The sequence below is a fragment of the Amphiura filiformis genome, unplaced genomic scaffold, assembly GCF_039555335.1.
Source record: "Amphiura filiformis unplaced genomic scaffold, Afil_fr2py scaffold_127, whole genome shotgun sequence".
In the NCBI taxonomy this organism is placed as follows: domain Eukaryota; kingdom Metazoa; phylum Echinodermata; class Ophiuroidea; order Amphilepidida; family Amphiuridae; genus Amphiura; species Amphiura filiformis.
The window spans coordinates 1-53,224 of NW_027305591.1; the positions used below are offsets into that span (position 1 = coordinate 1).

General features: G+C 36.8%; 1 protein-coding gene across 1 annotated transcript; it reads left to right on the forward strand.

Annotated features, from left to right (window-relative positions):
• Nucleotides 1–15,833: 15,833 nt before the first annotated feature.
• Nucleotides 15,834–41,074, forward strand: LOC140145072 (lactadherin-like; the record flags this gene model as incomplete). The annotated part of the gene is made up of 5 exons (XM_072166858.1): nucleotides 15,834–16,138; nucleotides 25,186–25,333; nucleotides 38,698–38,846; nucleotides 40,296–40,457; nucleotides 41,054–41,074. Coding segments are annotated over 5 exons (785 nt in total), but the record flags the coding sequence as incomplete, so codon positions are not given.
• Between the last annotated feature and the right edge of the window lie 12,150 nt (nucleotides 41,075–53,224).

A 53,224-nucleotide genomic window follows, 5' to 3' on the forward strand; every position in this document is an offset into this window, starting at 1 on the left:
AGAACTTTGACAGGCTAGTTCTCTTGATGTGAATGTCACAGAGCACTGAAATTTAAAGTGTTTTACTCAAAGCATTTTATATTTCAAGAAAAAGATAAAAGAACTCAATTTTATGAACATAAAAAAACCCTTAAAGGGAGCACACCACTAAATCAATGCGCCATTTGTGCAACCCTACTGAGTTCCGGTAAAATTCAGAAAGTTTTTGAGGTATTATGGGCTGCTCTTTGGACTAATAATCAGAAAGAGTAGCGAATTGTAGCTTAAATGAAAGTGTAAAGCCTGTGCATGAATTTGAATCACTAAAAAGTCGCATTTTTATAATTATCGAGAAAATAGGTCCGCGTATTAAAAATGGGCAGAAACGGGTTTACAGTCATGAGAGCATGTCAAAAACAGTGAGGGCGCTGTTTAGCGGCTCCTACCGGGAAAACGAGGTGGAAGACTACCCATACATTGAAACATATGTTAAACTTTCATCGATTTGCAATCGACTGGTTATCATTAAAATTCTCAGAAAGCGCCGAAAAGGCCTCAAAACGAATAAATAAAACTGGTGTTTTTACACGTATTTCAATGGGACGATTATTTAGTGGTGTGCGCCCTTCGAAGGGCCTAGGAGTAAAACCGTGCTTTTCAGAGATTCAGCCCAAATTGAAATGGCTGTTGATTAAATTGCAGTTTTTTTGATTTAAATAGATGGTTTACATGTTAGTGAATATATTTAATGCGTTTTAGATGCAAGTCGCGCTAAGATTATTCCCTCAGAGGCCTTCAAAGTTCAAGAAATTGCCACAAATTGTGTGAAAACAAGATTTCTTGGATTTTAAGCAATTTGGGCTTAAGGTGACAAAACGGTGCATGCCTTTTAAAGCTGCAAATCTTGGTTTTCTAGGGGGCGGGGGGGTGATTGTTATAAAATCATTAACAGTAGACCCTTGCAATTATTTAACGTAATTTACTCTTATTTAAAACCGAATTTTATCAGAAAGACGGTCAAAAACTATCTAGAGAATTGGAATTCAATGCAAATTTAGAAGAATAAGCATGAATGGTCAAAATGTTGAAAATTTGCCTATTTTCGGAATCCACCATAGAACTTTGACAGGCTAGTTCTCTTGATGTGAATGTCACAGAGCACTTAAATTTAAAGTGTTTTACTCAAAGCATTTTCTATTTCAAGAAAAAGATAAAAGAACTCAATTTTATGAACATCAAAAAACCCTTCGAAGGGCCTAGGAGTAAAACCGTGCTTTTCAGAGATTCAGCCCAAATTGAAATGGCTGTTGATTAAATTGCAGTTTTTCGATTTAAATAGATGGTTTACATGTTAGTGAATATATTTAATGCGTTTTAGATGCAAGTCGCGCTAAGATTATTCCCTCAGAGGCCTTCAAAGTTCAAGAAATTGCCACAAATTGTGTGAAAACAAGATTTCTTGGATTTTAAGCAATTTGGGCTTAAGGTGACAAAACGGTGCATGCCTTTTAAAGCAGCAAATCTTGGTTTTCTAGGGGGCGGGGGGGGGTGATTGTTATAAATTCATAACCTCATGAATATGCATGATGCGTGTGATCCAATCATATTTTATTATTTGTGAAAACGCGAACGCAGTTTGGAGTCATTAATATCTCACAATTGACCTCAAAGTGCGTATCACACGCTTATAAAAGACCTCCGCGTGTGACGTATTTGTTGACAGCACATTGCTACATGCATTTGCTCAGTTAATTGGGGCCCCGAACATGGATAACATTTGGCGAATCTTGACAGCGGTAAATACAAAATGGCGATCGCCTTCAGAAAACAAAAACAAACGATAGCGAAACCCAAATACACACAAAATGTACTCAAATAAGGGTCCTTTCACAAAAATAACATTAGCCATGTCTCCAATTTGAAACAGATATTCTTTGAATGATCGAGTCATACATGTAGTCAGTATTTTGTTTACATGTAGTCTGCGCTGAGCAGCACGTACGCGATATTCGCGCATATACACGTACACATGCATGACCTGGTACAATATCTCACACCTGATACACAACCATTTGTTATTGTACACAACCATTTGTTATTGTACAAATGTATCTTTCAATCATACTTCGGGCAAGGGTTCACTTTCAAAGGAATTTCCTCAATCAGTATCAGCATAAATCATCTAAAATGGTATCAGTATTTAGTGTCAGTAATCACGCTGATCTTTTTTTTTTTTTTTACTGATATTGTGGTAAAAACACCAGAACACATTATTTCATGTTCGTGCATTAAAATAATACCAGCAACCATCATAAAAAATAGGAATAAAAAACACAGAAACATAAAAAAAAATAGGACGCTGTAAATTAATTATTATCTTCAGAAGAGGGTCATGATTTAATATAGGGGGGGGGGTAATAGAATTTTTACACCAAAATATGGGATCGTATTTTTGTAATTGATACACAGAAAGGGGGGTCGTACAAATTTTCCACACAACAGAGTGAGAGGGTACAATAATTTCAGTCCACAAGCGGGGGTTCAAAATAATTGACATCGATATTCACGACCATCCAAAGAAAATGCGAGCAGCAACAACAACAACAACAACAACAACAACAACAACAACAACAACAACAACAACAACAACAACAATCAATAAAATTACAATTAATTTGTCATATACGGTACTGGTATCAATGATGATTTCTAAAGACAATAATAACTGCGTGCTATATATTCTGTTTTATAGAGGTTATTGTGTGAAATCGGAGGGGTTTGTTTTGGGCCCGGGGGGGCACTCAACTTAGGAAGTGACGGTATGTGCCTGTCAATAGGCCCTCTCTACAATTTAAATTGTAATTTGCATTTTTAATGAAACATGGTTTAATATTGTCATGATGGTAGATAGTAGATAGGCCTACTCTACAGTGCATGTATGGTTAAAACGTCAGTCAAATATCAATTTTTTGTATTGGCAGAAATAAGCCTGAACAATTTAGCATGACTGAGTTAATTTTAAAAGTAATTTGCTTGGTTACCTTTATATTTTCCACAATGACTTTGTTTTAGTCCTAGCCTACATGACTGGTTAAATTTGAAGTTATTTATATTTGAACTGTATATATCAAATTGAAAATGTTACATGGAATACCCGGGATGGAATATTGAGGAGCATGATAGCTCGTGATTGATTGGAGATATCATCGAGATCTTTTGTCATGGTCAGTCAGTGGCAGTGACATACACTCATACAGTCATGTTTTCGACATGACTTGAACTTGAAGCTTGAACTTTACATGACTTACCTTTTGCAGCTTCATGATGCATGATCATGATGATGTGAATGATGAAAATACATTAAACTTCGCATTGATGATACATGTACTTACCGTGAAGATATCAATTAATTGAATATTCCACTGGCCTTCTCAAGTTATGTGCACATGTTTACTTGCAGTAATAATCCGAGGTTAGAAACATTCGAACTCAAACATCAACATTGCAAAGTATGTTTACATTCCAAGTAATCATAATTTCTTGTGTGTTGACCTTAGCATGTAAATACTGTATTCCATGCACGTGTGCAGAATATTAAAACTTCGTATTTTTTCTCCACAAAATAGTGATCAGACACTTGTATATATCCATCCCAGAGTCTCTCAGCATGGTCAGTAATTCTTATAATGATATTCCATTAGCATGATTACAAAGAAGAGTGAAAAAATGGTTACATCAGCTCAATTGTTACACAAACCCCAGCACAAACTTCTGTCAACGACATGCGATCCACTGATTCCCTCCAACCAGTTAAATTGGCCCCTGAACATGAATTTCAAATCATGAATAATTATGCAAATTTTAACCAGCTCTTGCAACACATCGTCAAATCCCGTGTTCTAATTGGTCAAAAGTTGTTGTTGAGCTGATGACGTACAATTCAAGGAAATTCCCAAAGGCTGATCCATTTTGTAAGGGGGTGATTTAAATACAAAGGAGTGATGTTTAACTTTTTTATTTATTTTATATCGCATAAATCGTAATATTTGACTTTTTTTCTTACAAATACGGTAATGAATGACAATAATAACTTTGTGCTATCTGTTTATAGGTTATTGTGTGAAATCGTCGGGGGTTTTGTTTTGGGCCTCGATATTTTTTCCTCGGGGCTGACGCCCCTCGGAAAAATATCTCGGCCCAAAACAAACCCTCCGATTTCACACAATAATAACCTATAAACAGATAGCACGCAGTTATTATTGTCTAAATCATTAACAGTAGACCCTTGCAATTATTTAACGTAATTTACTCTTATTTAAAACCGAATTTTATCAGAAAGACGGTCAAAAACTATCTAGAGAATTGGAATTCAATGCAAATTTAGAAGAATAAGCATGAATGGTCAAAATGTTGAAATTTGCCTATTTTCGGAATCCACCATAGAACTTTGAAAGGCTAGTTCTCTTGATGTGAATGTCACAGAGCACTTAAATTTAAAGAGTTTTACTCAAAGCATTTTATATTTCAAGAAAAAGATAAAAGAATTCAATTTTATGAACATCAAAAACCCTTGAAGGGCCTAGGAGTAAAACCGTGCTTTTCAGAGATTCAGCCCAAATTGAAATGGCTGTTGATTAAATTGCAGTTTTTTCGATTTAAATAGATGGCTTACATGTTAGTGAATATATTTAATGCGTTTTAGATGCAAGTCGCGCTAAGATTATTCCCTCAGAGGCCTTCAAAGTTCAAGAAATTGCCACAAATTGTGTGAAAACAAGATTTCTTGGATTTTAAGCAATTTGGGCTTAAGGTGACAAAACGGTGCATGCCTTTTAAAGCTGCAAATCTTGGTTTTCTAGGGGCGGGGGGGGTGATTGTTATAAAATCATTAACAGTAGACCCTTGCAATTATTTAACGTAATTTACTCTTATTTAAAACCGAATTTTATCAGAAAGACGGTCAAAAACTATCTAGAGAATTGGAATTCAATGCAAATTTAGAAGAATAAGCATGAATGGTCAAAATGTTGAAAATTTGCCTATTTTCGGAATCCACCATAGAACTTTGACAGGCTAGTTCTCTTGATGTGAATGTCACAGAGCACTGAAATTTAAAGTGTTTTACTCAAAGCATTTTATATTTCAAGAAAAAGATAAAAGAACTCAATTTTATGAACATCAAAAAACCCTTAAAGGGAGCACACCACTAAATCAATGCGCCATTTGTGCAACCCTACTGAGTTCCGGTAAAATTCAGAAAGTTTTTGAGGTATTATGGGCTGCTCTTTGGACTAATAATCAGAAAGAGTAGCGAATTGTAGCTTAAATGAAAGTGTAAAGCCTGTGCATGAATTTGAATCACTAAAAAGTCGCATTTTATAATTATCGAGAAAATAGGTCCGCGTATTAAAAATGGGCAGAAACGGGTTTACAGTCATGAGAGCATGTCAAAAACAGTGAGGGCGCTGTTTAGCGGCTCCTACCGGGAAAACGAGGTGGAAGACTACCCATACATTGAAACATATGTTAAACTTTCATCGATTTGCAATCGACTGGTTATCATTAAAATTCTCAGAAAGCGCCGAAAAGGCCTCAAAACGAATAAATAAAACTGGTGTTTTTACACGTATTTCAATGGGACGATTATTTAGTGGTGTGCGCCCTTCGAAGGGCCTAGGAGTAAAACCGTGCTTTTCAGAGATTCAGCCCAAATTGAAATGGCTGTTGATTAAATTGCAGTTTTTTCGATTTAAATAGATGGTTTACATGTTAGTGAATATATTTAATGCGTTTTAGATGCAAGTCGCGCTAAGATTATTCCCTCAGAGGCCTTCAAAGTTCAAGAAATTGCCACAAATTGTGTGAAAACAAGATTTCTTGGATTTTAAGCAATTTGGGCTTAGGTGACAAAACGGTGCATGCCTTTTAAAGCTGCAAATCTTGGTTTTCTAGGGGGCGGGGGGGTGATTGTTATAAAATCATTAACAGTAGACCCTTGCAATTATTTAACGTAATTTACTCTTATTTAAAACCGAATTTTATCAGAAAGACGGTCAAAAACTATCTAGAGAATTGGAATTCAATGCAAATTTAGAAGAATAAGCATGAATGGTCAAAATGTTGAAAATTTGCCTATTTTCGGAATCCACCATAGAACTTTGACAGGCTAGTTCTCTTGATGTGAATGTCACAGAGCACTTAAATTTAAAGTGTTTTACTCAAAGCATTTTCTATTTCAAGAAAAAGATAAAAGAACTCAATTTTATGAACATCAAAAAACCCTTCGAAGGGCCTAGGAGTAAAACCGTGCTATTCAGAGATTCAGCCCAAATTGAAATGGCTGTTGATTAAATTGCAGTGTTTTCGATTTAAATAGATGGTTTACATGTTAGTGAATATATTTAATGCGTTTTAGATGCAAGTCGCGCTAAGATTATTCCCTCAGAGGCCTTCAAAGTTCAAGAAATTGCCACAAATTGTGTGAAAACAAGATTTCTTGGATTTTAAGCAATTTGGGCTTAAGGTGACAAAACGGTGCATGCCTTTTAAAGCAGCAAATCTTGGTTTTCTAGGGGGCGGGGGGGTGATTGTTATAAAATCATTAACAGTAGACCCTTGCAATTATTTAACGTAATTTACTCTTATTTAAAACCGAATTTTATCAGAAAGACGGTCAAAAACTATCTAGAGAATTGGAATTCAATGCAAATTTAGAAGAATAAGCATGAATGGTCAAAATGTTGAAAATTTGCCTATTTTCGGAATCCACCATAGAACTTTGACAGGCTAGTTCTCTTGATGTGAATGTCACAGAGCACTTAAATTTAAAGTGTTTTACTCAAAGCATTTTATATTTCAAGAAAAAGATAAAAGAATTCAATTTTATGAACATCAAAAAACCCTTGAAGGGCCTAGGAGTAAAACCGTGCTTTTCAGAGATTCAGCCCAAATTGAAATGGCTGTTGATTAAATTGCAGTTTTTCGATTTAAATAGATGGCTTACATGTTAGTGAATATATTTAATGCGTTTTAGATGCAAGTCGCGCTAAGATTATTCCCTCAGAGGCCTTCAAAGTTCAAGAAATTGCCACAAATTGTGTGAAAACAAGATTTCTTGGATTTTAAGCAATTTGGGCTTAAGGTGACAAAACGGTGCATGCCTTTTAAAGCTGCAAATCTTGGTTTTCTAGGGGGCGGGGGGGGGGGGGGATTGTTATAAAATCATTAACAGTAGACCCTTGCAATTATTTAACGTAATTTACTCTTATTTAAAACCGAATTTTATCAGAAAGACGGTCAAAAACTATCTAGAGAATTGGAATTCAATGCAAATTTAGAAGAATAAGCATGAATGGTCAAAATGTTGAAAATTTGCCTATTTTCGGAATCCACCATAGAACTTTGACAGGCTAGTTCTCTTGATGTGAATGTCACAGAGCACTGAAATTTAAAGTGTTTTACTCAAAGCATTTTATATTTCAAGAAAAAGATAAAAGAACTCAATTTTATGAACATCAAAAACCCTTAAAGGGAGCACACCACTAAATCAATGCGCCATTTGTGCAACCCTACTGAGTTCCGGTAAAATTCAGAAAGTTTTTGAGGTATTATGGGCTGCTCTTTGGACTAATAATCAGAAAGAGTAGCGAATTGTAGCTTAAATGAAAGTGTAAAGCCTGTGCATGAATTTGAATCACTAAAAAGTCGCATTTTTATAATTATCGAGAAAATAGGTCCGCGTATTAAAAAATGGGCAGAAACGGGTTTACAGTCATGAGAGCATGTCAAAAACAGTGAGGGCGCTGTTTAGCGGCTCCTACCGGGAAAACGAGGTGGAAGACTACCCATACATTGAAACATATGTTAAACTTTCATCGATTTGCAATCGACTGGTTATCATTAAAATTCTCAGAAAGCGCCGAAAAGGCCTCAAAACGAATAAATAAAACTGGTGTTTTTACACGTATTTCAATGGGACGATTATTTAGTGGTGTGCGCCCTTCGAAGGGCCTAGGAGTAAAACCGTGCTTTTCAGAGATTCAGCCCAAATTGAAATGGCTGTTGATTAAATTGCAGTTTTTTCGATTTAAATAGATGGTTTACATGTTAGTGAATATATTTAATGCGTTTTAGATGCAAGTCGCGCTAAGATTATTCCCTCAGAGGCCTTCAAAGTTCAAGAAATTGCCACAAATTGTGTGAAAACAAGATTTCTTGGATTTTAAGCAATTTGGGCTTAAGGTGACAAAACGGTGCATGCCTTTTAAAGCTGCAAATCTTGGTTTTCTAGGGGGCGGGGGGGTGATTGTTATAAAATCATTAACAGTAGACCCTTGCAATTATTTAACGTAATTTACTCTTATTTAAAACCGAATTTTATCAGAAAGACGGTCAAAAACTATCTAGAGAATTGGAATTCAATGCAAATTTAGAAGAATAAGCATGAATGGTCAAAATGTTGAAAATTTGCCTATTTTCGGAATCCACCATAGAACTTTGACAGGCTAGTTCTCTTGATGTGAATGTCACAGAGCACTTAAATTTAAAGTGTTTTACTCAAAGCATTTTATATTTCAAGAAAAAGATAAAAGAACTCAATTTTATGAACATCAAAAAACCCTTCGAAGGGCCTAGGAGTAAAACCGTGCTTTTCAGAGATTCAGCCCAAATTGAAATGGCTGTTGATTAAATTGCAGTTTTTTCGATTTAAATAGATGGTATACATGTTAGTGAATATATTTAATGCGTTTTAGATGCAATTCGCGCTAAGATTATTCCCTCAGAGGCCTTCAAAGTTCAAGAAATTGCCACAAATTGTGTGAAAACAAGATTTCTTGGATTTTAAGCAATTTGGGCTTAAGGTGACAAAACGGTGCATGCCTTTTAAAGCTGCAAATCTTTGTTTTCTAGGGGGTGGGGGGTGATTGTTATAAAATCATTAACAGTAGACCCTTGCAATTATTTAACGTAATTTACTCTTATTTAAAACCGAATTTTATCAGAAAGACGGTCAAAAACTATCTAGAGAATTGGAATTCAATGCAAATTTAGAAGAATAAGCATGAATGGTCAAAATGTTGAAAATTTGCCTATTTTCGGAATCCACCATAGAACTTTGACAGGCTAGTTCTCTTGATGTGAATGTCACAGAGCACTTAAATTTAAAGTGTTTTACTCAAAGCATTTTATATTTCAAGAAAAAGATAAAAGAATTCAATTTTATGAACATCAAAAAACCCTTGAAGGGCCTAGGAGTAAAACCGTGCTTTTCAGAGATTCAGCCCAAATTGAAATGGCTGTTGATTAAATTGCAGTTTTTTCGATTTAAATAGATGGCTTACATGTTAGTGAATATATTTAATGCGTTTTAGATGCAAGTCGCGCTAAGATTATTCCCTCAGAGGCCTTCAAAGTTCAAGAAATTGCCACAAATTGTGTGAAAACAAGATTTCTTGGATTTTAAGCAATTTGGGCTTAAGGTGACAAAACGGTGCATGCCTTTTAAAGCTGCAAATCTTGGTTTTCTAGGGGCGGGGGGGTGATTGTTATAAAATCATTAACAGTAGACCCTTGCAATTATTTAACGTAATTTACTCTTATTTAAAACCGAATTTTATCAGAAAGACGGTCAAAAACTATCTAGAGAATTGGAATTCAATGCAAATTTAGAAGAATAAGCATGAATGGTCAAAATGTTGAAAATTTGCCTATTTTCGGAATCCACCATAGAACTTTGACAGGCTAGTTCTCTTGATGTGAATGTCACAGAGCACTTAAATTTAAAGTGTTTTACTCAAAGCATTTTATATTTCAAGAAAAAGATAAAAGAACTCAATTTTTTGAACATCAAAAACCCTTGAAGGGAGCACACCACTAAATCAATGCGCCATTTGTGCAACCCTACTGAGTTCCGGTAAAATTCAGAAAGTTTTTGAGGTATTATGTGCTGCTCTTTGGACTAAAAATCAGAAAGAGTAGCGAATTGTAGCTTAAATGAAAGTGTAAAGCCTGTGCATGAATTTGAATCACTAAAAAGTCGCATTTTTATAATTATCGAGAAAATAGGTCCGCGTATTAAAAAATGGGCAGAAACGGGTTTACAGTCATGAGAGCATGTCAAAAACAGTGAGGGCGCTTTTTAGCGGCTCCTACCGGGAAAACGAGGTGGAAGACTACCCATACATTGAAACATATGTTAAACTTTCATCGATTTGCAATCGACTGGTTATCATTAAAATTCTCAGAAAGCGCCGAAAAGGCCTCAAAACGAATAAATAAAACTGGTGTTTTTACACGTATTTCAATGGGACGATTATTTAGTGGTGTGCGCCCTTGTCCTCTGATAAACATGGCGTGGTACTGAATGAAACGATAACTAAACTGAACTAAATATATGTTTGTCACCGCATTCTTCTTTCATCCTCATTGGCCACTTCGTATTTAGGTTTACCACAAGGGGGCGCCATTTTCTCATTAGCACATCATCTTGTTTGTAAAAACAGACAGAATTTTGTTCTGCTTCTTCTAGTGTCAATGCCCTTTGATTGATTTCTTTGAGTTCTAGGTCATTTTGTTGCTCCAGAATTAGCTTGTCATGACTTAAAGGGTCTTTCATGGTTTCCCCAATTTGTTCATGCTCAGAGGCTGTGTAATTTTTAGGGGCATTTTTATCCCCAGGAGAAGGAAGTTTATCTTCTTTGGCATTCAACTTTGACACAAATGTGTCTTCCAAATTGTAGCCTAAGTCATTAATTTGGTTGTCCTCAATTGTTTCTAATGAGGCCTTCTTACTCATTGCCGGTGTAACGGCACATGCAGGAAATATCTCCTTTTCCTCACTACTATCATCCTGTAAACAGGGCTTATCTGTGACTATTGGGTCAGGAAAAACCTTCCCCCCCTGCCAAATCATTTCCTAGCAACATGGACACTCCCTTGACTGGCAATTCATCTCTAACTCATATGGTTACAGGACCAGAAACTAAGTCAGACGTCAAGTTAAAGTTGTGGAGAGGTACATTAAGTATTTCCATCCCAATACCCTGGATCAAAGCATTACCTGCTGAACTATCCTCATTAAAGGGCAAAGTTCCTTCCAGAATCACAGAACGTGTACAACATGTGTCGCACAATATTTATGGGCTTTGGACTACCATTATCACCAAGTGATACCACTCCCTCTAACACAAATGGTTCAAATTCTTCACACACCTTGTCTGTCTCACATCCCTTTTGTGGGAATTCTTGTTTCTTGATTTGACTGACTTGTTTCTTTGACTCAAGTGACACTGCACATCCTACAGTATTACTAGCAGTTTGCTGTTGTTTTTGTGCGTCTTGTTTGCCTTTTAAGGTCCGACACGTGGTCACTGGATGTCCTGTTTTCATACAGAAATTGCAAATTAATTGGGATTTCAATCCAGTCCCACCTGTTGGTTTGGTACCTGAACTACATGGGGTCCCTCTACCACCAGTACTATGCTGTGATTTAGACGAGCTTTCCCTTCTTGTGTACCACCCTGATTTGCTCTAGGTTGATTATGGCTGAACCTGTTTGAATAACTTCTGTTATGACTAAATTTAGTCGCATTCAATTTGTGAGTTCAGCCATAATCGTCAGCCATCGTCGCCGCCTCACTTAGCGTGTTAATTTTGCTAGCGCTTTCATCCAGGTGGGTTTTTAATGTCAGCGTGGACACATTTTTTGAACTCTTCTATAAGAACCAATTGATTAAGCTCTTGAACCAAGTCACCTGTCAAACAAATTCTACATTCTACGATCTGCTTGCTTTCTTGAATCTCTGAACTTTTGTCTGTATGCTTCAGGCACCAGTTCATAGACCTAAGGACTGCCTGTTTGATTTCTTCATAATTATTACACTTCTCTATTGGTAGAGCTGCGTAAGTCTCCCTGGCCTTTTTCTTTGAATTTAGGTACAAGCTTTACATACTTTGTAACATCAAACCCTGACTTTGAGGAGAAACTTGATGAGTATTAATGTCACCCAGCTTTGCTAACTTTTCTTGTTCAAACTTGTATTTTTCATCAATTTCTTTTTCTTTCAAATGTGCTTCCAAATTGAGCTTTGCTTGTCTGTCCTTTTCTTCCATTTCTAGTTTTGCTAGTTTTTTCTTTTCTTCCATTTCCAATTTTTGTTTTTCAAGTTCCAATTTTGCTACCTTTTCCTTTTCTTCTGTTTCTAATTTTTGGTGCTCAAGCGCCATCTTTTCTTGGCGTGCTTTGTCTTCCATTTCTAATTTATTGTTTTCCATGTCTAGTCTTTCTTGTCTTTCTTGTTTTTCATTCTCTAACTTGATAATTTCCAGTTTTTCTTTTTGTCCATTTCTATTTTCCTCAGCACTAATTGAATTTCCAACTCTTTCAATTTAACTGCCGAATCCCTACCGATTTCAGTTTTGACCTCTTTTCTCTTGCCCAAAATGGAATCCTCAAACTGCTCTTCATCAACCAAAACCTCAATCAAGACATTTTTGATTACTTGTCTTCTTGTAGTTTACTTTAATTTCAAGTCATAATGTTTGGCAAGTGCTAATAAATCAGGCTTCTTCAACTTATCAAACTTCTCCCAATCTATAGTTTCAAGAAACTCCTCTGCTTTGAACTCTGCCATACTGTACTTTCACTTTCAAGACTCAATATATTAATATCAACTTTTTTACAGTGTATTTCCCGGACGAAGCCCCCAATTTTGTTACGAGTCGTACTGACTCAAGGCCAAAATCACCCAAATTCACACAAATGCACAACACAAATACACGGTTTGATTAAGCTAACAAAATCTAAGTCTTTAATTGAAAGTAGTATATTATTGGTACAATATTTGACAACAAATACCCATATAAAATGATCACACAATCACAATGATTAATTTAACTTATTAGTACTTAGCCAGCATTCTTCTTCTTGTTCTTGCAATGTTCTGGACGGCTGCTGTAAATATCCTTAATCACTTGTCCTGCGAAAAGCAGCGAAGTCCTTTGTACACTTACATTGATAAAATCCTTGCGAATAAAATCCTCACACAAAAATGGCATTGCTTTCTCCAAACTCTTGTCTCCTTGCGCTGTTCTCCAAACGCTTAACTCCCCTTGCGCTGCTTTCTCCAAAAAATGGTGATATTTCTACCTTTCACACAATATCTTCAGGAAGCAGGACTGCGATGCAGTTGTCCCCACTTATTTTGACAGTTGCGTTGAGTAAAAAAAAACATAGATCATCATATTTAGATAATCTATGCATAAACAAAACTTCAGCAAATCGACAGAAGAATATATATTCCTTTCTTGGAAGAAGTATGCTCTTTGACGTATTGTAGATCTTCTCCGACAACACTGGCAGGCAGTAGTGCATTAACTACAAAATATATTTCTTTTTTGCAATTTCCTTTCTTTGAAGGAATTGGACTGTAAGCATATTAGCTAGCTAGCCCAGATCAACACTATAAACTGTGTATAATTATGTTTACATTTTTTTATATACCAAGCAGTGGGAAATCCCAAATATTAATAGCCAAATGTGATCTTGGAAATTCCCAAGCCTTTTATAACATTAACTTTTCACATGACATCACTTCCTGATGGCAATCCCGTGACATTATTTCCTGAGGGGAATCCAATACGATGTCATCTTCACTTTACAATCTCTGGGGGGTTTCCAGATGATCCAAAATTAGAAATGATTCAATTTGTTTGATCAAGTTGATGCAAAAAAGGGGAATCCCTAATATATCTCATGAAATAGATTTTAATTGTAAACAAAGATAAATCATCAAATTAAATTACTCAGGGCACATCACAACAGCGAAATTGTTATTAGTCCTTTCCACATAGTGACGTATTTTATTTAATATTGATTTTTGGCAGATTAAGTTATGCTCTGATAGTGATGAGTGAATTACATTGAAAATTTGGTATAATTATTTGCATTAGTTTTAACCAGGTTTTAATCGACAGTAATGTTTAAATCAAGATTATGCAGCAAATGAAAATCGCAAAATTTTCAAATTCGATTTTCTTGAAATGCGTATTTTGCTTTATCAAGAATTCTGGCAACACTTATTTTGTGCTCTAGTTTTTGAAAACTTTATATAACAATCAATACTATGTACATTCGATGTATGGAAATTAGAAATAAGCATTTCCTAACCAAAGCATCAATAAAAATCATACTATCAGTAACATACTAATATTGGGTGTTTTATCAAGAATTCTAGCAACACTCATTTTAAGTTTCAGTGTTTAAATATTTGCAAAGACGAAAAAGTGTTGTTTGAATTCACCTTGAAGGAAACTAAATGCACAAAATTGTGTCAAAAAGGCGTAATTTGATAAAATGTCAATTTGCAGAAATACACGTTTTTCAGGCATCACAGTATTTATAAGTAACATTTGCCCAAGCTAATCCATATACCTAGCATGTACTATGCACACTAGAATGGAAAAAAAATCCTGACAACACTGGGTTGTCGATTTTCATTATGATATTTTAGGTGCTAAAATGAAATTTTTTTAAATGTGAAATTACACCTGACAGATGGGCTCTGCACGTACCCTTAGGAATAACTTATTGACCTCTAAATATATAGATCATCACGATGAATAGATATCCTTTCACAGTAAAATGATTTAGATGCAGCGAACACTTGATATAACATGCTTTTGAACTAATTTCAGTGCCAATTTGGCCCAAAATGACAAAATCTGGTTTTTGGCTGTTTCCATGGCAACGAGTCGATTTTTGATTTATTTTATTCATACAAGTAGTCAACACCCTAACATGGACCATTGCACAAAATATCAGAAAAATATTTTTGTATTTATGTAGAGCCACCTCTAAAAAAAATATGTTCAAGAGCTCTTAAGCTTGTAGCCCTGCGGGGCAAACTTGGATATCCAAATTTCCCGGTTAGTGGTTCTTGTTGGACTTGACGGGTTGACGGGAAGCACCATAATTCGAAAAAAGTGTGGAAATGCAAAACCAGTAAAGTGGGTGTCATTTTCTTTGAGGGGGGTCATGAATATGTCGCTGACCGAGTCAATTTTATCCCCCCCATCGCGGGCTATTTTTTACGACCTCCCCCCATCCCTATCTTGGGCGAAATTTTACCCCCCTTCCGCCTACACAGTCTCAAGACAAAATATTCATTGCCGGAACAAAGGCGCGGAGCACACCAAAACTTTAGACAAAAGAAAGTGCGCGGATCGTAAGTATGAAGGTGCGCGGATCGCGCAAAAATTTTGAACGAAAGACTGTGCGAGCATTTTAACTGTTAAGTTAAAGAATGAGTCACCAGCCCTTAATAATTTTACACCCCCCTCCCTTTTGGGTGTTAAAGAATTACCCCCCCCCCCCACACAAACACCCACCCCTTCCGAAGAAAAAGAAATAATCAAATAATAAAATTAATTATTTTAAAAGAAAGGTACAAAATGCTGGAAATGTATGAACATTTCTAGAATAGTAGGTCTTAAAATAGTACAAAATACTATGTAAACATGGCAAATAGAAATTTCAGCATTTATGTGATGGATAATTCCACTACTTTTGCATAGATGTTAATATGAGACAAACGGATTAATATTTTTTAATTTTTAGGGAAATACCTTTTTAAATTTCTCTCTTGAGAACACACTATAAATAGAATGAAAATGTCCAGCTCCCATAAGGATGTTGTATGAGCTGGAAGTTGTGTTCCAAGAGACAGCACTCTGCATACTTTAAATCTTGAGGATACTATATAGTAGTATCTAAAATGTATAACAAACCCTCATTATTGCCTGTTTATTGAAGTTATTGAATTTATAATAGGCATTTTCTATTTTGCTCATACCAGATTCATCAGAATGTTCTTTAGCACTTGGAATGGAGAATGGCCAGATTCCTAACTCGCGAATCACTAGCGAGATAGAGGGGCCATATGATGCAAACAAGGCTTCGGATGGCAGACTCAACAACAATGTCGGTTTTTGGAACAAAGGTCAAAGCACGTGGATGCAAGTGTACCTGGGGTTGACAACGACACTTGCTGGGCTTGTGATACAAGGGAAAGATTCGAACTGGGTGACTAGCTACTATGTGCAGAAGCAAAGTTTTGGAGGACTACAATATTTAACGCATGATTCCAATGACTCCATGAAGGTACTTAACATTATTTAATGATCAGGCGTTATTTACGGGTATACTTCTTTAACGATGATACACTGAAAACATAATTAGTTAAACTTACTTAAATTAAATTAAATTAACTAGATTTTATTAAGTGGTCTGAATACAAATATGCATTTAAGTTTTTTAAGTTGACACACAAAAATTAAAACTTGTAAAAACCATTAAATAGTATTGGTAGATAACCTTCTTGTGCTGATTACAAAAATTAAGGTTACGAGGCTGAGTTTTGTGCTCGAAGTGGTCAAATTTACATAAACTAGATATTACAGTGGCCACATACCATGAGTTCAGCTGTGCCGTTCAGATGAAATTGATATGACCTTGGACAGAATTGTCTTTTCAAAAAGAATGTATGCACTATGTATAATAGCAATCCACTTTAAAATAACATCTGACCTCTTTTTGACCTCTGGAGAGTCGAACGGCGCGGTTAGGCCGTGTTCTGAAAACCTTCAGTCGGTTTAGTTACTTTTTGGTTAAATACCCTCTGTGATCCACGCAAAGCAATAAAATAATTATATTTTTACAAATAAAATGGCCAAAAGTGATAAAAGTAATTAGGTGTTTTCTTTTCGAAAACAAATCAGTAAAAAGGAAGAAAACGGTAGTGTTGATAAGCATATGATATTAGGCGAAGCTCCATTCAGTTACGTGTAGCTACAGGTTATACCACTAATAGGCCTGAAAAAAGTACATTTTGGGTTTTGATGCTTCGAATGGTATAATTTTTTTTCTCTCATTATAATGTCATTTTTGTTGAAATATTACCAAAATATATCCGCACGGCATCGGTTTTTAGTAAATATTCGCCCTACTTAATTGTAACTTTCAGCTTTCAGCGTTAAAACAAGAAAAGTCTCAGGTCATCCTATGCTGAGTTTTTGATCATTTGGCATCTACATTATCTATTTTCGTCTGATATTGGTGGCGTTTCCCTGTGAGAGTTTTGAATATGAGAAAAGTCTGCCAGAAATGAGCCATTTTCCCATTGAAAACTGTGTAATAGATAATTACTCCCCATTCCAGATGGTTTGGGGATTAAAAATATTATCAAGTTCTGCCCAATGAAACATAGCTAAATCCTCAGCATTCATCTAGTACTAACTGGGGATTTAAAAAAAGTTCACTATTTTACTTATTTCTTGAAAAAGAGCCAAAAATCATGCATTTTTTATGTTACTTTAATCAAATGATTGGTTATAAGAATGAAGCATGTCTTTTCCAAAATATTAGAATGCATAAATTGAAACTAGACTTCGTACTAGTCTTTAGACTTTGTCACAGCATGTAAAAAAACACCCTGAAAATGCATGTATTTGGCCCTTAATTCATAAATTTGGCCAAATATTAAAATTTGACTTTTATTGTCAGTTAGAATTAACTAATGGTTAGGATTTAGCTATGTTTCATTTGACAGAACTTGCTAACATTTTTTTAATCCCAAAAAAATAGTGCTGTATTATTCTTAAATGGGGGTTGTGGTATTGAACTTACAGGTATTCGTACGGACAGATTGTTCCAACATTGATTGAAATTGGACCTTTAACCTTTTTTGGTTCATGTTCGTTCTTATCATCACTGATCTGTGTTTTTATTCTGTAAAGCGCCTATTAACTTCAATTAAGAAACTTATTTCATAATTAATATTAATGAGCAAGAAAATGAGTAGTAATCTTCAAAACAATCTAAAAATATTAAAGGTTATTACCTCGGCAGCTCAGAAACCGGTTTCCCATTACCTAATCATTAATTTAACCATAGTGTGGTTGCATAGGATTTTTGTATAGAGATAGGCCTACAGTTTTGGCCGAAAATGAGTTATCAGCATTTTTGATGTTTCTAGGGGTCAGAAACTTTAATGCAAACCTTTTTAAACCAACGTCATAATTTCAGGGGGCATCGATCTGAGCTGCAAAAGTACAAAATCAATACTATTGATTTAATCAAAACGTTGCTAAAGACATTGCAAATTTTATTTTCATACCTTGCTCCATTCTTTTGCTACAATATTTTGAAAACTTAATGCTTATATCACTAAATGCCAAACTTTGATTTGAGAGCCCAAGTCTTCATGTGTAGATAACTAGAAAACTAAATAGTGTTGGCAAAACTCACATAATAATAATAATAATAATAATAATAATAATAATAATAATAATAATAATAATAATAATAATAATAATAATAATATTAATAATAATAATAATAATAATAATAATATTAATAATATTATTAATAATAATAATAATAATAATTATAATAATAATAATAATAATAATAATAATAATAACAATATTAATAATAATAATAATAATAATAATAATAATAATAATAATAATAATAATAATAATAATAATAATATCAATCAATCAATCAGTTACACTTTTATGGCTTCGCGCCAAAATCATTTCAAAATGTCCAACGGCGCTCATTAGCTCAAAAAATTACTGCTGATAAGCATCCTGAAAAAGATGGCTCTTCGGGAGCTTCTTAAACTGTTCAAAAGTACAATTTTTGATTTGATCTGGTAGTTATTCCACAATCTGGGAGCATAGGCAGCAAAAGCTCGGTCACCAAAACAAACACATTGCGTACTTGGCTCAAAAAGAGAGGTACCATTTGAGCATGATGATCTAAGCTGCCTTTGCGTAACACGAATTTGAAGCATAATAATAACAGCATTTAATATAGCGCTTTTCCAACCTGATCAAAGCACTTTACAAAGATACAAAATATATACAAAAACATATAATACCTGAAAAAAGGCTTAAAAACAGCAACAATCAGTACAAGTGAGTTTTTAGGTTACTCTACGGTGGGGGAAACTCTGATGTATAAAGGGATGTTGTTCCACAGTATGGATCCCTGTACACTGAAAGACCTATCACCAATTAATATGTTGCTCCTGGGGACAACTAGACGAGTTGCGTCTAACGCCGAGCGTAAACCCTCTCTGGTTGGGATATAGATCGTCAAGCGCTGGAGACGAGCAATATCGGTAGACCTGCAACCAGATAGAAGAGCATTAGCGTAGTCTAATTTGGAGAGAACAAGTGCTCACATTGCATTGCTACAAGTATCTTGATCGATATAACGACGAATTTTGGATATATTACAGAGGAAGAAATTCAAAGATTTACACAAGGAAGTTATGTGAGATGACATGTTCATTGCTGAATCAATGGTTACGCCCAGATTTTTGATTGTAGCTGAAGGTGTTATTACAGTACTACCAATGCTAATTGTAGTGTTAAGAAGGCCATGCATGTTATTTGGGGATGCAGCTATGAAAAAAATCAGTTTTGGAATCATTGAGTTTAGTTTCATTGAGTTTGAGTTTGTTTTGTGTCATCCAGCAACGTATTTCTTCCACACAAGATGACAGCTTGAACAGAGCACTAGCTGCTTCACCTGGAATACTGGGATTGAATATGAAATACAATTGAATATCATCTGCGTAGAGATGATATCTAATACCATGATTTCGGATTATTGAGGTGACAGGTTGAGCATACATAGTAAATGCTTTTGGACCAATGACCCATCCTTGAGGAACGCCATAATTCAGAACATAAACATCAGATATTGAACCACGTATACTGACATGAAATGTGCGACCGGTCATATATGATTTGAACCAATTTAGAGCTGCGCCTTTGATACCAAAGTCAAGTTCAAAACGATCAAAAAGAATGTTATGATCAATGGTATTAAAGGCAGCAGATAAGTCAAGCATGATCAAGAAGGCTGCATGGTTAATGTCAAGTGCCCGATCAATGTCATTTTTTTCCTGCAATGATGCGGTCTCAGTACTGTGTTTGTTTTTGTACGCTGACTGGAGAGTTTCATCAAGGTTATTCTCTTCCAAGTGCTTGCTAACCTGCTTAATCACAGCCTTCTCGATAACCTTGCCAATGAAATTGATACTGGAAACAGTATTGGGCGTCACCATAGCTTGTTTGAGATTATGTGGAAAAATACCAGTAGTCAGAAAATTGTTCACAATACAAGTTATATGAGGAATAACAATATCAATATACTCTCTTACCATCCAAGTTGGCATATAATCAAGGGAGCAAGATGTGTTTGCACAACTCATGGTTATATCACAAACCTCGGTTTCATCAAGTTCTTTAAATGAGACAAGATCATTTGCGACAACAATGTTATTTCTAGATACAATACTTGGTGATGAAACGACAGTATTACTGTCGATGTTGCCCCGTATTTTTGCAACTTTGTCAGTATTGTACAAATTTTTTGCACAACTCATCAGGAGTATCAAAAGTTGGTAAAGCTCTGCAGTTCTTATTAAGTAAAACACCTAATGTTTTAAAAGTGTCAAGTTGGCATATAATCAAGGGAGCAAGATTTGTTTGCACAACTCATGGTTATATCACAAACCTCGGTTTCATCAAGTTCTTTAAATTAGACAAGATCATTTGCGACAACAATGTTATTTCTAGATACAATACTTGGTGATGAAACGACAGTATTACTGTCGATGTTGCCCCGTATTTTTGCAACTTTGTCAGTATTTGTACAAAATTTTTGCACAACTCTTCAGGAGTATCAAAAGTTGGTAAAGCTCTGCAGTTCTTTATTAAGTAAAACACCTAATGTTTTAAAAGTGTCTTTTACACTAGCATTGTACAACGCATCTTTATAGTGGTTTTCTTTAGCCTTTTCAATAAGAGAGATAACCTTTTCATGTTGAACCATATAAGCATCTCTGTTTACAGTGAAGCGGTTCTTTCTCCATTTTCTCTCCAATCTACACTGTTCTCGCTTTTCAGCCCTAATCTCATCGTTATACCACTTTGCTTGAGGACGAATAGTGCGAGGAGCATGGGTATCAAGAACAGTTCTCGAAACCTCGTTGAAATGTTCAAGAAGAATGTTAACATCAGATGTAGCGGGAGTAGAAGCCAGTCTATCAGTTAGATCTCCTACAAATACGCTAGAGTCCAGATTACGGTAATCCCGCATGGTACTTGTAGCTTTCATAGGTGGTGGCTTACGTTGTTGGAGTACACATCTTATCATCTTGTGGTCAGAACCAAAATAAAGACCAACATCGCAATATCAGCATATCAATGATGTCGGATGGAGCTTGACCGTGAAGTGCTTTATAAACATGAGAGAGAATTTTGTAGTCAATGCGTTGTTTGATGGGAAGCCAGTGGAGTTCGTTTCTGAGGGGATGGAGTCAAACTTGCGTTTTCTGAATATCAGTCTTGCTTGCAGTTTTTTAATTATTCCCACCAACACACTATTGCAACAGTCAAGGCGGGATGTCAGTAGTGAATGAATAGCCATTTTAGTGGCATCTTCAGTGAGTAATTTCCGTGCACGTCGAATGTTCACAAGATGATAGTTGGCAGTTTTGATCACACTAGATACTTGAGCAGACATTGTTATTCCAGTGTCAAACATGAAGCCCAGATTTTTGCTGGGGTCCGATTTAATGGTGACATTAACACCAGCAACATTCATGCTGGAAAGATTGAATTTGACAAATTGTGCTCGAAACCCAAGTAACAATACTTCCGTTTTTTCTGCGTTTAACTTGAGAAAATTGGCTACCATCCACTCATGAACTTCAGCGATACAGGCCTCAATTCTACAAACTGCATAAACAACGCCATTGGGTGGGAACGGGCAGATTGAAACATAAATTTGAGTATCATCCGCGTACATTTGGAGCTCCATACCATGCTTTCATTCATTCATTCATTCATTCATTCATTCATTCATTCATTCATTCATTCATATACATGCCAGACTAGACCCACCTGACCCCCCTGGGTAGGGAGATATGGGTACCCCCTAATTTGGGGCTTTTGACACAGGTAAATTGCTGTGAAAACAGTTGAAAAATGGCAAAGTTTATGAAGTTATTTTTCTATCAGCAACTTTTCGATTGGATTTTATTTTGAAATATTTGTCAAGAGCATAGTTTATTTGTAATATAGAACTTAAAATTGCAATGATTGGGGTCTTGGGTTTTCAGGAGGGGGTCATCAATGTTACCCCTCTTTAGCATTTTTAAAAATGTATAAAAAGGGTAATTTTAAAGCCCTTTTTATGAAAATATACATCTTAAATATTGATTTTTTTAATGTCAACATTTTGAGGCTATGTTGGTCTACTCCAAACAATAAATGGTAGATTCGGGCGGTGTAACGAATTTGCATAAAATTGGTGTTTCTAGACAGTATTTTCGCCTAATAAATTTCTTAAAAAGATATTGTAAGTCTAAAAATTGGAGGAAACTGAATGTGACAATTCCATCTTTGGTCTTAAAATGCTTAAAATGTTTTCATATGGTGACATTGTTTTCGATTTTTCTAAACAGAATCATGTCAAGTCTGCAGAAGTGTTTCTAAATACAAAACAATTCATATTTAGCTTTCTTAGTAAAATACAAAACAGAATAACTGAATACAAGACTACCTTGTGATAAACCATGATGAACCAAATTGCAATATAAATGTAGGTCCATTATGTAGGCCTATATTGTGTATGCATTTTTAATTTTGTCATTATATTGTTTTTATATATTAATAAAAAGTATGCCTAAAAGCCCTCAATGTTGTGAGTAAGAAACTATGATATTAGTTGGCTACTGTGATAATAGCTGATAACTAACATAAATCACAAGAGTTTATAAAGGAGTAAGTTAATAATTTCAAATAAATTGGATCACAGTTTACATTCACAAATAATTATTCTAGAAACACTATAATGCAAGTGCCCAAGACTTTTAGCCATAGGATGTAGTTCTAGTAGGCCTAGCTAGTAGCGGGGGCAGATATGGTCTTTTATGATCTTCAGTTTCATGCTATACTGCTTGAACTGCAACTGCCTTATAAATACTGAAGTATTCACTAAATCAAACCAGGATTTTATTCAATTACAATCGCAAAACGATTGTACTGTTTTTGGACAGTTCTTAACCATAACTTTTATACAGGCCTAACGCACGTTTCCGTAATTGGTTCTTCCACGAACGGGACTTCTTCAGACTGCTAGGTTCATGTTTAATAAAACCTTTACTATGATTGGTCTTTTGAGGTGGTACAAATTCATCGCGACAAGCCAGGAATTCGTTTAAAACACATGAGAAACGATCGGCAGCGTCTTGCGGAGAAATGTTATTAGTAGCGAGATCGTGATGGAGGGGTTCGAGAACAACACTAAGTTCGATATTGAGATCAGACCAATGGTCCTTATGCAGTGATGGGAAAGACAGTTTACTCAACGACAGGCTAAAAATAGTGTTCACAAAAGCCACGGGATCCATGATTACACAATTATTCCAATAGCACACTACACAATCGTGTTGAGTCAATGAATGGTCGATATGCAACACTGGTTCGAAGGTCGCTAGTGCGAAGCTTACGTGTATAGACGAATCCAAATACACGCATTCCTACACCTGACTAGCAGCCTTTAGTTGGGTAGCCGTCGGCTACAATGCACTCAAAATGTGAAATGATTCGGCCTTGGCGGAAATTTTAAACTGCATTCCATCACCCGTTTTACACCTTCCGCGAAAACACAGGCAGACAAAAGAATAACACAATACAGTTCCCTTCGACAAAACACACAGCATGGTCTATTCGCTGTTGAAGTGACATAATAATCGGATTAACTACACGCGGTATCTATGCATTGATGTACTTGCGAACAAAAGGACTATATGTATGAATAGATGCGACGGGATTACCTGCGGAATTTTCTCCATTATATATATTATTAGCTATTATTCTATTAACCCTCCTCGTCCTTGCATCTTCTCTAGGTGTTAGGCGGCTTTTATTTGCACAATTGGACGCTCAAAGCACCAGGTTGGTGCTAGCGGCTACCCAAAGATGTCCGACCAAATCCTGACCATGACTTGGCTACTTGGATTCGTCTATAATGTATACTACTGTACTCACGTACACAATCATGATACAGGCGAAAACGATGATGTAAAATTCATTAAAATGGCGCAAATTGTCACTAAATTGTCACTAACGGTTGTTCTATTAGCAACGCAAAACCAATGAAAAATTCCGCTGGTTTACTAGCTAGAAAGTGAGGCCAGTTATCGATCCGTTATGAATAATTCATGTTCGACCCCTTGGATCATGTTAATTGATATTGGCAAATAACAACGTTGTTAGTTTTGCGAACTTTGCCTGTTCAATGAGATTATAGCGCGCCCCAATACATCTAGGCACAAACCAGGCGAAAACGATCCAGTTTAATGAAATGGCGGACGGGTATTCCCATCAGGCACCAGTGATATGTTTTTTCAAAGAAAGTCTTCTAATTTGATATGAAATGACATGTTGCAATAGCAAAGTCATAATTAGGACTTGCTGTCAATAATATGAAGGAAATATGTGACAGAGGCAAGGTGTGAAATACAAGTAGTATTTAAGTTATAATAACCTTTGATACCCGACCTGACCTTCCACCATGGCGGCTTATTCGTCTTATGTATTTCTATTATGCTCTCAAGTAAAATAAAATACCACTCTGCACTAAAGCAGACAGAATGTTACTTGGCTCCCAGCATGAATTATTGATTTTATACGGAGGTAAAGAAATGCACAGTGTATGTGCAAGCCGTGCATCAATACTCCAAATATTTACGGTAAATCTGAATAGTGGTCACATGTTGACATATCATGTGTTCGGGAAATCACGTGGCAACATTTTAAGATTTCAGGCTTGTTTACTAGTTAATTGCCATTTGTACGCTTTATTATTTATCTTTGTTAATTAACATATATTTTAAATGCTGATATATCGTGGTTGGCTGCCCATGATATCTGTTAAATTCAATGTTTTATGAATATAATTCTACCACGCAGAGAGGAGGTCACGCAGCAGAATCTCACATCACCTGACTTAGCTAGATTTCGAAGCTCTGCTCTTCAAATTCATGTAAATTTCAAAGCTGTACTGTACTTCATAATAATACAACTCACCCAATACGCAATACGGTTTTCTTTTCATAGCTTTTTCTAGGTAACACTGACGGGACCACCCCTGTTACCAACATATTCGACAGCCCGATTGAGACTATTCTTGTTCGTGTAGAGCCTCACAAGTGGAATGGTGAATGCCAGTTACGGTTGGAACTATTGGGTTGTTCTCTATATAAAGGTATTGTGGTAACAATATCAGATATAATATTCTGCCAAATGGATATGTCATGTATACCCTCTTACCATACTCATTTAAGGAAAGAAAACGAGCAAGGTACACCAACTTGATGTGGGAAAACAAATAAAATACAGACTAGACAATATGCAGGGGGTAAAGCCAGCAAATGTAGGCATAGGAAAAAGGTAAAGTTCGATAGCCAAAAATTACCAGTTCCAAGGCTCACAAAAGTGCTAAACCTGCACAAAAAACAAGGATCAATGATGTAAATCACTGTGCATATAAACAGACTCGGTAAACCAAACAACCAATGCAGGTACAAAAACAGGCAAAGAGCCCACGGAAGTGTCAGCAAAACAGTACAAAAGTAACCTGGAGCAGACAAACAATAGGGTATTGTCCTAATTGACAGGAAGTAAATGTCAAGAGGGGTCGTAGTCAATAGAAGAGGAAGAGAATGAATAGAGGGAGATAAGTGGACTAATGTCACTCAAATTTAAAAGAGAAGAGTCATGCATATTACAAAACAATTATTTTAAGCATACAAAATACATATGTTAAAAAAGAGAACAAAAATTGACGGCACAAACTACAAGCAGATATTTGGGACCAGTATGGGTACGAAAATGGCGCCCTCTATGGCTTGCCTTTTCATGGGCCATCTAGAAGAACGTCTGCTCTCCTCTATATCCAAGAAACCCTTCATAAGGATGAGATTTATCGATGATATTTTCTTTCTGTGGTCACATGGTGACTTCAACACTTTGTAACCGTAATTTCATAGCGTAAATTAGTGAAAAATAATACTGATCCAGAATTTTTGGACACGTCTAGAGCCCTCGGTGGGCATACCCTAGCATTTTCTGTGATACCCAACATACAAATTCTGAGCCCAATTCGCCAAAAAATCAAGTTTTTCACAATTCTTTTGTTCTTTTCAGACGACGCATTCATTCATATAATAAATACTGTATTTCGACACAGTAATTTACAGCAGAGTCCCGTGGCCTAATGGTTAGGGCGCTCGACTCCAGATACGCTTACCCGAGTTCAAAACCCGGTGACCAACTGATTTTTTTTTCAATGTTTTATTAAAGCAAGTTGTTTGATTCTCATGGAAATTGTTTATTGTGTTAAGGGCCTATTTAAAAAAAACAGCACAGTGTGATACAACATCACCCAGCGCTCGAAATAAGGCGCGTCCTTGCGTCAAATACCCGTGGAAGTAGGCCCGGACCCGCAAATTTTGTACGCTACGGGTCCGCGTGACCCGTAAAAATTGAACCAAGCAAAGAGCAGAAAATCCTAGTTTTGTTGTTCCACTGGAAAATCTGGTTCACATAATAGGTCCAGCTCCCTGAGTACTCTTTCATTTTAGTTTCCCATTAAGTTTTCAAGCCGGTTTTTCCATTTTCTACAATCTAGACATATCGTGATCGACGTAGCTAATTCTCTCTCTTGAAATTTCAAAGGAATGGGTCCGGCGTCGGACCCTTGAAAATTGGTGAGGACCCTTGAAATTTCAAAGGCAAGGGTTCAGAAGACCCTTGGATTTTTCTTCTTATTTCGAGGCCTGACATCACCATCATCAAGGATCCAAAGAAATCTGAATAACAGAAGAAACTAGATCAGGTAACAATATAGGGTATGCAAGACGACGTTACTCATTGTTATTCTCATTTAAATATATTTTGTCCTACCACGGGGCAATTCGCATGATAATAGGACAATAAAACATGATTGTGATATGTATGAATGGTTGTTGAATCGATTTAGAGACCTGACTCTCTGTCATCAGGGGGATGACACTCTTATTCACATGTTTATTTACAACGCAGACCTATATCGAATCCCGGTGGTTTGCGAATAATGAAATATCTGCATCCCATCAATTAAACCCTGGTATGAATTATTTATTAGCTTTCGCCACGATCCGTTTTGCAATAACATAAAAGCACTTCAAATAACAGCCTGTTGAGTTCAATGAACTACGCCCTGAAACCGATGGAGTTGTGCCTTATAAAGAAGCTCTCCCATTGACCTCTATTCAGTGAGCTCTCCATACATAAATGCAAGGAGGTTAGATATAGAAAGGAGGGGAAATAGATTACATAACGCATATTGTTCCTTTGTGCCTATTAGAGTTTCCGCCAAGCTATTCATCGAGAGGTACCTTTTGTTTGGGACAAAGGGCTTCCGCCATTATATCGGTAACTGACCTGACAGCGTATTAACGCTATATAGGCAGACCACTGTCATTAAGTGATCAAATGAAAGTCACGTTAAAGCGTCTACATGGACGAGAGGTACCTTTTGTTATAATACCACACAAGGGTGTGCTAGAGTTGTTGCATACACACAAAAACACACTTTGCCGTCGACATAGAATTATTGACCGCCCATCTTAATCAGTCAGAATTAATAGGTAAATTTTCACGGGAAAATTTTCTGGACACGTGACACCCATGGGCGCAGACATATTAGCATTATGGAATGTGACCCCGAGCACAGCGGGTGTTCTTCCAATGTATTTGAATAGGAAGAATTCCTGATTTGATGCAAAATAAGTTACTTGTCGCAAGTTAATAATATTATGGTAAGAGTTTCCGTAGATAAATATTTTTTTCCGTAGATAGATATTTTTGAAATTACGTTTTGATGATATTGCGAAGAAATTAAGATCACATAATATTTAATAAATTTGCAATACACTAATTTCTATCAAAATTGCGGTCAAAAATACTATTCCAATTCAAAATTACTAAGACTTGAATAGCGAGGTCACCGCCGGGGTCAGAGATCAGGCTCGAGGTTACACTCACATTGATACGCATTGGTCACGTGTCCAGAAAATTTTCCCGTGAAAATTTACCTATTAATCTTGACTGTTAATTTAGGCGCCTCATTTGAATAAATTCAATAGAGTTGCTGATCGATTACCCGTAACAACGTGTCATTGCTGCCAGGTATATAGGTCTATCTGTGTCACTTTCTATAATTAACTACTTCGCAGCTATTATGTTGTTATCATGGTTATATAGGCCTGTTCAATAAAATCAAATGGATTTCTTAATATCACGAATATCCATTTTAAAATCCAGGTCCAATTGAGGTAATTGAGGTACGCCTATGTAGTTTAGAGCCCTGTGACTGCATCGCTCTCCTTCTACCTCTCTCTCCTTCTCCCCCTCTTCCTTTCTTTTTTTGCGCTACGATGGATTTACCCCACCCCAACTTTCCCCCTCCTCCGATCTACGCCTATGTAATTTAGAGCCCTGTGAGTGCATCGCTCTCCTTCTACCTCTCTCTCCTTCTTCCCCTCTTCCTTTCTTTTTTTGCGCTAAAATGGGTTGATTGCCTGCAGGGCTACAAAGAACCAAAAACGGCGAAATTTGGATATCCAACTAGATTGCCCCGCAGGTCTACAAAGAACCACACACCGCGAAATATGGATATCCAACAAGCTTAAACTATAAATTAGCCCAGATATCGGGCAGTGCTTGAAGAATAAAGGGATACCACGAACCGCGGAAGACCGTCAACAACCGCCGCTCAATAAAGATATCCAACTTGATTGCCTGCAGGGCTACAAAGAACCACAAACGGCGAAATTTGGATATCCAACTAGATTGCCCCTCAGGGCTACAAAGAACCACACGCCGCGAAATATGGATATCAAACAAGCTTAAACTATAAATTAGCCCCGATAGAGGGCAGGGCTTGAAGAATAAAGGAATACTACGAACCGCGCAAGACCGCCAACAACCGCCGCTCAATAGAGCTATCCAACTAGATTGCCTGCAGGGCTACAAAGAACCACAAACGGCGAAATTTGGACATCCAACTAGATTTCCCCAACAAAGAACCACGTACATTTAAGTTATAGGTCTAGCTACATATACTCGCACGAAGGATAATATTATTGAAACATCTATTTTTCGTTTTATTCGTCTTATGGAGTACTTCGTAACCGGATGACTTTTCAAGCTTGGAGCTACTCGGCTACATTCATAAAAAGAAAGGAAATCTACCCAAAAAAACGTTGACAACGTAAAGAAAGCAGCAAGTTTAAAATGCCCCACCTCGGCTCACTTTTTAAAACTTGGTCCCATTTTGAACATCAACAGCAAAATCGGCGTTTTTATTTTATTTTTTAACAAAATACAGTGTTTCCAACCAGTTATAACGTTTTAATAATAGCATCACTGGCATTACATGCCTACTTGTTATTCATTTAATTCAATCTTTAATCATGAAATTAATATTATAAAACAAAACATATATAGGATGTTGGCTTACCATGCAAGAGTTGGTCTTACAAATTAATATCGCATTGGCACATTAAAGATACATAACACATCTGGAAATGTTTTAAGTTGATAATATGATAAAGTTTAAATCAGTCCCAGGAAATCAGGACGTTTTACAAATGGGACCAAGTTTCAAAAAGTGAGCCGACAGTGGGGCTTTTTAAACTTGCCGCTTTCTTTATATTACGTTGTCAACGTTTTTTTGGTAGATACCACTTGACAGCAGGCCTATCCATATAGTTCATTTTTATCATGCGTGGACCATTTGCATTTTTACTTATCTCTGTTTTTCTATTCCCCACCCCCTCTTTTTCTGTATGCATACTACACTTTAATACAGGGTGTCCCCCCCCCCCCAAAAAAAAAGAGGCCCCTCATTGTGCCCTCTTATTCTCCTATTTCTGAAAACTAAATCAAATATATTTTGGTATGTAGAAAACCTTGAGTCGTTAGCTTTAATAAACCAAAACAATTTTATGTACCCATTTTTCACTCTGTCCAGGGAGAAGGTTTGGCTACTTCAAAGATTGAAAAGGAGTACACATACCATGCATGAATATCAAACATTCCTCAATGATAACTTTATTTATGGAATGGGCTTTACCGGTGGGTTTATGAGCAATGGATTTTGTTAATAGTGTCATTAATTTGTGGGTAAAATGGATGCTGAATGGGACTTTTTTTGCTTTACTTGCAATTACTTATTTTTTTCTTGGTTATTTATGCCTTTTGTTTTATTATGTTTCTTACTTTCTTACTTTGTTGTTGCTTGATTTCTTTTTTTATTTACAACATAAGTCATTTCTCTTTTTAGGATAAAATGTAGCCCTAAAAGGCTGTTTGGTTTGTCTTTGGTTCTTCTGAACTGAGTTTACTGTGCTGCTCTGCCCTCTACCTGGTTGCCTCCTTGGCGAATACAGGTTTCAGCCCCGGTCCTCATTGCATCAATTGCGTTGCGTACCATCATTCTGCGCCGGATACTTGCGAATGCACCCAGTAATACGTCTACGAAGATCTTAGATTTTGCCACAAAGGACAAAACAAGTGGTGCGAGGTCTGGTGATCGTGCAGGCCACTCCACAGCATGAGCCATCCCAACCACTCTGTTTGCTATCCGTGGACAGGGTGACAAACGGGTACTTTTATTCAAAAGGGTATATCTTCAAAAGTTGTGAGCCGATTGAAATAATTATTTTGGTTTATTAAAGCTAACGATTTAAGGTTTCTTTACATACCAAAATATATTTAATCAATTCTTCAGAAATAGGAGAAAAAGAGGGCGCAATGAGGGGCCTCTTTTTTTGGGACACCCTGTATTTGAGACTTTCCTCGACTTGTGTTTTATTCAGCAATTTTTGCTTTAAATTTTTTTTTTCTCTTTTTAACATATGTATTTTGTATGCTTGAAACAATTGTTTTGTAATATGCATGACTCTTCTCTTTTAAATTTGAGTGACATTAGTCCACTTATCTCCCTCTATTTATTCTCTTCCTCTTCTATTGACTACGACCCCTCTTGACATTTACTTCCTGTCAATTAGGACAGTACTGTTTTGCTGACACTTCTGTCGGCTCTGAAATTGGCAATTTTTGGCCATTGAACTTTGCCTGTTTTTGTACCTGCATTGGTTGTTTGCTTTACCGAGTCTGTTTATGTGCACAGTGATTTACATCATTGATCCTTGTTGTTTTTGCAGGTTTAGCACTTTTGTGAGCCTTGGGAACTGGTAATGTTTGGCTATCGAACTTTACCTACTTCCTATGCCTAAATTTGCTGGCTTTGCCCCCCCTCCCACATCCTGCATATTGTCTAGTCTGTATTTTATTTGTTTCCCCACATCAAGTTGGTGTACATTGCTCGTTTTCTTTCCTGTTGTTCATATTCAAGATATCCTCTTGTATCATTTATTGATCCTTGATGTGTTTTGTGTCCTTGTCCGTTGGATTCACCATTACCCACTTATACTCATTTAAATTTAATAACGTTATTGTTGGCATTTAACATTAACCCGGGTAAAGAACAAGTTATTTGACACTACTGTTGCTCGATTTCAGTCTTTACTAATTTGTCTCATTATTTTTAACAAAACTAATTCGATCTTGATTCTGTTTTCCATAAATTGGCTATCGAGCAAGCTGTCAATCACATTTGGAATTTAACAAAACGAGTTACAAGGTATATTAGGCCTACAGGGCAGTACAGGCATATTATATTCCAGATGCGAGATTGGGATACATCCATGCACTTAACATGGGTCATGTTTATAGTAATTCTGGAGAGTAACAATATGTGATGCGATCAAGCAAAATCAGTCGGAACTCGGAAATATTACATTTTCACACACTTCGATACCAAATTTGATATCAAAAGTTTAATCATTGTGAGCATAGAAACCGTTTGTTTGGAAATTCGTGCAATTTTAAAAATGACATAGGGAGTTGTATCACGCGGAGGAGCTAGTGTGAGTGCCAAGAATTACGTCGCCTGAATAGGCCGGCAGGTTAATCGATTATAAAGCGCAACAGATTCACCCTCGCTGTTCAAGAGACAACTTCCCCATTTTTGTAGGTCTTCAACCACCTCTTCTCAACATCTACACATCTACACGCATGTTAATGAGAGGTCTAATTTCATTGTCATTAACGGTTTACTCATGCATGTCAAAATACAAATTATAATAAAATACCCCGCTCATTTAATTGTGCGCAGGCAAGTGTACAATGATTCCTGCACGGGTTGCTTCGGGACACATAATAAGCTGATACCATGCATTGGATTTTGCATGGTCAATTCGTAATTTGTCATTAATAAAATTGCACGAATTTCCAAACAACGGTTCCTATGTTCACGATGATTAAACTTTTGATAACAAATTTAGTATCAACCTTCGAAGGAAAGTGTATAGAAAATTATTATATAAATTATTTTGCCATAAACTCTGATTAAATGGGGATGGAACTAGTGGCGACATTTTAATTTGGCTGTGTTTATGTTACAATACTCTTGCTATGCAATACGAAAGCTTTGAACCGACCCACTTATTAAGCCTATGTTAAGGACAACAAGAATAGGCTTTAAAAAAGGCAAAGTTCGCGGATCACAGTGTATACGCTGGCGAAGTTACGTAATTAATCGGATTAATTACCATAGTAATAGGTGAAAACAATTTTGAACATATCGCGCTGCACTACAAGCAGGTTACACTCATCACTTGTGTATGTCTGCAATCATAGATTGAATACAATACTGGTCTTTTCAAAGATACTATTCTTACAGGTGCAAGTAATCAGCATGATAATGGTTCAATGAAGAGGTACCGCCTGAACGTATCAGTGCAGCGCGGTATGTTCAAAAATTGTTTTCACCTATTGCTATGGTAGTTAATCCGATTATTACGTAACTTCGCCAGCGTATAGTATTTTGTTTCAACTTTCATATCTAACTTAACTGTGCACTGACTTGACAATAATAAGCGATATGAGGTTGCATAATAATCCTGACTCAGGAAAATATATTTTTTTTAAAGCTCAATTTGCATTTAGGTTTTTAAGCCACCTACAGGAAACTTTCTGAACTTTATTCATGTTATGCAGGAGTATTTTTGAACTTGTCATTATTTTCAATAGGTCTTTACTTTCACAGGCAGAAAAATCATACATGAACTGGTCATTAATATATTAGGGCTCTAATTTTGAAAAATACTTCTAAGCAAGCATTACTGAGTAGAGATGTATTTAATTTCTATGAAACATGAAGGTTACCGGTTTCTTTAAATAACATAATTATCATTTCAATAGGGACTAAGTTTCTGCACCCGGCTTATCAGTTAATATCCAGTGTATATACACTGAAAATATCCTATTTTGCCTATATGTATTGATATGCTTAGCCTTATCACTTGGTAAACTAGAGCGATAACCGCACCATAGCTGAACCATGTGACTTAGGCAGTATATTGTGGTAGGCCTATTCGCTACTTGCACGGTTCCGCCATTATGCACTAGGTGCGGCAGCATACATGAATGGGAATTGAACTAGTCATAACGTTCTGTGTAAGGTTACATAATTCTTCCTTTCATGTATGCTGCCAGTTCGAGGCTCTCCCCGCACATAGTGCATAATGGCGGAACCGTGCAAGTAGCGAATACCACTGTCACCCGGAGTCTGTAATGGACATAATCTTGAAATGCTATGAAGGTATGACCGCCCGAGTGGTGTTAATGAAAGAGGAAAAGTAAAGAATATAAAATAAACTAGAGCAACTGTGCCCTTTGCAAGGGCACAAGGTAAGTTAGGCGGATGACTGTGACGATCTGATCAAGCAGCAATACTGTGCTGGATAGTATTAATTTTAATAAGACTGTTTCATTAATTGCCGTTTTAATATACCTTGATCGTGGAAAGTTGGCATTTTGCAAACTTGACGTTTGACCTCTGTATGACCCCCTTAATGACCTTAAATGAATTTTAAAATATTTAAAACATGTTAAGAATGTCATAAGGATCATTGCATTTAAATTTCAGCTGAATTGTAGCATTTTGAAAACTTGACCTTTGACCCCTTTATTGCCCCTTAATGACCTTAAATGAATTTTTAAATATTTTCGACATGTTTAGAATGTCGTAAGGATCATTGCGTTTAAATTTCAGCTCAAACAGAGCATTTTGAAAAACTTGACCTTTGACCCCTTTATGACCCCTTAATGACCTTAAATGAATCGTAAAATGTTTTTAAAATGTTTAGAATGCCATAAGGATTATTGGATATAAATTTCAGCTCAATTGGAGCATTTGGAAAAACTTGACCTTTGACCCCTTTATGACCCCTTAATGACCTTAAATGAATTTTAAACTATTTTTGAAATGTTTACAATGTCATAAGGATCATTGCATTTAAATTTCAGCTCCATTGGAGCATTTTGAAAACCTTGACCTTTGGCCCCTTTATGACCCCTTAATGACCTTAAATACATTTTTAAATGTTTTAAACATGTTTAGAATGTCATAAGGATCATTGCATTTAAATTTAAGCTCAATCGGAGCATTTTTGGATAAAATGACCTTTTTTGACCCCTGGATGACCTCTGACGTTTGGAAATATTTTTATTATATTCTTTATGTTTTCCTCTTTCATATGACACCACTCATGGGGTCATACCTGCGTGGCATTTAGAGATATGTCCATTTCAGACCAAATGGTTAGGGTCGGTTCATAGTGAATATTCGAAGGCGAATATTCGGCTTCGAATACTTTTTGTGACGTCAAAATATATACGGCAACGAATAAAATATGAGTTGGATCGGATTAAATGTCGCTCAACTGATAGCGAGATACTATTGATTTATATGAAAGGCTCGAGGTCACCTGAATATCGTTCGACGAACGATGATTTCAAAAATCCCCAATGATTTTGACATGCTCTCAAGACTGCAAACCCGATTCTGCCATTTTTTAATTCGCGGACATATTTTCTCAATAATTATAAAAATGCGACTTTTTTTGGTAAAAATGCGACGAATTTATGTATAGGCTTTCCACTTTTATTTAAGCTATAATTCGCCACTCTTTCTGATTAATAAGTCTAAAGACCAGCCCAAAATAAAATTTCTGTATTTTACCGGAACTCATTAGGGTTACACAAATGGCGCATTGATTTAGTGGTGTGCCCCTTATTAGTGCGGTACAAGCGTACCCATTTTTATATGATATGAAAGTAAGGGACTATTAAGACGTCCAGGAAAACGAAAATGCCTGGCAGGCAATAGCATTCCAATGCTGTAGTCATGGTATAAAGTAATGTTTTATGCAAAATTATGATATTTAGGCTTACAAACATAACCTAAATGTACAAGTGAATGTTTCCATATTAACGTAGCTCTATTTAAATGACCGATGCAGGAAAAAAGTCTAACTCCAAATTCAGATTTATGCCTCCACCCGGTTCAGAGGATGATTTTTAAATCATAGCACTTCCCACCACGCCACTGTGTTGACTTGCGGTTAGCACAGCTGTGTGAGTGAACATGACACCACTGCTCGCACATTGCATTGACGGGCATGGTTAAATTTAAATTTACCCTGAAATATTTACAATAAAAACGCATTCAAAATGCTAGCCCATTGCACATTTTATGTTACCTACAGAAGGTGTGAATTATCCTTTATACACACATCACTTTTGTTCTGAAATCGACGAAGTAATAATGACACACGCACAATATAATTTCTTAAACAACATCTTTTGCACAGAATTCAATGGGATTTGAAAAGTAAAGTGGCAGTTGAAACTCTAGTGATAACACGTTTGCAATGCATGATGGGGCTTCCTTAAATCATCCTCTGACCCCGGTTTTACATAAATAATGTTTGGCCCCAGTTCTAGGTCCCCATATGCATCTGCCCCTGGCAGAGGATGTGTGAGGGTCTGGGGTGGTAAATCATTGGTTATTGATATAAAATGCGTTTGCCACGGAGGTTCACCCATTTTTGTCATCTTTTCCGCACTAGCGGAATTCTTGACGTTTTTGGGCACCTATAAACGATGTTATTTTGGGCTGAATAAAGATGTAATGCGTTCAGTCAAATTCATAATTATAATTAATAATTAAGAGGTCAAAATAAGTAACATGTAGGAATGGATATATAGCGCTTTGCAATGAATATCTTCATAAACTATGCAGAACAACCAAAACCACGAGCGTTGGTACCCTATCATTGCGTGTTCTTTAAAAACAATTCTTGTTTATTTCTGTAAATTGGTGAATCAGGCATTAAAACACACTTAGGCCCTAGCAATGTAGACCTACACAAGTTCGGAACGAGACCTTTAATCTTTTGACGCGTATTTCGGTCGAATGCCAAAATTGATTGCTCAATGGTTCATGAAATGAGAGCAATACCATGATACTACTTTGATGATACCGATCTCAAGTGGATATCAGCCAATGAAAAAAGTATTTACCGGAAATATATTTGTGAGAGTTGAATTTTTTTGAACTCGACAGATATATATTTGGTGGGTCACCGTTGGTGGTCTCATATATAACACTTGTGAGGGCTGTCATATTTGTCGTCGCTTCAATCATATCTTATGATATTTATTTATTCATTTATTTATTTATTTATTTATTTATTTATTTATTTATTTATTTATTTATTTATTTATTTATTTATTTATTAATTTACTTATTTATTGACTTATTTTTTATTTTTTATTTATTTATTTATCTATTGCCTCATTCATTTCTTGATTTGCTTTGCAGTTGAAACCTGCAAGAAGGTATGGGTCAACCTCCGCGCCGGTTACAGGTCGTAAATGCCCCGAAAAGCAAATCTTTTTGAATCTCAGGGGCGTAACCAGACCTGACCTTCCGGGGGGCAGATTGAAAAATTTTCCAATTTCTGATCAAAAGTTTTAGTATTTATGTTCTAGAGAAAGCTCGCTTGCCGCGAAGCGTTAAACGGGTGGAGTCGGTGGGGTCCAGGGGCAAAGCCCAGGCGGGGGTCAAGGGGGCTGAGCGCCATGAAGCTCCTGGTTTTGGGCATATTAGAAAATATCAGTGTTTCAGAGTACAAATTTCACAATGAAAGTAGTAGGCCTATAGATCTTCTTCTCTCTTTCTTTCCCTTTTCTCTTCTCCCTTGAGTCCCTTCCCTTTCTCTTCTCCCTTCCCCTTTTCTTCCCTCTTTTTCTTTTCTTCTTTCCCTTTCTCTTCCCTCTTTCTTTCCCTTTTTTCTCTTCTCCTATCCCCTTTTTTCTCTCCTTTCCCCTTGCTCTTTCCCCCTTCCCAATTTTTGACCTTTCCTTCTTCCAGGTTTTTTGTGTCCGGGGCAGCTTGCACCCCCGGCCCCCACTGGTTACGCCACTTCTCCTATTTAGGCCCATTTATACAGACATTAAATCATGACAATAGTTAAATGGAGTTTACCTATTATGATTTTATTAACTTCGTTAAAGAAATTCTCTAAATTTTGCTTACCTTGGTCAACGGGCAATACTTGTTAACAGTCGGGCAACGCTGTGAATTGTAGAAATATATCTTTCTCCGGTTCATAGTTTTATATTCGAAGCCGCATATATTTTGACGCCCAAAACGTATTCGAAGCCGAATATTCGCCTTCGAATATTCACTTTGAACCAGCCTTAGTGAGTTAGTAAGCTAGTAACCTAGTAACATTCACTCATATAGGCTGATACCATTTCATGGTTCAGCAACAACTGCATTGTCCTTATTCACCAATCAGTAAAGTCTAATCATGTGATTGGCTAGAGCCAATTGCTAAACTTGTTTAACTGCAACTTGTCTCAATACAAGATTAGATGGGCTAAATAGTCCTTCTCATGTGCGGCAGGATTAGATAAAGGCATACAAACCTGAGTATGAGATATTAGGAATTATTTCTTATAATAGCCATTCAAAGGGATAAAATGTGCAAATGAGATATGGGTCCAAACGGGAAAAGAAGTTCACTCCGTGAACAAAAATACGAAACGGCCGGGTAGGAAAATCTCAAATTGTTGAAGCATTTTTACTTGGGTAGATATGATAAACCAATTTATTAGGACAACTGACATCAGAACCTATAGAGCTATAACTTTTGTGCCACGTACCATTTTAACTGTACATCACAGATTGTGAAACCTATCTTTTTCTACAGCCTAAATCTAGACAAACACGTTGGTACAATTGTCATCGAAGCAACTTTAATTTTTGACCCCTTTTTGGCACATGTCTCTGCAACCACAGGTCGTACATGCACAAAATTTTCATTTTTGTGACCAGACGGATAATTTGATATGCTAATGAGTGAAATCGGAGCATGTTAATTTTTTACCCCTGAATAACCCTATGGAGTAATTTCTGGGGTCATTTTGAGGGTCATAGACTCAAAATAATGCTTGCTCACCACTTTTTTTTTTTGATTCAGCAGGTCCAAATTAGTAAAGATACAACATCATCAACCTTAACTAAAACAAATGCTTTACGAAACCTGAATTATTGAAATTTTGTCTAGTCTAGGGTTCATGATCTGATTTATTGTTTCCCATTAGCTTGCATGATACCTTCTGGAATTGAGTCTGTAATGGGGCCACCAGACCGACACGAAATTATAGACCCGCATGATAGCACCACATATGGAAGACTAAATAGCGGGTACTTTTGGACACCACAAATACCTCTGGCAACGGCGTTGATGCAGGTTAGAAAACCCTTAGCTTACCCGTATCCGTACTTGGGTATCAATTTCCATACATGTCACATGTATATAAAATATTCGTTAACAGAAAGTTGCATCTTTCTATCTTGATAAAATTTTTGAGAGGAAATGCATTATTGTGGTTATTTGTCCAATTTTGACCAACAATAGTGAATTTTACATGGTAAATCATGGATTTTTTTTTTAATTTAAGATATTTCAAATAAAAAGTATGCCAATGTATTGAAAATCAAATGTCAGCATAAAATGCTTGTTTTTGGCTATAAATGGCAATGTTGGGTAAATATGCCCATTTTTTCATAATTTTATTGTTCACTTGCTAAACAATAGTTTTATTGCAATTAATATTAGGATAGTTGCAGAAGTCACAGATTGGTCAGTTACCATAGCAACCACGTTTCCTGCCATTTTCAGTCGATTTTGATTGCAAAACTGCCAAAATCGATCATTTTATGTTGATCTTTGATTTTCAAGAGGTCATAGATTAAAAACCTTTGGTTCAAGAAAGTTGTTATGATTGACTTTTTTGATGTACACAATTATATCAATACATTGGTATACTTTTTATTACAAATATCTTTTTTAATTCCATTTTTTGCCATGTAAAATTAACTTTTTTTAGTCAAAATTGAGCAAAATCATCAAAATAATGCATTTTCCCAAACATATTGCATCAAGATACAATTTTTGTTAACAAACATTAAAAATACATGTAACATGTATTCTCAACAGCAAATATGAAGTTCATACTGTATGTACTTTCAAAGTTATAACAGTTTTATTTTATTGCCATTTTTGGTAATGTTAAGTTTAAAACCACAATTTTCAACCCAAATATCTCAGCTCATGTCACTTTTTAGAAATGTTAGCCGGGTTAAACAGACAGATGATACTCTAATGATCAATTCTAACCCGGCTGGTACCTTTGCTTAATAATAATGCACGAAATCATAACTAGAGCTGATGTGGCCTCTCTAATATAAGTGCGTAAGTAAGCCAGCGTAGCCAGCTTTCTTGGTCGAGGGGTGGGGGTGGGGGTGAATGCAAAATAAACATTTCGAGGGCAAAGACAAAATTTCACAGTTGCATCATTTTGACGCGGTATTTTCGATGAGTATTATACATATACCGTTTTTTTTATAGAGACTGTACGTGTTCTTCTTATCTTTTTTCTTTTTTGTATTTTACACTATTTTTAATTTTTTGTGGGAAACGGGCTCCTTGCCCCTTTTCTTTTCCTTTGCCTTTCCGATTTTCTCTTTTGTTTGTCAGAGGAGCACTTTACTCTTTCAATCTTTCATGTGTGGTCAGGGGCACCCCCCCCCCCCTCCCGCGCTGGCTACGCTACTGTAAAGAAGGAAGGAAGGAAGTAAGGAAGGAATTTAATAAGGAAGGAATGAGTGCTTTTATCTTGCTACTTTTCTTTCCCAGGTAACATTTACTGACCCAATGTTTATATCGGGTGTCATTCTGCAATGTAGACCGGTAGCAAATCTTGGTTCGGGCGTCAACTGTGTCACCAGTGTGTTGATTAAACTTGGCAACGACACAACTTCAATGGAATATATTAATGATAACACAGGAATGCCTAAGGTAAATAACTCAATCGTATTTAATTATTAGGTATCTGCACCTCACACAATAGCGAGTTTTCGTATTGGACGACGGATGATTCTGCGACGGTTAAATTGACACGACACCTCGAGTCATGTGCGCATACGTCCACTTTGCAATTTTGTCGTCATCCAGTTTCTAGGACACTTGGGAAATCAGCGCTGTTGTGAAAACGACAACATTTGACGGACGGTCGTGGTAATTAACTTTTACCGTCAAACAAAACGAAAACTCCCTATTAGAATTATTCGCCATCGAGGTATTGCGTGTAATCCTGGATCCATGTCAACTGGATCACGCTTTTGAGTCCTGAACCACGATCAAAATGGTCACCATACATGGTATAGTAAGGTAGACAGTTCGGTGTATTTGTGGTTTTTCAGTTATTTTTGTTATTGACTAATGCTTTATGAGTGGTACCGAATTCCGAATGGTGTGTAATTAACGAGGGGTGTAAAATTGTCACCCCTGGGCAAAACTGGTCCAATTTTTTTCAACCTATGACAACTTATTCCTCTCATAATAACGATTTACCTATCTACAACTTATCAGTTTGCTTACTACTATCATTCCAGAAGGTGCGTGCTTTAAGATAGATCCTTAAACACGGTGATAATCATTTAGGTATTAATTAATAGAAATTTAATTGATGCTGAGTCCGTGAAAGTTTCGCTCGCACTTTATGTTGGATTTGAAAAGAGCGGCATTAGATGGTCCTTTTTATCGCTCCAGGTTTCGTTTTCGGTTTTGGGTTTGGGTTTCATTGTTAATTTGAAGTATGAACCTGTGATAAATCTTATTATTCTAGTCTTTTGTCACTGAAAGGTTGCAGAAAGAGTATTTTCGTTTTTAGTTTCGTGAGTTATGTAAATTGCTGACATGAAAACTCGAGGTGAGAGGGTATGTGCTCATCTAGACAAAAGCTAAATGTTACGGTCTTAATTTTTCGAGAAATTGCGCGGCTTCATTGACTTGTAGTAGAAGGCATAGATGTGCCATATGATTATCTACGGGGACGAAACGGGGATTGATGAAGCCCCTATACAGAGCTTTAAAGTCGCGTGTGTAGTGGTATGCAACACAAAAGAATTGCATTCAAGCTAATTGTAGGCAAAAAGTAATTGATTCCATTCCTCCGCGTTTCCTCCGCGGTTGGTAATCTGGTGCTTCAGCATAAAATACTACACTCGAATTTATCTTAAGGCCTGGGGTAAGTGAGGGCAAACTTAAATTACTAGTAACTGGAGAGAGGAAGCGACGAGGAATCCCAAATCACAGCGCCTGGTTATGACCGGGCCACCGAGTGCAAATGTGCATTAATGTTGGAAGGTTCATGTTTGTTTTTAAATTTTGGGGCGTTTTTTCCGAAATTTGATTATTTTAGTGGTGATATTTCAAGAAAGCGACATGCCGAAGACAAATCCTGTGGCACATACTTTGGTTAGACCACTAACATCAGGAAATAGTATTGAGATTTTTAACTCTGATTTTGACTATGTTCTAAACAAACTCAGCTCAGGTGAGAACAAGATCATCGATCTCTTGGGTGATTACAATATTGATTTACTTAAAGAAAAGATCAATATACGGGTACATATTAGTGATTACTTGAATACAATCTATTCATATGGTTTTTATTAATAATAATAATAACTAGTGGCAAATGGTGGTCATAGACCACAAACCTAGCTGGGGCATGTTGGTGTTTTAGAGGTATCTGACCCCTGCAAAATGTTCCAAAAATGTTCCCCTGGTCATGAGGTTTGGCGTCACCGAGTTTGAGTCCCATACTCCTTACAGACGCCCAGAAAATTAAATTCTAAGATTTGACCTAGTTAACCTTTGACCTGACTCCTGCACAGCGTTCCAAAGTATTCCTCTGGTCAGTAAGTTTATTGTCACAAGAGTTTGAGCCCCGTATCCCTTACAGATGTGCAGAAAATGCATTTAGAAAATTTGACATCTGCATGACCTTTGACCTGACCCCTGCAAACTGTTCCCCTGTTCATGAGATTTGTTGTCACCGAGTTTGAGTCCCATACTCCTTACAGATGCCCAGAAAATTAAATTCTAAGATTTGACCCAGATAACCTTTGACCTGACCCCTGCACATCGTTCCAAAGTGTTCCCCTAGTCAGTAAGTTTCTTGTCACAAGAGTTTGAGCCCCGTATCCCTTACAGATGTCCAGAAAATGCATTTCGAAAATTTGACCTCTGCATGACCTTTGACCTGACCCCTGTAAAATTTTTCCCTGATCATGAGATCTGTTGTCACTGATTTTGAGCCCCACACCCCTTACGGATGTTGAGATAAGGCAATTGTAAGATTTTACCCCTTAATGACCTTTGCCCTCAATTCTGAGTGCAAGGTATGAGCACTGGGTAAAGCCGATGCACATGTGTAAGTGACGTCATTGTGCTATGTAATATGTGGCAGAAGAAGCATTTTGAAGGTATTTGGTTATATACCAAAAATGCCCCTTTAATGACCTTTGATCCCAATTATGTTTGCACCCTATATGCACGGGATATAGCCGATACATATGTGCAAGTTACGTAATTGTAGGGTGTAACATGTAGGAGGAGAAGCATTTTGAAGTTTGTTGCCAGAAGAAGAAGAAAGAAAGAAGAATCGGATAGCAAAACAGTACCTAGCTCGGGGGGTTGAAAACCCCAGCTAGGTAATAACCAGACGTATATAGCGCTAAAGCAAATGCATCAAAGCGCTTTACAGAACAAGATTTAAAATATACTTTAAAAAGTATGCTACAGAATCTACCAAACTTACACTATCTTAAAAGTACATCATTAAAAAGCATGTAAAAAGAACATGATATAAAGTTACCATAAACAGATAAAATACATAAGTGAAAAGGCAATCAAACAATAATGTATGAACACAAGCAGATTATATAAACAACATTACTGAGTAAAATTCCGTCAGCAAAAAAAAAGTTTATGAGTCGTAGGCGTGGCTCAACAGATGTGTCTTGAGGCGAGATTTGAATAGAGAAACAGTCTGGGGAGATCGAAGACCAAGGGGTGGGTGTAATTCCACAGTACTGCCGCTACGCGTGAAAAGCTTCTGCCATACGTTTTTGTTTTCCACGCGGATTCCTGGAGGAGATACTGAGAAGCTGATGTAAGCTGGAGACTGCTCGTTCAATGCTTTGTACGTCAGAAGCAACAGTTTGAAAATGATCCTCTGACGGATTGGCAGCCAGTGCAACTGAACATGACAGGTGTAATGTGGTCCTGTTTTTTGCTGAGTGTAATGAGTCTTGCCGCGGCATTCTGTATTCTTTGAAGCTTATTTAGATTTTTGTCCGGAAGACCATAAGGATACTGTTACAGTTGTCTAATCTAGAAGTTATGAAAGCGTGAACAAGCTTTTCTGTATTTGCTGCATAGAGGTAACGGCGTAACTTCCCCATTCTATGGCATAAGAGGCGTTCCTACAGATGTTGTTGACATGACTACTCATGGTGAGACAGCTGTCCCGAATGACACCGAAGTTGCAAACTTCCTCAGATGGAGTAATTGAAGAAGTTGCAATTGTAATGTCAACGTTGGATACGCTTGGAAAACAGAGAGGTGACATGCAACAGCTCGGTTTTAGTGTCATTTAACATAAGCTTGTTCGCAGCCATCCACTTACGTATGTCCTCAATGCACTTGCGCGATTAGATGGTTTTATTACAACATAGATCTGTGTGTCGTCGGCATATGAAATATTTGCAAGACCATAATTATCAATGATGTCCTGGATAGGTGACGAGTAGATGACAAATAGTTCAGCTCCTACGACGGAGCCTGGAGGTACTCTAGACTGCTGCCCTCAGTCGTCAACCGTCTGGATTGACGACTGAGAAAACTACGTGGAAAAAAAGTGACGGATTTTGCAACAGGATTCCTGTGGCATAGAGCATACGCAGTTGTGTCGAAATTGACCTTTTGACCGAGTTTGTTGTTTTTAGAAGCTCAGAGCGCGATCTTGTCTCAGCGACGCGGTACAGCGACGTGGTACACGGGCGCCGCTAGTCAGTCGCGCTACGGCGCACAACCAAAGTCGCATTGAATAGTTTTCAGAAGTCCGTCATGATAGGGCCTGTAAGATAATCAGTCGTCTCTACGAAGCATACACAGTACATGCGAAGTGTAGACGGCTGATTGGAATTAGTCTAGAGGTACTCCCCAATCAAGGCGCGTTAGATTAGAAACTTCAGTGTCGATGATTGCAGACTGCTGACGGTTCATCAAATACATTGCAAACCACCGGTGATGCGTTCCAGTGACACCGTATCTAGGCCGAGTCTTGTGAGCAGGATGTTGTGGTCCACGGTGTCAAACGCCGCGGATAGATCAGAACAGCCGCACCATGATCAACAACAGCACGAAGTAAGTCATTTGTCACACGCAGTAATGCAGTGAATCTATGAATCTGCCGGTATGCAGATTGGTGTGAAGATCATTATCCTTGGAGCTGATTAATTGCTGCACGTTCAATGACTTTCCCGAGAAACGGTAGATTCGAAACTGGGCGAAAGTTTTTTAGGTCATCCACATCAAGACTAGGCTTTTTCAGTAAAGGAGTCATAAGTGCTTCCTTTAAGCAATCTGGAAATACACCCGATTGTGGTGTTGTGTTATCTTGTGTGTAATGTGTTGTTTTATTTGCAAATGAATAAAAGCTCTCAAGAGCAAGAAATAACAAAAAAAGATGTATTCATAATATCTGTTATCGATGGTAACAAGTCAGGTAAATAGTCTTTAATCAACTGAGCTGGCAGTGGATCCAGTGGGCATGGTTTTACATGCGACTTCTTTATAATGCCAAGAACTTCATCACAAGTGAGGGGCTCAAAGTGCCCAAAGTTACTCGTAGATGTAGTCTCTCACCCGATGTTAACAGCAGAAGTAGACACATCCAGTGCAACTCGAATATTCCGGATTTTCTGATCAAAGTATTTTCTGAAACGATTGGTCAGGTTCTTTTTTGAATGGTGAGAAGGAAGAACTTTCGAAGGTTTGTGAACAGAAAGGTGATTGGCTGGTTTAAACATTTGCCGGGTATCGCATGCTGACTTTTTTGCTGATATCTGAGCATAATGGTATGCATTGTCCAGATCTTTCTTGTACCGTCTTCATCAACGGTAAGTTGGGATTTCTATGGATGGCGGATACCTTCAAAATACGCGTAAGATAATACGCCTAACCTTACACGCCTAAGATGAAATCTTAGACGTCTAAGATGCATTCTTAGACGTCTAAGAATTTCGCCGTAGACTTGAATCAACGAATCACAGGGCCAGAAATCCTAAACAACCAATCATCTTAAGCGTATTTAACTATTGACCAATGAAATCTTAGACGCCTAAGATTTAAGACGCCTAAGAATTTCTTACACCTCCAAGATTGACCAAAATTAGTGGTGGACGGTATCACAAAAATACCTTGACAACTATTAGCAGCTCGTAATCTATACTACATATGTGCATGTGGAGGTATCTGATAGGGTCTGTGATGTGATCAATAGAGAACGAGGAGCAAATAATACCACTCAGGCCTCTCCACGTGGACCACCTTTCTGTTAATATCTTTCCCAGGTTTTATATTACCAAGAGAGTCATAATCATAATAATTTGAAACATAATCAGACAGAAAATAACAGCGTCAAATCGCCGACCCAATTTATATCGGACACTAGCAAGAGGCACATTACTAAATAAACCACCCATTGAAATTCACGTAAAATAAGTTGATTGTCTACCAGTGAGCAAAAAGATCAGCTATTATGATTAAATAATATATCGAAAGATATTAAATTGCTTAATGTTCATGGAATTATATATAAAATAGTGTAAGGAAAATGATCAGAAAGTTGGCCCCAAAAATAATCCGCGAGCGGCATTGGCAAAAGAGGAATTGTGCAGGCTGCTGCGAGACATTCTTCACGCGCTTGTTTCTTAGGGGATAATAATTATTAATTATTAATAAATTATTATGTGTAATAATTATGAGCCCTGGAGGAGGGTAAAATTGGGGGGACAAGCGATGTTTGTGGGGCCAAGAGGAGGGTACGCATTTTTGGCAAATTAGAATTTGGACTCCCAGTTCATATTATTGCACAGCCGCTTAAGTGTTAAGGCCTATACCATAAAATTTACCATACCAAGAAATCTAGTCAAAACTTTTTCCACATTGTCACACCGGATAGAAAAACTAACTTACTTTCTTGTAATTTTACTACATGTACATCAATGGGATATTATTTGGAGCGGGGCCTCCAAATAACACTGCAAGTTTATAAAGCGTCCGTCGTACATTTTGGGAGAATCGCGATACCGTCCACCACTATTATAGGTCACGGTGAATGGTCAATCTTATACGTCTAAGAATTCTTAGAAAGAAATCTTAAGCGTGTAAATTCTTTGACGTCTAAGGTTGCATATTAGGCGTCTAAGGTTAGGCGTATTATCTTACGCGTATTTTGAAGGTATCAGCCATCTATAGATTTCTGCCACTTGCGCTCAAGTTGTCGCTTAGCTCTTATAGATACGCGAACAGACTCGGTGTACCAAGGAGCTTGCGGACGTAACGATACCTCACGGGTTGTGAACGGCGCATGCTTGTCCAAGAGGTTAATGAGGTTGCTATTAAATCACTGGGCCTTCTCGTTGACGTCATCCAAAAGGTTATTACTCAGAGAGACACCAACTTCTTCGCGGAAAACGTCAAAGTTAATAGCACGAAGCTTGCGCGATTAGTAGCATGTGGGCGAGATAATAATATATCGCACATTACAGCATAGTGATCTGATGGAAAGTCACACTTAACTTGTCTTTAACAACTGCATGTCATATTTTGATCACCATCGCATTTTATACAAACGTCAGTATGGTTTTAGAAGAAAAAAAACAGCACATATATGGCAGTGATTGACTTGGTTAACAAAATTACTTTAGCTGCTGACAATGACAATTTTACAGCAGGTGTCTTTTAGATTAATCAAAAGCATTTGATACTATAGACCACACAAAATTGCTTGATAAACTCTTTTGATTATTTGAGTAATAGAAAACAATATTGGATGTACCCTGTATAATTTTCTTTCATGAAATAGGGGAGTTACCTGTATAATCATGCAATAGTTTGTTTATTATGACTTTTCTGGAAATCCCCTATAATGGAAATAACAACATCATTTATCAAGACTATTTATGTCAAGGGGAAAATCCCTGAGACTGTAAAGAAAGAATGACATCACGGGAAACCCCCGCAGGAAGTGTTAATGTCTATTATTAGAACATTAATTTTGGAAAATCCAAGATTGGCTACAAAACATCATGTTGGTAGTAATTCTTGGCAGACTTGTATCGATGTGATTGTAATGTGTGGTTGGTGTAGTTACCTCTCAAAAATGAGAGTAATAATAATTAAGCTGGATACTCAGATAGTATTACAAAGTGTGGCCATGGAGAATTCCTACAGTAATACAAGTTCATCCTCTGAGCGAAGAAGATATATGTAGATGGATCTCGTCAAGTTTATGCATAGATTATCTAAATATGGTGATCTATGGTTTTTGATACAACACCGCTGTCAAAATAAGTGGGGACAACTGCATCGCAGTCCTGCTTCCTGAAGATATTGTGTGAAAAGTAGAAATATCACCATTTTTTGGAGAAAGCAGCGCAAGGGGATTTAAGCGTTTGGAGAACAGCGCAAGGAGACAAGAGTTTGGAGAAAGCAATGCCATTTTTGTGTGAGGATTTTATTCGCAAGGATATTTATCAATGCAAGTGTACAAAGGACTTCGCTGATTTTCGCAGGACAAGTGATTTACCTCAGCTGTCCAGAACATTACTGCTGGTTAAGTACTGAGTAGTTAAAATATTATTATAATTGTGAAATTATTTTTGTATATGCATTTGTTGTCATATATTGTACCAATCATATCTCTACTTTCAATTAAAGACTTAGATTTTGTTAGCTTAATCAAATGTATTTGTGTTGTGCATTCGTGTGAATTTGGGGTAAAAGGTGATTTTGGCCTTGAATCAAGTACGACTCGTAACAATATGTTTATTATAATGGTGTTATAATGGTGTTCCATCTCATCAGAAAAATCCTACTTGAGGGGTACCACAAGGTTCAATACTGGGGCCACTGCTTTTCATCATATACGTTAACGATATTCACTTAATTACTGCTTCACTTGATGTGATTTCATTTGCAGATGACACCAATTTATTTTACTCTTCAACAAAGAGTTTGTAAATGTGAATAGATGGTTCCAGGCACAGTGTATTTTACCCATACGAAAATTCATCCCGTACGGACCGTACCGTGCATGCACAGATCACAGACAGTGACGCAATCAACCAATCAGCAGTTGGAAAATCGTTAACCCAATGACGTCATCGCTGCATTTTCATTGATAAAATTCAGAATCGTTCAAAAACACGAGTTTTTAATTGCAAATATTTAATTTTTGTAATTATGAATGTCACTGTCTATCTCAAATTAACATTGTGTATTATCGTAGCGTTGGATGCGCTGAAGCTTGTGTGGCGGATTTGTTGAAAATTTGGCGGATTGTTTGTTTTTTGTGACATTAAAAATACATCTTTCGCATGGCCGCTGTGTGGGAACGGGGTTCAGCTATGCACGCGCTGCATGCATAAACACTAGTACTGCTGACTGCGTGTACCAATCGTCATGATCGTAGCAGGGTGTAAAATATACAACAAAGTCAATGTTTAATCTCAAATACGTTATTGGGTAAATATAAGCATTTGAATAATTTAACAATAATTTGAATCTGAAAAATAAATGAACATGAAAGTTAATGAGTGATTTTACAACATATTTGACTGTTGGATAAATATGGGTGCTGCAGCTTTGGAGCTAAGGCAATATGGCGCATTACTTTAAAGTTGGTAATGGGTAAATTACAAATCATCTGTTAATGCTAAAAAACTAATTACATGTTACTCTGTACCAAGAAGAACACAAAACCCTCGAACAATTTGCAACTGTATCTGGATTCCGACAGGCACTCTACAGAAAAAACACCGCTTGAAAAAGTGGCAAGCACTAAGTTTCTAGGTCTACAAATTGACTAAAATATCACTTGGAAAGAACATATCAATTGGCAATATTGTGAAAACATGCTCAAGAAATGTCGGCATCATTAATAAATTTTAAAAAATTCCTGCCACATGAGGCGTTGTACACATTTTATTGCTCTTTAATATTACCGAATATCAACTATGGTATTTTAGCTTGGGGATGTGCATGCATGTTCATTATATAAATGATCTTTTTTAAAATTCAAAAGAGGGCACTTCTAATTATTAGTGCAAGTGATTATAGAACTAGCACTAATCCCTTACTGATCAGATATAATACTTTTTAAAGTGTCAGGGATATGTATACATTTGAACTTGGTTTATTTATGTACAAACATGATAATGAATCTTACCGAGTACAGGGTGTAACAATAAAATTTATACAATTGCATTTTGACTTCTCAGGAAAAAACTAAAAGAGTTATGGCACAAATGTTATATGTAATACAATCAGTAATATCGTGGCTAAAAGAAGACGTTTAGTTGGTTTCTTTACTAGCTTGGGTTCAAAAGTTATGTCCGATTAATTAAAACGTCCAGAAAACGTGTTGGGCCACATTTGCCATGTTTGCGCACATCAAGTTTGTACCGCGTAGATATATGCTTATCGTGCATTAAACATCAAAGAACTGACAAAAAAAAATTATAAGTGGTGTTTCTTCATATAATTAACATGAACTTAATGATAATATGATCTTTCTTTAAAATCTATAAATGAAGTCATGAAATTTCTTTCAAATTATCTTATAAATAAAATAATTTCTCATATCCCTGAGATATTGTTGGTAAAACTGAGAACAGTTTTTGCATCCATAAGTACAAAACAATAGGATTTTGAAATTAAGTTCAGCTTGGCTTCTAGCTGTTCTGGGGCAACCACTATTGCCAGCATTTCTGTTAACAAATTCCACATACTTCTCATAGTTATATGTAATTGTATGCCTTGATGGAAGACATGAGTTTGGAGAATGAGCTATAAACAATCTTATGGTTTCTGCTTGACTCCATGTGCTACCGAATGTCACAACCATAAAAATACGCTCTTCCAACGTGAATTGGGGTTGAAGTTGTTGAGCTGCAGCCACGATTTCTAGTAAATGAGGTTGTTATGTCAGTGATTAGTTGTGACTTTCAAAAACTCAAGGAGATATTCTATTATGTAATCATTTCTACCACTTCGAATACCCCATTGTTTAAAACTACCTATCATAAGAGCATCGTCCATGGTTCCAACTCTATTCAGTCACTTTTGTAACAGTTTAGACAAAAGTGGCCCAAGCGGTTTTAAGACTAGGTTACATAATTGGCCATATCTTCACTTTTATACCGTCGATTGTATTTAAACAAAGCTTAGCTGGTGGTTAAAGAAATTATCTTGATAGACATATAAATTTCAAACCACAACATAAGCGGCATACTTGTGTCATTCTATTTTCAAAATTGTACAAATTTTATTGTTACACCCTGTATCTTTGATTTTTGATCTTTGTTCATAAAACAGCCCTAAGATTCATGACTTAAACACCAGAAATAAAGATCGTCTGAGGCTTCCATTTATCAAAAGAGCTTTCTGTGAAAAATCCATCAAATATGCAGCTACTAAGTTATGGAATAATGTGGATAACAGCAATAAAAGTTCATCATCGATCATTGATGTATTTAAAAAGCATCTTAAAGGTGAAACTCATTGAAAATAAAGTTATATATCAATGGAAAGCTTATGATGTCAGGATACTAAAAACAATCAATCGTCTATGACCTTGGGAATGTTCGTGACGTAAGCTCAGGGTTCGCAGTCACGTGATCCAACTCGGAAACATGTAACAAGCCTTGCTTCCTGTACTTTGTAAGTTGCCCGGCAAGTCTGCTTTTGTATGCATTTTCGCAATAAAGCTTGAAATTAGAGGAATATTCAAGTTGCAAATAAGAGAATAGAAATAATAGAACACATAGATTTTCCGTAAATGTTGGACAAAATCAGTCGAAACTGGCTGGGTATAATTGGGTAATTAAGTTCGAATTTCGCGCTGTGATCAATTCCATGCGCAAATGCTTGCTGCGACCGGCGACTGGTCATGGCATAATAAACATGATCAAATTAAATGTGGCATTCCCTGTTCTTTATTCATTTTAAAATATCTGATGTCTAAAAAATATCGTCTTGCAGTAATCAAAAAATTAATAAAAACCGCCGATTTCATTAAATGCAGCTCAGGTTTTTATATAGCGCCGTGATCATTCCCCGGATATCATTCATTGCGCCGCGGTATACATTCTTTCCACCACGCATTCCTCGCGATTGAAAGAAACAAATACTTAAAATACAATTTAGGCTGGAATTCTGAAAGCTAAATCATAATATTGTCATTTCTGTCACAGTTCTTGATGATAGTACAATTGGTGTAGGCCTACTGAAAAAGAAAAACATCTAAATTATTTGAATTGTTGTATGCATGATGGTAGTAGCGAAATATAAATACTGAAGAAATTGCGGGGAGCTGTCCGCGAGCGGGATATGCACAAACCCCGGGGGGCACTCCAACTTTGGAGGTGACGCGTATGTAGGGCTGTTAAGACCCCCTTTTTCAGCATCGCGGTCACCCAAAGACCCCATATTTTTTTACGAACACATGCTCTGTCACCCGAAGACCCCATATTTGTCCATTTGATCTGTCACCCAAAGACCCTTACAATTTGAACAGCAACTTTCATTTATCACTGATTTTGTTACTTATTTTGAAAAAAAAATAAGAAATTTGAAGCCATTTAGAACTAGAAATTCGATTTTCGAGGTTTTTGTGGCGCTGTTTCGGTTCTCACCCAAAGATTCCATTTAAAAAAAAAGGTCATGTTCTCACCCAATGACCCCATATTTTTTACATTTTGCTCTCACCGAATGCCCCTTAGTGCGAATGCGCCAGCCTTACACCTATATCCATTTCAAATTGAAGTGCCCCCCCCCCCCCCGGGGCACAAACAGCCCCGCAAACAGCGCTTCGCTTCGTATTCCGGGAGCACTTCCGCTGCGCATTTCAGCTGATTTGATCAATCGTTCCTTGATATTTGGAACATTTACAGGAATAAATTTGGCTGATGAAGTGGCAATAAGTTGGAAATATCAGAATAGGAATATCAAATATATCATAATTTGTCACGCACGCGCGTATCTACGAGCATCATGCATGCATGATGGTCCGCTATTTACACCGGTTCCCCGCACCAGCTGTAATGTCAAGAAAAATTCTGTACATGTACCTGATTCTATTTCTTCATTTTCTTATAAGCTCATCTCAACTTGGTGTGACGATCTGAAATAGTAGCACTTTTGCAGCCTGTTTTCATTCCGGTTGTTCGGCGAATCTTGGATGGCTTGGCCTACATTTACGGGCTCCGCGTTTCTTCGCAATCGCAATGCATCACAAATCACCCCATCATTTAAGTTTCCCAATTTTAAATCCACACACTTTATTCAGGAACTTCATTATTGATTTGATCATGATATTTCCTTCATGTTATTCTTATTTTATTAAAGATATTTTTCATGTAAAGTAAGATGATAATGAGAGAGTTCGTGCATTCTTGGCCCGATGCATGCCACAGTGATGCATGGAC